At 39.3% G+C, this 72,089-nt stretch overlaps 1 protein-coding gene across 1 annotated transcript; it reads right to left on the bottom strand.

Moving 5' to 3' along the window:
* Positions 1 to 32,312: 32,312 nt before the first annotated feature.
* On the bottom strand, positions 32,313 to 52,486 carry LOC126281684 (myogenesis-regulating glycosidase-like). Its single transcript, XM_049980850.1, has 5 exons — positions 52,091 to 52,486; positions 46,428 to 46,580; positions 36,836 to 38,292; positions 34,087 to 34,243; positions 32,313 to 33,073 (listed from the first exon to the last, which is right to left on the bottom strand). Exons 1-5 carry the CDS (start codon positions 52,212 to 52,214, stop codon positions 32,877 to 32,879), a joined length of 2,088 nt encoding a protein of 695 aa, XP_049836807.1. The 5' UTR covers positions 52,215 to 52,486; the 3' UTR covers positions 32,313 to 32,876.
* Between the last annotated feature and the right edge of the window lie 19,603 nt (positions 52,487 to 72,089).

Genomic DNA, 72,089 nt, shown 5'->3' with positions numbered 1-72,089 from the left:
GTAAAACAGAAATAATATCTGGCATTCCCCAAGGAAGTGTTATAGCCCCTCTATTGTTCCTGATCTATATTAACAACATAGGAGACACTCTCAGTAGCCGTCTTAGATTGTGTGCAGATGATGCTGTCATTTACTGTCTTGTAAAGTCATCAGATGACCAAAACGAATTGCAAAATGATTTAGATAAGATATCTGTATGGTGCAAAAAGTAGCAATTGACCCTGAATAAAGAAAGTTGTGAAGTTATTCACATGAATACTAAAAGAAATCCACTAGATTTTGATTATGTGTTAAGTCACACAAATCTGAAGGCTGTAAATTCAATTAAATACTTAGAGATTACAATTACAAATACTCTAAATTGGAATGATCACATGGATAATGTTGTGCTTAGAGCCAACCAAAGACTGTGGTTCACTGGCAGAACACTTAGAAGGTGCAACAGGTCTACTAAAGAGACTGCTTACACCACACTTGTCTGTCCTATTCTGGAGTACTGCTGTGCGGTGTGGGATCCACATCAGATGGGACTGACAGATGAGATCAATAAAGTACAAAAAGGGCAGCTCATTTTGTATTATCGTAGTAGGGGAGATAGTGCCACAAACATGATACATGAATTGGAGTGGCAATCATTAAAACAAAGACTTTTTCATTGCAATGGGATCTTCTCATGAAATTTCAATCACTAGTTTTCTCCTCTGATTGTGGCACCCACCTACATAGGGAGAAATGATCATCATGACAAAATAAGAGAAATCAGGGCTTGTACAGAAAAATGTAAGTGCTCGATTTTCCTGCGCTCCGTTCAAGAGTGGAATGGTAGAGAGACAGCTTGAAGGGGGTTCACTGAACCCTCTGCCATGCACATTATTGTGAATAGCATAGATGTAGATGTAGATTTTTAGCATTGCTAATGCGCCCACCATTTTTCAGCATTTTTAGGACAAGTGACAGCCCCTGTGCATCAATTACCTCACCAATACTGTTGTGTTGGATTCTTCCATTGAAGACCAGCATGGCCATCTCTGATCATTGTTTCCTGTTTTGCAGTCTGAAGTCAAGTACAATCTTGCCAAAACTCTTTTTTTTTCAGCCATCATTTCAGTACCTAGGTTCTTAATTTTCTTGCACAGGGGTCAAACTGTTGCATCACTATGTTGACTCAATTGCAGCTTTGCTGCGGCCAACTTCCATTAAGGAACTGCATGCATTTCTAGGTAAAGCTGCATACTACCATAAGTTTTTGCTAGATGCATCCACTGTTGCTGAGTCCCTGTACACACTTCTGCACAAAAATGTGCAATTTTGTGGTCCCCAGCTTGTGACCAAGCTTTTCCTTTGCTTAAATCTGAGCTGCAATCTTCCCCGTGTCTGACCACTTCTCATCCGGGTCAGCATCTTGTCTTGGCTACAGATGCCTCTCAGCATGGTGTTGGTATACAAATACATGGACCAGTCTGAATATCCCATTGCTTATGCTTCTAAGATGTTAGGTCATGAGCTCCTATTTAGCAGCAGTATTCCATATTGAAAAGTAGGCTTTGTGTTTGCTCTCAAAAAATTTCACATCTTCTTGTATGGTTGTAAGTTCCAGTTAATCATGGATCACAAGCTTTTCAACCCTTCAGCTTCCATGCTGGACAATGCAGCACATCATATGCATTGATGGGCTCTCTTCATCTCCTGTTATCGTTATCAGATCCATTACAGGCTGACAGCTCAGCACACCGATGCTGATGCCTTATAATGCCTTCTAACTGGGCTAGAACCAGCATTTGATCAGTATGAGTTGCTTTGTATCTATTTAGATACTGAGAATGAGAACACAGCCAATGGTTTTCCCATCAGTAGTACTATGATAGCACCTGCCATTGTCGCAGATCCTGTACTTAGTTTGGTCCTCTCTTTTGTGCAGCACAGGTGACCAGAAAAGCCCCCAGGCCATGCCTTGGATCACTTATGTAATTACTTCTTCCTCCAGCACTGCCTTTCAGTGTTTGATGGATTTCTTTTGTTAGCTAAGTAGAACACTGCTTTCCGGTTCATGGTTTGTGATTCCTAATTCCTTGTGCCGTAATGTACTGTGGCTTCTACATGCCACTCATTGGGTGACCTCTTGCACCAGAGCTTTGGCCTGTTGGCACGTGTATTGCCTGGGCTTAGATGGGGCATTATGCTGCTTGCACTCACTGTGTTCAACAACAGGCAGCCCCACAGGCATCTTTTTCACTGTGGATGACATTGCAGTGCCTTTGGGAGTGTCTGCATGTTGATTCCCAATAATGGCCCCCAGTTTGTTTCTCAAGAATTTGCATCTTTTTGTCAGGCTAGTGGTCTTTGCCATCTCACAGCTCCTCCATTTCATCCTCACTATAATGGCGAGGCAAAGCACATTGGACAGATGTGGAAAAATGTATCTGGTTCGTCCACTGGTGGACAAGAGCTCAATGGAGCTCTTACATGGACACCAACCATAAGCCCTCCTTCACCTGCTCCATCTGAGACACTGTCCACCAGGGTCGCTGGCACTATGACAGTTCTGGCCAGGTACACCTGTCTGGGCTTTTGGTTTTGGCCGTTGGCCAATTAGCGTTCCTACCATCATTGAGCATCGCTGGGGCCAGCATCTGTGTGTCTCCACACTCCTGATGTGCAGACATCCCATCACTTTCATCAACTTAAAGCTGTTCTGCCTGCTTTATTTATTTCTTCGCTTGTTTGTTATCCTTGGTGTCGATGTACTGGCTGCTACACTGGCTGAAAAATAGGTTGTGGAAGTACAACTATTGTCTACTGTAAATGATGTAACTGACAGATGCACAGTTGTGTTTCACAGTCTTTTACTTTCACTTTTCACAACCCCTCATATACACATTTATATGGCCAGTGCACTATTTTTTAACATTTGATAAGCCTCATTAATAGGTTGCAGGTGAACATCCACATACTGCTATGATAGTTTCCTGTTGAACATCTACGAGCAGTAAAACCTAACCATAGAGTTCACATTTCTTGAAGAATAATCAGGTACATATGGTTTAACACATGGCCTATTGACGTAACACTTATTTCACTGTTAAGTTGATTCATGGTTGTTGTTCTAATCAACACAGGTTCCTCGTCTGAAACTCGCCCGTGGACTGACTGTCTCGTGACCAAAAGTCAGGCCCTTATATATCATCACACTAATAGGTGCTGAAACTACACATTGTTTGAAGTTTAATGTACAGAAATTACAATTAAAATCTAACTCATTCATTTAAATGAATACATCGAAAAATTTGTTCTTTTTAACAGTTTCTTTTACTACAAGAGTTAGGCCGAATTATTTGTTTAAATCATGAAATGAACAAATATAGTTATGCAAACAATACTTTTAACAAAACCCTTTATTACTTTGGAATTAATTAAGTGCTGGATTTGCTAACATGTTTTCAAATAGAGTCAAATAAACACTTTAAGATTACTAGTATTTTGTCTTCTAAATGTTTATAATTAGTACAGAATTTATATTTGTTTTTAAGTCAACAACATAATTTAAGTTACGAAACAATTACTGATATCACTCAATAACAAAAGATACTAACTAGGAATAGTCAAAATAAACTATAAAATCACTTACATACATAAAACTAAGCACAAAATTAGATCTGGCATTAAATTCTTTCGAACTGAGGGCCATCCTTTCTCTATTATGAAAATACAGATTATACAGATTATACTGTGTTAATGGTAATTATTTCAAAAATGAAAAAAAAATTAAGTAGGCAGATGGCAAAACAAGAGGGAAAGTAAAATTATCCCAGGTTGCTTCATCACAAGCTATGGCTGTGCACGGTGAGGCCTGTTCCAGAGGGCCCACTGCCTCCCCCACCTCCACTGCTGCCAAGACCTGTTCCTGTGTTGCAGATGGTCTGGTTCACACCGCAGTGGAGATAGCTGCCTGGCAGATTGCTATTTGAGATCCCTGCCTCCTCGACTGCCATCACCAGTGCAGCTCCCACTGCACCTGAGGCTGCAGCTGCTGCCGCGTCTGTTGCTGTGTCCTGTGTGTTCTTTGTCTCCAATGTCCCAGGTTATGCCACCAGTGCCAACAACTGACCTTGATGAGGAAGTCACTGTGGAGACTCTGTCCTCGGTCCTCCCCTAAGCCTTCTCAGAAGATGAAAGATACTGTTTCAAAAACATAATTCTATGTCTTTGTTAAATATTTGTTCACCACACTTTAACTTTTGTGAATAGACTGTTAGGTTAGAGCACTCAAACAATATTACAGGTCATCAACAGAGTGTAATATGTGGCTGTGGACTTATCTGTGCATAATTTAAGTCAATGAGACTCAAACTGGCCATAAGCAGCAGTTTATGGTGCAATTAAAGTGTTTGAACTGTAATCTCGGTGTAGATTAAATCATTTACAATAACCTAATTTTGAAAACCACTTTTTAGCCAGATTCGATGAAGGAATAGCTACCAAAGTGATATGTGTGCAAGTAACAGCTAGGCTACAGTGTTTTATGATGCACCATTGGCACTAATGGTAGGAGCCAGCCAGAACACCAGAGGAACGGGAATTATCATCTGGAAATATCAGGAAATCATTTCGAAACATCACAGTTCACAGTCTGCCCCTATTGTCACAGTTTTACACTAATTATTATTGGAAGATTAACATTAATTATACAAACACTATCCAATTACTTATTTAAAACAGTCACTGCATTATTGAATAAACTCCTAGACATGAAATTTAGATAAATTCTGGTACACTTTCCAGTGTAATTTATACTGCATCATCTGTGGCACATTTCCCCATATCAGTGGACAGGGGTCTTGCTTCTTTCAAATTCACCACAGATTGATATAAAATTGCTTCCAACTTGCCTCTTTTATAAGTTTACAACAATTAAAACTGAATTTACCTATTGTTGTTTGCTGGATTTTCATAAAAAATGAAATGAGTGTACAGCATCACTGGCGAGGTGGCCCCTATCCAGGGAAGTTCGGACGCGAAGTACAAGTCTTATTTCAGTCAATGCCACATCGGGTGACTTGTGCGCCAGTGATGAGGATGAAATGATAATGAGGACAACACAACACCCAGTCCCCGAATGGAGAAAATCTCCTATCTGGCTGGGAATTGAACCTGGGCCCACTTTCATGGGAAGCTAGCATGTTACCACCCAGCAGGCAGACAGGATTTTCATAAATTACAATGAAAGATTTACATTCCTGAGCAACTGAATAGTGGGGGGATATTCATTTTAACAAGGACTTTTAGATACAACAAAAACTTCTATTGAATTATGCTGGTTAGTTTGCCTAAATAAGGGATTCTATTTCAGTAATGATATTTTAACTAAGGAGTTCAATTACTCAAACTAAATGAGTTGCTAACATATTTCTGTCTCTGATTGTATAAATGCTTTATGACTGTGCTGTACTGTTTTATTTGCTGGAAAAACTGTCTGAGTTGCTTTGTGTGCTGTTCTATTGAGACAGAATACCAAGATGTCATCCATACAACAGAAGACAATGCCCAAACCTCTTAGAACATGATGGATGAACTGTTTGCAAGTTTTTTCCACATTCTTCAATCTGTACAATGTGAACTTGTACTTGAATAAGCCAGAAATTATTATAATGGTTGTTTTCTTAACATCTGGTATTTTTGAGTAAGCTTTCTCATAGTCAACAAAGCTAAATATCTGGGAATTTTCAGTTGTATTGTTTAAGTCAAACATATGCAGGATCAGATTTCTGTCTGGCACAGTCCCTATATTCAATGCCCTGTAGTTACTGCACAAGTGCCACGTGTTGTTTTCTTTAAGACCATATCGAACAGCAATGTCCACTGACTGTCAGAAGGTACCATTATACCTACCTGTATCTGACAGTTTAAGTCATTTTGAGCTACCAAAAATGTTTTTGGGTGTGAGCTAGTGAGGCTTTGCTGCCACTGATGATCCAGACAACATCCTAATGCAAGGCATGATGCTGTGTCTGTACATCCGCATTGCTGTTGATGATGGTGGTGTTAGTTCCAGGAAGTCTTGTAAAATGCTGTGAATAGATAGGCTTCCCTGCAGTAGTGCCATATCCATTACAAACAGCCTGCTGTTGAGATCAGCAGAGAGGCATAACAAGTGTAGGAAGTTGGTACCTAGAATTAGGTCCATGATGTCAACTGCAGTGAAGCACCAATGAAATATCTTGTGCATGCTGAGATCCAGTTCCATGCACCTCCTTCCACACAAGTAGGTAGATGAGTTGTTAGCTGCTGTCAATATCTGTGCTGTTATTGTATTCTCCACCTTAAAATGGTGTTGAAGCAATACACTGAGGTCTGATGCTGTGCCCACCAGGAATGTGGTTCCTGATATGTCTGTCACAAAAAGTCAGTGTGAGTCACCCTCTGCTACTTGCATGAAACTGACTTGCTTCAAGGTGTTGCTGTCTGCAGTTTTGTGGCTGATGTAGTAGCCGTAACTTCCAATGTGATAACTTGAGCATAGGTGGGCGGCTGTTACAACAAATTTTTCATGAACATCTTCACACATGGTGCATCTGGTTGCACTCTGTGCCAATCTGTCAGCTTGTTCATTGCCACAGATCCATGAGTGGCCAGGGGCCCACACTAGGTTTACTCTATTGCTTCCCCCTAGCTCCACTAGAGTCCTGTGGCATTCTGCAACAATCTTAGATCTTGTTGCGGGAAATACCAATGGTTTCAGGGCTGCATGGCTGTCTGAATAGATGTAGATATTATGGTACTTGTAGTACATTTGCATATTCTCCTCCACACATGATTGATTGCAGTAATTTCAGCTTGGAATACTGAGGCCAGTTTTCCTAGAGAGATGATGCCCTCCAGTCTTGGCTGAACCCCATACATCCTTGCCCCAATGCCTTGGTCTATTTTCGACCCATTGGTGAACCAAACTATATTTCCCATACAGTGTCAAGCTGTTTTTTCCCACTGCTCCCTGCTTCCAATTATTATATTGTAACGCTTGTCGAAGTAGTTGGGAGTTCCATAGGTGTAGTGGAGGTATGTCCAACATGGCTTCCATTCCAGCGGTTGGTGTGCAGCTAATTCCACCTGTTATGGCTAAGCACGCCAATCTCTGCACCGTAGGAAGCTCCTTAGCTGCAACCCACTATTCTACTTTCTTCCATCACACTACAACCCTGGAGGAAATCCTAGGTATAACCACGGTGGTGTATATCCAGGGCACACCCCTGGGGCTTAGACCCCAGTTTTTGCCACAAGCCCTTCTAGTATTCGCTAGAGTAGTTTTTGCCTTGGAGCAGATGCTCTTAACGTGAGGGGTCCACATTAGCTTCTCATCTAAGGTTATCTCTAGATATTTGACTATCCCCTTCACAGGTAGAGTTTCATGGAAGAGCTTTAGATTCCTACTTGAGTGTTGAATATGTCTCTTCGTAAATGGCACCACAGCAGTCTTCTTAGGATTAACTCTCAGATCCTGTTTAATGCACCAATTTTGCACAATTACCAATCCTCCTTGTGCCATATTTCTAACCGTGTCAGTAAATTTGCCAAGTATTACTATGACAAAGTCATCTGCGTATCCTTAGCAGAAGCATTGTCTAGGATTTAATTCCTCAATGAGTTTGTTCACCTCTAGATTCCACAATAGAGGGGACAAGACTCCTCCTTGTGGGCAGCCTCTAGTGGTGTTAATTACCATATTTTCATTCATCATGGTAGTCTCCACCTTCCTTCGACTAAGCATGGCCCTGGTCCACCTGCATATAGTGGTCCCCAGGTCATGATCCTCTGCTGCCCTTACCATGGAATCAAAGGTCATGTTACTGAAGGCCCCCTTGATATCCAAGAAGATGCAGAGGGCTATTTCTTGGAAGTGAACTGCTTTCTCCGCCTTCCCAACGAGTTGGTAGAGAGCTGTCTCACATGATTTACCTTGTTGATATGCATATTGATTTGAATGTAGAGGGGCCTTACTTAGCCACCTCTCCCCAACATATACATTAACCAGTTTTTCCAATGTTTTGAGAATGAAGGAGGACAGATTGATTGGTCTCATTTCCTTGGCTTTGGTACGATCAATTCTTCCTGGCTTTGGAATGAAGACGACCTTCGCTGCCCTCCAAGCATTGGGAATGATTCCTACTACTAGGCTAACCCGAAATAGCCAGCATAGGATTCTTATGAGCTTCTCTCCTGCCTGTTGCAGGAGAGCTGGAAAAAATCCATTTGGGCCATGTGACTTGAATGATTAGAATGTTCCCACTACCCATTGGATTTTATTAAAGTTCACACATTCCTTGGCCGATTCCCAGTCCTCTCTTGCAGTGCCTGAGAACCACTGTCTCTCTGGGATCACATTCTGGTCTGTGTTAGCCGGCAGAGCATATTGAGGAAAGTGAGTTTTGAGGAGCAGTTCCAGCATCTCATGTGCTGTCTTTGTATATTTCCCATCCTCCTTCCTCAATGTACCTCCTGGATTGATTGGTGCTCTAGTGAGAATTTTGTGAAGTGTGGATTGTGGAGCCATGCTCTCCACTTCTCTACCTGTCTCCTCACCTCCAAAGGAGGAGGAGAGCTGTCTTCGTAAGAAAGGAATGCTGAGGCCAAAACAATTTCCCTTGTGTTACCTTCCTCACATTGCTGCCTTTTAATGGTCACTAGCTCCCTGGAGCAGAAATCCATCATTGGCATGAAAGATATTCCATTTCTTACATAGATGCATGTTCTGGAGTTTCTTAGATTTCTATCATAAATCAGCTTACCTCCAGTGCCACTGAGGCCTGATACACCACCTTTATATAAATAGGGTTCTTGTATCAGGGCCACGTATCCCCAAGCAGTGAATCAGGGCAGGAGAGGCCCCTTTACTGTGCTGCATATTAATCTGAAGCACCTCCAATCTCCATCTTGCTGCCATCTTTAAGGTCTTTAAGAACCCTGATGGTGACCTGCGAGACCCTTAACAATTTCAGGTCCTGCTCCCGCATCGCCTTCAGGGACTTCTCTCTGACCTCCAGCACCAGGGCTCATTCTTCCAGTGCAATCTTCTGGTTGATCACTCTCCAGTCTTCTGTAGAGACTTTTGGGTTCTGGGCCCTTATTTTCCCAAACAGAATCTTAGGAGAAACTTCCTTAAGGATTTTTGGTACCCATATTGATATCTTTGTGGTCTTAAGAAGCTCTGCTACCATCTTAACCAGCAACTTCACATCTTCCCACATGGATATCATGGGCACCTTGTCCTTGGGCCATTCCACTGTGTGCACCCCGTCACAGACAGATGTGAGGGCGCCATGATCTAGATAGACCCTCCTGAAATTGGGTCCTCGGCCAGCATCGCCCCTGCCCCCCTAATCTTTTCAAAGAGGGCCATCTGTACCAATTCCTTGTGCTGCAAGGTGATGGCCACCAGTGGATAACCTTCCTGGATAACTGCCATCCTAAAAACTGAGACTGCAGTACTATAGGTATGTTTCTCTATTTCTTGCCCCGGTTTTTTCTGGACTTATGCAGGGAGGAGGGAGTCTTTGAATCCTCCCTTATTTGCTTGTTACCTGTCTTTGATGTAGTGGGGGTCTGTGTATCCCCTTCAACCTGAGACATTTTCTCCCTGGGGGTCTTACGTTCAAGTCCCTTTAATTCTCTCCACTTGTCTTTAGAAAGCCATTCTTTCCCTTCCTTTTTCCTCTGTTCCCTGAGTAGTTTCCTCCTTTGGGTCCCAGAAAAACCGTTGATCTTAATCTGGTCTAGCTTCTTGGTTACAGTTCCCACTTCTGACTCAGGTCTAGACCCTGATTCAGTAATGGGAATGCCTTCTATCAGTTCTGACCCCGATGTTTGGGTATCTGAGGTCTCAATTTGCCCCTCAGTTTGTTTTTCTTTGTTTTCTTCAGTCTTGTCTATATTGGTCCCACGAGATTTGGGGATCTACAAGGACCACACCACAAATACCCAATGCAGTGTAAGGCTAATTACTCAGGGAGGTCACCCAGTATCCCTGAGGCTCAATTTGTGACATATCTTCTCATGTGCCAAGCTCCCCTCCACATGGATTGCATCAAACCTTGGGTTGGGTCAGGAAATTGGGTAGGACTAGGAGCGGATAGGAAAGATGGGATGTTGTGGGACATTCTTAGTCTGATCCATCAGCTGAGGCCCTTCCAGCAGTAGGTCCTTTACCTTTGGCATAGCCCTCAGCTTCACACAATATGCTAGCCTCTCTACCTGTACAGACAGTGCTTCATCAAGGTGGTGTCCCCAGAGAGGTACTGTGGGTTAGTGACAGTCTCTGGCATCCATTAGTTGCTGTCTGTGATGTTTACATGCCAGAGAGGTGCCACACATATTTTTGCCTTCCATCTGAACTGCTAATGATACCAGTTACTGAGTTCTTGCAGTTCCTAGTTGTCCTGTTTCTGAGGTGAAGGTATGCTGCCCCACTTGTGGCATGCTCCTGGTGCTACTTCTTGTGAGTGTCTTAGAGTCACTAACTATACACTCAGCTCATGCACACTGTTTGCCAGCTGATTCTGTGTTGCCCTGTGTGCTCCTGTAGCAAAGTGCATTCTTGGTCTGGTGGGGTGCCACATCTCAGCCATGAATCATTGTGAAATCATTTCCTATATCATTGTTTCCTGCTGTTCTGAAAACATTGCTCAGCAGGCATCAATTTTATCTGTTATAGTGCTTAAAGGCATCTCTGTGCTTGCCAGAAAAACTGTCCAAATCCTAAATGGCAGCTGTTTAAGCTGTGACAGAAGAGTACAATTTTCAGATGGCATCTCTGTTCCGGTCAGCATCTTATGGTCAGACAAATACTGTCTGGGGAACCTGTTCCCCAATTGCTCTTCACATAGCAACTTTTGAGTACTTAGTTCAGGTGACAGTGTGGAATTGTGGATTAGACAATTTTTTAATGTTACGTATCAATAAGTTGGTAACACCTCTTCAGCTTAAACAATTAGAGTTTTATTTAAGTGAGCTAATGCGCAATGAAAATGTTCTGCATTGCTTCTGATATCATGCCACCAAAAATATTTTCAGTTAGCATAAACCATAAATACAGGCTTGTTAGTCAGAATGGTAACAATGTTATTTAATCAAGAGTGCTCTTATTGTTCTCATGATGAATATTCTTCATTTTTCTGTATTTTTTGTATGCTCAGCAATTTTTGATCCTGCTTGCGCACTTGTTTGCTGTGGGGGAAGTTCTTTTCCATTAAGAAGAAATTTAAAAACAGAAATGTGAAACTGCATATAATTCACAACAGTTTAAAATAGAATATATTGATATTTCGTCACTATTGGAATTTTGTTACAGGTATGTAATAACTTCCTCACAGGATTGACTGGAGATTAAATCGAATACTAAATATCTGTTAAACACTAGCTAGATACATTTTATATAACAGGTAAGATAATCAATGTTTATAGCTCACATACAAGAAACCGACTGAATTACAAGCACATCACATTGACTACACTCTCACTGTTCATGGTCAATGTGTTGACTCCCAAGGTCGCTACACCATTGGTGCCTCCTTTCCAGGTAGGAATAGTTATAATGGGTTAAAACATACAGCTAAGGTATACCTCTCAAGGAACTAGATATAAGTAAAATGATCAGTTTATTCAAAGATTCTTACTCAACAAAGGCATTTTATGAAATGTATAGACATATTTAATACAAACTTCAATATTTCATTTGGGTATTCCCACAGAGATACAAGGAAAAACTTAAGTACACTGAACTGAAAAAATACGAGGTATAGAGTCTCAATTGAAGAATTTAAAAACTTTAAATGATTTTCACAAATTGGAAGACAATGTGTTATGTGAGAAAGAAGAAAGCTGAGAAGGAAAGGTGAAAGAGCAGCATGTGAAAGGAAGCCATATGTATGTATTTTAACTATCTGTCTCTGTCTAACATTATAACTAGCACTGTATTATCTTTGTATGATTTCAACATCCATCATTTATCAATTGTAGAGGGTAGATTTTTCCTCATCCTGAATGTGTTGTCAAAAAATGTAGGGAGTGGGGAGCATGAGTGCTAATTGTAACATGGTTCTACATCCTCACAAAAGGTATTGATGACGTTTGTTCAACAATTCATTCATTTTGTTACAAATACCTTTACTTAGCTGTGAAAAGTCTTGGTATATTTTATGGTTCATGTTCTGGCAAAAATAAGAACTACTCCCTTACTCATTTTTTGCACAATATGGTTACATTAAAGAGAGAATTTGGCACTTTAAAAGTAACATTTCCAATTAAATTATAATGTAACTGGAAATATACTGAGCAAGCAATGGCAGGAAAGACATGTATAAAGGTTAAGTAACTGTGCAAGCTTTCAGAGCCAATGGCTCCTTTTCCTGGCAGAATGGTTAAGGAGAAGGAAGAGGGATAAAGGTAAAGGGCTGGTGAGGTTTAAGGAATGGGGAGAGTTCAGAAAAGTCGCCCAGAACCCAGGAAGATTTTCCAGATGGGATGAGAAGAGAGAACTGATTGTTGTGGATTGAAGATGGAGTAATAAGCAAAACACAGATTACTGATAAAACATCATGCAAGAGTTAGTAAAAGTGAAAAGCTACGTGTGTTGTAAGTAGTAGAGAAAAATTTGTGTGCGGGGAGGGAAGGATAGACAGGTCAGAAAATTGAAATGGAGTGAAGAAATGAATAATTATTAAGAAGAGACAAAGAGACTGAAGACAATGACATAAGTAAGGCCAAATGGGTGCCGAGAACCAAGGACGTCTATGTGTGCAGTTCTGAGAAACTGGTATCTGGGGGAATAATCCAGATGGCACGTGTGGTGAAACAGGCGTTGAGGTCATGATTGTCATGATATAGGGCATGCTCTGCAATAGGATAATGTGTGTTGCCACTGTACACCTATTGTCTATGACCATTCATCCTAACTGATGACTTGATGGTAGTCATACAAATGTAAAAGACCAAACAGTGTTTACATAACAGCTTGTACACAACATGGGAAAGCTATTCTAGGTGTACATTAAATTAATTCACAATTGCAAATAAGGACTACTATCAGCTGTAGACTGGAATGACTACAACCCGGGTTTTCTGCTTGTCACAAGCAATTGCCTTACTATTTGGCTATCTGTGCATGACTCACAGCCACATCCGAACTTCCATATGTCGTCGCTGCAGTTCCTGTTCCTTTGGACATGCACGTGCATTGTAATCAGAATAACACAGGCACTCCCAATATGGTATTTAGCTGCTGATAGCAGGCAAGCGACTTTCAGGTACAATGTCTGACCTGTACGGGGATATACATAAAGGATCTACGAGTTCAGGTCATAGATACATGGTTGACAACATATGGAAGTTTAGGTCTGGCCATGAGTTGTGCACGATGGTAAGGCAACCGCTCATGATAAGTGGTAAATCTGGGTCTGAGTCCTAGTCTGGCACAAATTTTCATTGTTGTCATTCCATTCTACAGCTGATAGTAGTCCTTATTCACAATTATGAATTAATTTGATGTATTCCATAACTGCTGTGGTCGTCACAGTGTCTGTTCCAAAGGAACTTTCCATTGTAATCAGTATAACACAGGAACTGCAGTATCGTATATATTCTAGGTTTGACAGGCAAAATGTTGGACAGAATGGACCTCTTATTAGGGCATGATTAAAAAAAAATCAGTCTCAGCATTTCTTTTCAGTAACTATTCCTTTCTACACTCCATTTTGCTTTTCATCATATACAAACTGTAAGAGTGATTGATGAGAGGATATGGAATAAAAACAATCTAATGAACTTATGTCTGAAAATGCATGGTTTCTATGCTAGAGATCACCTATTCAATCATACATTGTTATAGGGACTGCAGTCTAATACATGCTGCATCATGCAGCCACAGTTAAGAGTAAGTGTGGAAAATAGTTCCCATGTCCCTAAACATATGCATGTACTTGCTGTAGCATGTTCTGTCTCATATGTTCACATCAGCCAGGCAGCATCCGAACAGTATCAAAGGCGGCATGAATATGCTGCTCTAATATCTCCACATCTGGAATGGGCCCAGCATACATTATACTTTTGAGATAGCCCCATAACCAGAAATCACTTGTGTTGAGGTCCAGTGAATAAGCAGGTCATGGTACTGGACCCTCTCATCCTGTCAGTTGACTAGGATTTGGCACTTTTTTCAACAGAGGACACAAAGTCACCCACTACAAACCTCTATACGGGATGAGTAGGCAGGACCCCACAGCCCACCCCTCCCCCCCTCCACACACACACACACACACACACACACACACACACACACACACACACACACACACACACACACACACACACAGGGATTACAGAAGTGTCCTATTCCACCCATCTGCACACACACACACACACACACACACACACACACACACACACACACACACACACACACACAGGGATTACAGAAGTGTCCTATTCCACCCATCTGCTTTGACCCATGATGTCATGAATATGGTGGAAATGGCTACTCTAAGTGTCTCAAATATGGCACCTATGATGTCCCTACATACACATGGCAATAAACACGAAAATACTTTTTTAAACAATAACACCAAAAAAAAAAGCCACCATCCCAAATTACAAAATGATGAACAAAAAGGAAAAAAACAAAAAAACAAAATTACTACATTCTGCTAAAAAATAATAATATAACAGTAATAATAATAATAATAATAATAATCTACAGGGATCAGACACTTCCCTTGACCTATATAGGTCAACCACAGGTGACGATACCGAAACACCAACACCTACAACTAAAACTATGAAAATTGGAATAGGACATGTCCCTGGACCTTTGGAGGTCAACCACAGATGGCGATACCAAAACACCAACACCAACACCTACACCTACGAAAAATAAAACCAAAGCCACTACCTCAAAAATCCACAAATCAAACATACTTACATAATGAGATTTTCACTCTGCAGTGGAGTGTGCGCTGATATGAAACTTCCTAGCAGATTAAAACTGTGTGCCCGACCGAGACTCAAACTCGGGACCTTTGCCTTTCGCAGGCAAGTGCTCTACACAGTTTTAATCTGCCAGGAAGTTTCATATCAGCGCACACTCCACTGCAGAGAGAAAATCTCATTCTGGAAACATCCCCCAGGCTGTGGCTAAGCCATGTCTCTGCAATATCCTTTCTTTCAGGAGTGCTAGTTCTGCAAGATTCGCAGAAGAGCTTCTGTAAAGTTTGGAAGGTAGGAGACGAGGTACTGGCAGAAGTAAAGCTGTGAGTACCAGGTGTGAGTCGTGCTTCGGTAGCTCAGATGGTAGAGCACTTGTCTGCAAAAGGCAAAGGTCCCTAGTTCGAGTCTCGGTCGGGCACACAGTTTTAATCTGCCAGGAAGTTTCATATCAGCGCACACTCCACTGCAGAGTGAGAATCTCATTCTAGAAACATCCCCCAGGCTGTGGCTAAGCCATGTCTCCGCAATATCCTTTCTTTCAGGAGTGCTAGTTCTGCAAGGTTCGCAGAAGAGCTTCTGTAAAGTTTGGAAGGTAGGAGACGAGGTACTGGCAGAAGTAAAGCTGTGGGTACCAGGCGTGAGTCGTGCTTCGGTAGCTCAGATGGTAGAGCACTTGCCCGCGAAAGGCAAAGGTCCCGAGTTCGAGTCTCGGTCGGGCACACAGTTTTAATCTGCCACGAAGTTTCATCCCTACATAAATTAAAACACATTCAGTACACCATAAATGCACAAAACATCACAACTCGAGAAGAATAGGGAAGAAAAAAAGAAGAAAAAAAAACAATTACTTACCACCACCAAATTCCGGCAATGCAAACTAGGTCAGCCAGCCATGCCCTCCCTCTCCCCCCCCCCCCCCCCCTCACCCGACACATGCACAAATTAAATGTCTTACCACACTACAAACAAGAATCCAATAACACCTAACCAAAATGTGCCAAACACATAAACAAAAAAATTGATAATTGGAAAAACTTTCCAACTTTATGTTTCGAACTACAAACACTTCACACATCCAACACCAAGGCTCAAATGAACCCAATACAACACATTATACTCAGCACATACATACACACCACCAGAGGGCACCATGAAACACAAGATTACATCTACAAACACAACCAACTCATTAACACCATGCCGTAATGACATCACACACCACAACACCCTTACGTCACAGGTTAAAGCAGACGGGTGGGGTCGGATGCTTCCATTGGGCAGTGTATCTGATATTAAAAACAAATGGACATTGAGTCAGCAAGCAGAATGTATTGACATTGGTACTTGATAGCGATTCATCATTTTTGCCAATTTTCATCAAAGGGGCGCTGGGACTTCACTTGTTTTAGGAGGCATCAGTGTCAATTTCTGGGGCATGTGTTGTTAGCCTTCTGAGGTGTACGAAAGTGCTGCCATTCATGGTATGAATCGGATTCTGCAATCATTCTCAGCTAAAGATCTTGGGCAGATGGACCATAGAAACACTGTATCTAGATGTCTGCATGATCTGGCTATAGACCTAACAAGAACATCAATGGTCCACTAACAGTAGGTTTTTACAGCTATTCAGTGTTACTAGCAACCTCATTTTGACAGCAGTGAGAGGCATGTTAAAATGGGACTTGAGATGGTGATGATAACTGCGAACAAGGCACCGATTTCAGTGGTACCAGTCGGGAATATAGGTGGTAAACCACTGGGTTACCACCTAGACATCAAACACACACCAATGTCTTCAACATTGCACGAATGGCACCTATGACATGGCAGTCACACTGCATCCACTACTGCAAAGTGTGACCACCAGAGGGAGAGGTCACAGCTGGGCAACTATGCACAGCAACTGCACAGTCACCTTTGAGCACCACCTGTGACACGCCGTATACCTCTGTGATCACTGCTTGGATATCACCCTTAGTCTTCTCTCACTCATCATACCATTTACCACACCAACTAGAACTGTAATGTACCTAATTTTCTACGTGGCTATGCCATTCATTGTATCTCTTGTGAACCACTGTCTTGTGAGATCTTTACATATACTCGTTCTGTGCATGTCATGTAATGTTTTTTATGTTAGTTACGGCATAACAGGTGACGATTGTGGGCATGTTTCTTGTTCGTTATGTGACCATGGACTTTGTGCACTAGGCTTCCTTACTGGATGTGTCGATGGAAATCATGCTACATCAGTCCCTGCAACAGCAGTTACAGGGACAGAAATATAAGCAAGTCTTGTTGTCCATGTTGCTCCCCAACCTGTCAGCTACAAATTCACCACCATTCCTGCCTTACGATGAGATGACAAAAGAGTGAGCAGCATATGAGAAGCACCTATGGCGGCACTTTCCAACACATTCCAGATAATGGATCCAGCCGTGATAAAATCTTTTTTCCTGTCGTGGGTGTCACCCAGTACATACCGGCTTTTGTGCAACTGGCCCCTCTGAATGAATCACAAACCTGACTTTTGACAAAATGTGTGCTGTATTACGTTCATTATTTCACTGATACTGCCATCATGTCATTGCATCCTGGGTGAAATTTTATCAGTGTTGTAAACAGCCTAATCAGTCTTATCGCATGTGGGTGGCTGAGCTGTAGAGCCTCAGAAGGAAATGTCATTTTGTGACTCCAGTACCTAAGGAATTGCTGCAGAGGTAATGATTAGGGATGAATCATCTGGGTGGCTCCGTATAAGGAGGTGCATCAGAAAGCTCTACAATTTGAGGATCTTGTTTTGGAGGAGGATGTTTCAAAAATGGCTCAATCCTTCAGTGTTCCCCAGGCTGTGGTCATTGATTAGAATTCTATAGAAAGGTGGTGCTGGCACATAAAACCTGGGAGAGGAGTCCAACTTTGGCAGCACAGCAAATCCAGCAACAGTAGAGCTCAGACATGGTTACACTCCAACTCCATCTCATAAACAAGGAAAGAAGTCTTGTCCCTCTGACTGGAACTCATTTCAATCATGCCTTTACTATTTTCAAACACATACCAGAGGAATCAGCCCTGGCATGTGGGCACAGTGCATGGAATGCTGGAAGCAAGGACATCTTGCATCTATCTGCTATGCTCTGGATAAAAAACAGCTGTCTCATCAGGAAGTAATGGACATTAATGTGATTTCGCCAGAGTCTCACGCCACAGCAGTATCACCTAAGAAACTGTTCAACATGCTCACTTAACATAATAAGCAAGTCCAACTAAAGTTTGACACCTGTGCTTTTGAATTCCTGTTAAACTTTCAAACATATCTCCAGCTGAGAACCCTGACCCTTTAATCCACAGCTCACTGCTTGGTGGCATACAACAAACAACACTTTCCACTCAAATAACAACACATAATTGTGGTGACATACAAAAATGTCATGTGACATCTTATCTGCATTGTGGTTCACAGATTGAATACAGAGAATCTATTCAGTATTTCTGTTTTTTCCACTTTCAGATTTGCCACCCATGACTTGGTCCAACTGGTCTGAGAACAAGTACAGTTTGGAAACTGGAAAGACACAGTAAGGAGTATCCAGACTTTTTCTCTTGGGTTCTAGAGAAAGTGAAGAACCTTACAGTGTACAATACATTGCAAAAATCAGTGAATCGTTGCTTCTTCCATGCACGACCTGTGCCCCTTGCAGTGGAGGATGGCATCAAGAATGAGTTAAATAGACTAACAACCTTGGACGTCATTGAATTTTTGTTTGCAAGTGAATAGTCAATGCCTTCAGGCCTTCAGTTATTGTGAAAAGAAACGTTGAGGAAACTGCACCTGTGTGTATACTTTAAGGTTACACTCAGTTCCCAGTCAGAGATCAATATGTATCCCATTCCAGAACCAGACAAGATTTTTTTCTTTACTCAAGGGAGGCCAATATTTTTTCAAGGTCAATCTCTCTAAGCTTACTTACATCTACCCCTGGATGAGGAATTGCAGAATGTCTTGGTAATCAACATGTGGCATGAATTATATCATTTCAAATGTTTAGTTTTCAGGATGGCCAGAATCCCAGCAATCTTCCACTGGTTCATTGAGCAACTACTGCAGGATATACCAGACCGCATAAATGATCTAGATGACATTGTTGGGACAGGGATCACAATGGAAGGAACACTTAGCAAACTGGTGGTGGCTGTTCCACACTTTCCACTCCACAGGCCTCAATTTCAATCTCGAGAAATCTCTCTTTTTTTTCTTAACTGTTGGTGGAATACCTAGGACATATCATCTCTCACATAGGTATTATGTCCTCATAGAAGTTGGTCAAAGCTGCCACTGCAGTTCCTCGTCTAGTGGGGCTCCAGTCCTTCAGAAAAATAACATATTGCTGAAAATTTATCATGGGTGTGGTGTCAATTGTGCACCCACTCAGCCACCTGCAGAAGGAGGACAAGTCTTTTGTATGGTCGGAGGCACATGGACAAGCATTCAAGATCTCGAAGCAGGGCCTCCTATTGGCACTGCGTCTCACCACATTTCAACTGAGCAAACAGCTAGTGGTGGTGATAGATGCCTCTGAACAGGGCCAGGAGGCCATTGTGCATATAGTGGTGTGGACAGCTCTTAACACCCTACTGCATTTGCATCAAAGCTGCTCAGTGCTGCACAGAAGAGATATTTGCAAATTGAAAAAGAGGCACTTGTGATTATCTTTGCACTGGAGATACTGTGCTTCTGGACGGACGATTAGCTGGTGGACATTTTCCCTGTCATGGAGGGGGGAAGGGGCATGTGGCTGTGGCCATGCCTGACAACACTATCTTCCAACAGGTTCAGCTCAATGTGGCATTACTTCCACCTCCACCACCAGCTGATCCTGATGGGCACAGTTATCTACTTAACATGGATAAGTGCTTTTCCCAGGTCGCCAACCGGAACCTCTCCACTGGACAGTCTTACAGCTCTTGCACTAAGGTCACTGGGGCACTTCGCAGACTAAACTGCTCACCTGGCACCATGTGTACTGACTGGGCATAGACCCACCCATTGAACATCTTGTCCACAACTGTCATCAGTGCTAGCAACAACAAGTGGATCCCCACCAAATGTTCTCGTCATACCTTTCCACTCTCTTCTGTCGGACCCTCTGTTATCTTCTGTCCTGCTTCTAAGCTGTTCCTGCCCTCTAGTTATCAGCCCTGTTCACCAACCATGGCCACACCCTCATTTCCCTCCGTTTATAGGCCACCTGACATGGGCTGGGTGTTGGAGGAAGATCTGGCTGCAGTACCGGCACCTCTGGCACAGCAGCACCCTTTTATGTCAGGAACCAACATGGACATTGAGTGGCCTCTGCTACCAGCATTGGAACCATCAAGACTGCGAATTCACCACCAGGCAGGACCTTTTCACCTCATATGCTGGCTGGGAGCTGGTAAAACTAGAGGAGCCATCCAACTCTTCCACAAACATCGACATGGTTCAGAGTGCTGCCCAGGCACCCATCTGAGTGGGGGTAACTCACCAAGATGCAGCTCATTGGTTCACCTTGGAGGATGGGGTTGGTAATCCACTGAGGTACCACCTAGATGTCGGGCACCAGCCAATGTCTTTGATGTCTGGTGTAATCACATGACAGTCACTCTGCATCCATTATTGTGAAGCGTGACCACAAGCAAAGAGACCATACACAATGGCAGCCCAGATGCATTACAGTACTACCAGCAATGTGAAATATATATATATATATATATATATATATATATATATATATATATATATATGTCTGCTTGTGTCTGTGTATGTGCGGATGGATATGTGTGTGTGTGTGTGTGTGTGCGCGAGTGTACACCTGTCCTTTTTTTCCCCTAAGGGAAGTCTTTCCGCTCCCGGGATTGGAATGACTCCTTACCCTCTCCCTTAAAACCCACATCCTTTCATTTTTCCCTCTCCTTCCTTCCTTCCTGACAATGCAACTGCCAGTTGCGAAAGCTCGTAATTCTGTGTGTGTGTTTGTGTGTTTTGTTCATGTGCCTGTCTGCCGGCGCTTTCCCGCTTGGTAAGTCTTGGAATCTTTGTTTTTTATATATATATATATATATATATATATATATATATATATATATATTAAAAATCTTTGTTTTATATATATATATATATATATATATATATATATATATATATATATATATATATATATATATATTAAAAATAAAGATTCCAAGACTTACCAAGCGGGAAAGCGCCGGCAGACAGGCACATGAACAAAACACACAAACACACACATAGAATTACGAGCTTTCGCAACTGGCAGTTGCTTCGTCAGGAAGGAAGGAAGGAGAGGGAAAAATGAAAGGGTGTGGGTTTTAAGGGAGAGGGTAAGGAGTCATTCCAATCCCGGGAGCGGAAAGACTTCCCTTAGGGGAAAAAAAGGACAGGTGTACACTCGCGCACACACACACACATATCCATCCGCACATACACAGACACAAGCAGACATATATGTCTGCTTGTGTCTGTGTATGTGCGGATGGATATGTGTGTGTGTGTGCGAGTGTACACCTGTCCTTTTTTTCCCCTAAGGGAAGTCTTTCCGCTCCCGGGATTGGAATGACTCCTTACCCTCTCCCTTAAAACCCACACCCTTTCATTTTTCCCTCTCCTTCCTTCCTTCCTGACGAAGCAACTGCCAGTTGCGAAAGCTCGTAATTCTATGTGTGTGTTTGTGTGTTTTGTTCATGTGCCTGTCTGCCGGCGCTTTCCCGCTTGGTAAGTCTTGGAATCTTTCCCGCTTGGTAAGTCTTGGAATCTTTATTTTTAATATATTTTTCCCATGTGGAAGTTTCTTTCTGTTTTATATATATATATATATATATATATATATATATATATATATATATATATATATATATATGCGATTTCTGCCCAGTGACTGCTCTCAGTCTGCTCTCTCTTATTGTGCTATTTACTATGATAGCTAGAACTGTACTGTACTTCTCTTGCTACATAGCTATGCCATCAGTTATATCCATTGTGATCTATTGTCCTGTGACATCATTAAATATACATGTTCCGCAAGTGTCGTCTCATGTTTTTATGTTGCGAGTTACAACAGTATTCACAAGATGGTTATACTATACACAGCCTACACCAGATTAGGATTGTGAAAGGTTAGTTGGTGAAGATTATAAGCGACAGTATATTGGTGGATCTGTTCTTGCTCAAGGCCAAATTCCGGTGATAGCATGTAGAAGGGCTAGACCTTTCTTAGTATGAAGTCAGATAAGAGTATCACTTCTTTAGCAAAGGTTCCTTTAGCTCTCAACTGGGCACACCTATGTATAAAGTGCAACAACCACAAATAACACTGTCTTGTAACATTCCATTGTTGTTTTACAGTTGTGAGCCTGTACTTGTTCCTTCATCATTGCTTCAACCAACACAGTGCAAAGTTGCGTTGTTATATGTCCGAGTGAGCAGGAGTAATGTAAAATAAAGCTATATGAGAACAAAATAACCCAGACTCTGTGCTGGCAGCACAATCCCACAATGAGGCAGTTGTCTGTGAGATAATTAGTAGTCAAGTAAGTATTTGGCAGGGATATGATGCAACTATACTGGCCAATGCTCCAAGACGGTCATTACAGTGGGGTAACACTTGTATGCGGCGACAGAGTGATACAATGAAAGTTTGTTTTATTAAATGGTGATTTACCTCATGTAATATAACTTTATTTTAAGATGATTTAATTAAGCTAAGGTTAAACTGTGATTTTGCTCATACATGTTTTTATATACGTTAAACAGCTATTTTTTTAATGTGCGCTCACTCATGTTATGGAAATCGCCATGCCCACTTCAGGGTTGATGCTGAAAGTTACTTCAATAAATGGGAAAAGCATGTCAGAAGTCGTAGTACACTTAAAACTAAACTCTGCTGAACAGGCCATGAAGGCCCCATGGTACCGACCGGCTGCTGTGTCATCCTCAGCCTGAAGGCATCATTGGATGCGGATATGGAGGGGCGTGTGGTCGGCACACCACTCTACCAGCCATATGCCAGTTTACAAGACAGGAGCCACTACTTCTCAATCAAGTAGCTCTTCAGTTGGCCTCACAAGAGCTGAGCGCACCTGCTTGCCAACGGTGCTCGGCAGACCAGATGGTCACCCATCCAAGTGGTAGCCCAGCCTGACAGCACTTAACTTCAGTGATCTGATGGGAACCAATGTTGCCACTGCGGCAAGGCCGTTGGCCGTAGTACACTTACTAAAATATTAGGAGAATTAAAGTAGCTGAACTGGTAAGGAGCTTGACACAGTCATTACTTGTATCTTACAGGAACATCTATGTAGTGAAGAAATACTAATGCTTCCTTCGAAGAGGTACAGTTATTTCATTTCTATTCAAGAATTTCTTAGCAGAAAGGAGGATTTATGACAAGAATGATGTTACATTATAAAGAGTTGAGATATCAAAACTTTCTAAAGATCAAATGTTTTGAGGTTGTGCAGGAGTTTGGGTTACCAAGAAAAAAACTTTCATTATGGGCCTCTACAGTTCAGACTACAGACTGTTCCTCTCCAGACTTGTGCGCTAAGCTCACTTCTTAAGAAAGACATGAAGCTGATTTTGTTTGGGGATTTAAAAAAAAAACTTTCTAATTAATTATCCAAAGAAAAGAATGTTAATGGCTTTACTTGTATCTTTCAATATGGTACAGACACAATACTTTCCAACTATAGTTCAGGGAAACAGCGGCATGATCCTTCATAGATGTTCTCCATTTGAAAGACACAGTGTGGGAAGAAATAATAATGGACTGTCAGATCATGATGGACAGATAGTAATATTGAAAGTAATTAGGTAGTGTTATATCAGAAAGTAGTGAACAAAAGATTTAGAGATACAACACCACTTGCAATTCAGAAGTTTACAATCAACCTGAAAAGGGAAACAGTCTCTACTGACCGTACTGCCAATGAGACATTAAATTCTAATCTCCTTACTTCTAAAGGGGAAACTTGGCATGAAGATATACAATACAGAACAATATAGAGAGCGGTCCATTGATCGTGACTGGACCAAATATCTCACAAAATAAGCGTCAAACAAAAAAACTACAAAGAGCGAAACTTGTCTAGCTTGAAGGGGGAAACCAGATGGCCTATGGTTCGCCCACTAGATGGCACTGCCATAGGTCAAATGGATATCAACTGTGTTTTTTTAATTTATTTAAAAAAAATAGAAATCCCCATTTTTTATTACATATTCGTGTAGTATGTCAAGAAATATGAATGTTTTAGTTGGACCACTTTTTTCGTTTTGTGATAGATGGTGCTGTAATAGTCACAAGCATATAGCTCACAATTTTCTGACGAACAGTTGCTAACAGGTAGGTTTTTAAAATAAAATACAGAACATAGGTACGTTTGAACATTTTATTTCGGTTGTTCCAATGTGATACATGTACCTTTGTGAACTTATTATTTCTGAGAATGCATGCTGTTACAGCATGGTTATCTGTAAATACCACATTAATGCAATAAATGCTCAAAATGATGTTCGTCAACCTCAATGCATTTGACAATATGTGTAATGACATTCCTCTCAACAGTGAGTAATTCGCCTTCCGTAATGTTCACACATGCATTGACAATGTGTTGACGCATGTTGTCAGGCGTTGTCGGTGGATCACGATAGCAAATATCCTTCAACTTTCCCCACAGAAAGAAATCCGGGGACGCCAAATCCGGTGAATGTGCTGGCCATGGTATGGTGCTTCGACGACCAATCCACCTGTCATGAAATATGCTATTCAATACCGCTTCAACTGCACGCGAGCTATGTGCCGGGCATCCATCATGTTGGAAGTACATCGCCATTCTGTCATGCAGTGAAACATCTTGTAGTAACATCGGCAGAACATTACGTAGGAAATCAGCACACATTGCACCATTTAGATTGCCATCGATAAAATGGGGGCCAATTACCCTTCCTCCTATAATGCTGCACCATACATTAACCCACCAAGGCTGCTGATGTTCCACTTGTCGCAGCCATTGTCGATTTTCTGTTGCCCAATAGTGCATATTGTGTCGGTTTACTTTACCGCTGTTGGTGAATGATGCTTCGTTGATACATAGAACATGTGCACAAAATCTGTCATCGTCCCGTAATTACTCTTGCGCCCAGTGGCAGAATTGTACACGACGTTCAAAGTCGTTGCCATGCAATTGCTGGTGCATAGAAATATGGTACGGGTGCAATTGATGTTGATGTAGCATTCTCAACACCGACATTTTTGAAATTCCCGATTCTCGCTCAGTTTGTCTGCTACTGATGTGCGGGTTAGCCGTGACAGCAACTAAAACACCTACTTGGGCACCATCATCTGTTGCAGGTCGTGGTTGACATTTCACATGTTGCTGAACACTTCCTGTTTCCTTAAATAACGTAACTATCTGGTGAACGGTCTGAACACTTGGATGATGTCATCCAGGATATCGAGCAGCATACATAGCACACACCCAATGGGCATTTTGATCACAATAGCCATACATCAACACGATATCGACCTTTTCCGCAATTGGTAAACGGTCCATTTTAACACGGGTAATGTATCACGAAGTAAATACCGTCCTCATTGGCAGATGTTACGTGATACCACACACTTATAAATTTGTGACTATTACAGCGCCATCTATCAGAAAGCAATAAAAAGTGGTCCAACTAAAACATTCATATTTTTTTACATACTACAGAAATATGTAATAAAAATGGGGGTTCCTATTTAAAAAAACAAAGTTGATATCCATTGGACCTATGGCACCATCATCTAGTGGGTCAACCATAGTGCCATCTGGTTTCCCCCTTCAAGCTAGAAAAGTTCCGTTCTTTGTAGTTTTTTCATTTGATGTTAATTTCGTGAGACATTTGGCCCGGTCACTATCAATGGACCACCCTATGATAAATCTTTATCAAATTCTCTTATACTGCTTCCCCATTAAAAAAATTGCAGGCAGACTTGCAGTTCTAATAAGCAACTGATGTGGATAACTTGGAGTGTGTGGGTGTCTGGTTGTATGTGTGTACTTCAACTTAAAAAAGTGAATAGTGTTCTCTGTTATGTGTGTCTATACTCTTCACATCAGTCTGCTACCTGTGAGCGAGTGCCTTTGTCTTACTTTACATATCGTTCCATCCAGGAATTTTCATTACTGTTATAATAGCATTAGAAAATCATGAAGATGGGAATGGGACCTATATCATTATCTGAAGGACAGTCAGAGAGCCTGGTAGTGGATTTTCAATTACTGCAAAGTGCTGAGAAATGTCATCAAACAGGGTAATACAATGCATTGTACCAAGAGAATTAACAGCTTTCAGAACTGAATTAAAAGTATGCAGTGAATTAAGAAAGAGGTATCAAAGCAGAATGTGGGTGCTCAACATATTACATTTCTTGTATGAGAATGAAACTGTTAGTGATCTACCAGAACTGAACAAAAATTTAATAATCTCTTCTAGTTAATAATCAACAAGTTAAATCAAAATTTTGTTGTTACAGATAAATAAGAACTACTTTTGAAAGCTGTTGTTCCTGGACAGCTGCATCGCATGGAGCTACAGGAAACAACTGCAGAAGAAACTAAATCAATTACTACATCACTAAAGAGTACAGTCTCCCACTGGTATAATAATATTTCAGGTGGAATTATTATCAGTGTACAATAGAGCACTTCTGTATTCAGTTACCTGTGTTATTTATCTGTATATTCTCATGCAAATTTTCAAGCTTTAGTAATTATTTTGTTTATAAATTTTAAATAGTTTCTGAAAATTCTGTATTGATACATTTCTTGGCCAAGTAGCTGTGGCTCACATAGTTCCACAGATCCTGACTGATAAATAAATAAACAGCTGCAGTCCAGCTATGCTGTTTCGTAGCTGCCCTCATTGCAGGTTTAGTCTGCTGTTCCAGCCAAAGTGGTGAGAGGAGGACATCACCACACTGTTCCAAGTCAGCACTCCGCTGTCTGCATGATGTTTGGATCACACCAGGACTGATCCATCGTCTCTTGTTGTGACTGTCACTTTGTGATGGTTTGCAACACTCCTGGGACAATCACAGGCACACTGAGATCAGATGTGACAACTACACCATGCACTACCAAGTCTTTTCATTCCAGCCTTAGGACCATCACAGTCTCCAAAGCCATAGGACAACCAGCACCTGCCCTTTCATCACAGCCACTTCTGATTTGCTCTCCCTATGTTCCAATCACAGACAACATCACTGGTAGTTGATCTACCAACATGCCCACTGTCTTCCCCTTCAAGGGGTGCCCTGAAGCAAAGGACAGTCAAACAACCATTACTGGCACCCTACTTACACCAAATATAAACATCAGCACTGCACGACCACATGCCAGCCATCCTGTCCCTCATTTGGCCATGCCATTTTGGGATGGTACAAGAGGAGAGGTATTTTGCAGCCCACAACCAAACTGGAAAACACATAACTGGTGTGTAATGGCTACAGCATCTCCTGGAGACACTGTTAGCCACCCGGTGTATGGTCTCTTGCAGTATGCCTCATTACTAGCCGTCAATACAATAAAAGCTGCTTCAGCACTTCACTATCACAGCATTCCACAGAGATCTCTGTGAACTTTGCTATTCCTTGTATTATATTTGGTTTGCTATTTGGACTTCAATATTTTCCTATGTGGCAGGTTTTCTTATCATATCTAGTCTGTCTTACACTACAGATGCAAAATTTAACCGACAGTACGAAGATGCTAACATGTGGAAAGTTTCCAACCGATTTCTCATACACAAACAGCAGTTGACTGGCGTTGCCTGGTGAAACTTTATTGTGATGCCTCGTGTGAGGAGGAGAAATGCGTACTATCACATTTCCGACTTTGATAAGGGTCGAATTGTAGCCTATCGCGATTGCGGTTTATCGTATCGCGACATTGCTGCTCACATTGGTCAAGAGCCAATGACTGTTAGCAGAATATGGAACTGGTGGGTTCAGGAGGGTAATATGGAATGCCGTGCTGGATACCAATAGCCTTGTATCACTAGCAGTCGAGACGACAGGCATCTTATCCGCATTGCTGTAACAGATCGTGCAGCCACGTCTCGATCCCTGAGTCAACAGATCGGGACGTTTGTAAGACAACAACCATCTGCACGAACAGTTCGACAATGTTTGCAGCAGCAGGGATTATCAGCTCGGAGACCATGGCTGCGTTTACCCTTGACACTGCATCACAGACAGGAGCGCCTGCGATGGTGTTCTCAACGACACACCTGGGTGCACAAATGGCAAAACGTCATTTTTTTGGATGAATACAGGTTCTGTTCACAGCATCATGATGGTCGCATCCATGTTTGGCAACATTGTGGTGAACGCACATTTGAAGTGTGTATTTGTCATCACCACATTGGTGTACCACCTGGCGTGATGGTATGGGGAGCCATTGGTTACATGTCTCGGTCACCTCTTGTTTGCATTGACGGCACTTTGAACAGTGGACATTACATTTCAGATGTGTTACGACCTGAGGCTCTACCCTTCATTCGATCCCTGCGAAACCCTACATTTCAGCAGGATAATGCACGACTGCATGTTGCAGGTCCTGTACAGGCCTTTCTGGATACATAAAATGTTCGACTGTTGCTCTGGACAGCACATTCTCCTGATCTCTCACCAATTGAAAATGTCTCGTCAATAGTGGCTGAGCAACTGGCTCGTCACAATACACCAGTCACTACTCTTAATGAAGTGTGGTTTCATGTTGAAGCTGCATGGGCAGCTGTACCTGTACACACCATCCAAGCTCTGTTTGACTCAATGGCCAGACGTATCAAGGTCGTTATTACGGCCAGAGGTGGTTGTTCTGGGTACTGATTTCTCACGATCTATGCACCCAAATTGAGTGAAAATGTAATCACATGTCAGTTCTAGTATAATATATTTGTCCAATGAATACCCGCTTATCATCTGCATTTCTTCTTGGTGTAGCAATTTTAATGGCCAGAAGTGTAGTTTATTATGCACATACCAATTATCTGGTTTATAATGCCACGCTTGTTAGATGCTTTGTGCTGAAGTTATTATCAAAATAAACGTAAAGCGCTTTCTACAAAATTTGGCACCTATGCTGTTTCACTGCCTGTGTATTTAACTTTGTTCTTTTTTATGAGAAAATCATCTTAAGTTGTAATATCACTATGTAGGCCCCTGAGTAATTTACATTACTTCATACACATTTGTTAAGTGTATGTATAAAATCTGACACTATTTTTCCCTACTTTACTTAGCAGCTGGGTTCATTGAAATGACGTATGTGAACATTCTCTATCTGCTGCAGCAACACAAATCTAATATGATGATGTACCACGCAACTTTTATCACAATATCTACAATACACAGCCATTTTTGTGATTATATGTTTACAGAATTTCTTGTTTGCATTTATACTTATATTTACTATTCAACAAACAAGTCACAGGGCTTCTTAAAAACCAAAAGGAGACTTTGATACACAACAGAAAGGGGAAATCAAAAATAATATTTTACACAGTATTTAAGTAACATTTATTTCTTTGTTTAAATAACTTATATGTAAAAATATATGTATTCTTTATTTATATTCAAGAGAATATTTCTCCTTAAACATATTATAAATAGCTTACTCAAATCCAGTACATGCAAACACTGCCAATGCATGACAGAAATGATCTTAAAAATGGATTTGCAAGTTACACAGCTGACAGTTCCCACATTTTTACTCTTCTGGAATGACATACCAATGTAATTATAAAGAGAAAGGAGTGGCAGGAAAGCAATCAATCAGTTGCTGCAATGCAATACAATTACATAAAAATGTAAACATTTAACGGCAACATTTTATGACAATTCTCTTTATTAGTTGTTAATATTTAGCGTTAGTGGATTTGATGATGGCCAGTGAAAGACTGGGTTTAGTGCAAAAATAACAATATCCAGTTATGTTTCATCATACACCACAATCCATGGGAATGTAAAATAAAATACAACACGTCTGCAGATACATGGTCACTGTAAGCACTTTCCACTCATTCTTGTCAGGTTAATAGTTACTGTTAATCTACACTGTTTAGCAACTATCTGTTTGTATTAATTACAGTCTTTAAGTAATTTTCTATCATCATATCCTCTGGAAATCATCACAGGATTGATTCTTTGTTTTTAATCTGTATCAGATTTTCTCTCATCATCTACGCCAGTAACAAATTCTATTTATGTCACAGTGTTATAGAACAATTGTGAAAGTATCTGTTACCTTTCTACTAACCAATATTCATAAATATACCTTCCATTTTATACTAACAAAATTGTTTCAGAGTTGATACTAACTGATATTTGGTCTCCTGTTTACAATATATATTTATGAACTGTATAAATCATATAGCAATCGGACAGAAATGAACTTCAGAAACAATACTAGAATGCAAAATACAAGTATATTTCCAAAAGAAACTGCACAATACTGTAATGTTAACGTACCAGAAGCTCTGTGTTTTTGTGCAGTATTAAGGATCAGTCTTAGACGTTAAATGTTACACTCATACTATTAAGGGGAAAAAAATGAACTTGTCAGAAAGCACCTGTCTAGTCTGTTTATTCCTACCACAGTTGAGACAATATAAATTATCAGCACAATAAAACACCATAGGCATTTCCAGACCCCATCTCTAATTACCTTCATATCATCACCACATAAGGTCTACTAAAATCTGGCATTTGCAAGGAATATAAAGAACAAAAACATGGATCAATCAAACAGCCAAAGAAATAAATGTACACAATTATAAATACAAATGACACAGTTGATGTATCACGATTCATATTCCAGCCTGGTAATACTAATTTATGTTTCTGATTGTTTGAAACAATTTCATTCAAATGTAAGGATTCTCTCTTCAATACCCACATGATCAAATCCTTCATTTGTGCTCACCTAACTGAGAAAATAAGATGTCTCTAACGACCTTCCTATTCACAAGACACAGTCCTACTTTCAATATGATTCCTATTTTAAACAAACTTGATTTAACAAACATGCCTCTCAAACCAAATTATTTCTTCAATGTCTTTAACCCCATTTCTACTGCTTATACATGGCTTCACATATTTGCTCCACATAATTTAAAGCAGCTGACTGTTCTTTGTATAGTATTTAGATTTTAATGATTGCAACTTTCTGATCACTGCACATGTCAACACCATCCATTTGCATTAAATGGTCCCAACAAATTCATTAATATGCTATGAAATCTGAAATCCACATATTTACTCAAGAAAGAGAAACAATTCTGACTGTAAAGGAGTATCTAGAAATGACAATGTATTTTTATGGAAAACTATAATCATTCTTACTATTCAGCACTCAAATTTTCTCAATCTTTGGCAAATTCACAGACTATTGCTGAACTTGTGTGTCATTCAGTAAAATACAATCAAGACAAATGTGTTTTATTGGAAATAAATTATAAATCATATGGTTAAATGATTTGAACATGCTCCTACAGTAATTGTATTATGCTGCAGGGCATATATACTTACATTACACATTATTTGTATAAATAAATCAAAACAGAAAAATTGGCATTCCAATGTACAGTGATATTTGACTGATATATAACACAGTACGAGCTATTTGATGGGTGCATTGTAGAACTTGATGTTCTACAAACAAACTATTTATATGTACACTTTTTAGTGCCAATGAATATATTGATCCACTTACTTATATACTGTCAATGAAAGTACGGAGGTGTTGGGTTTAATGTCTCACTGATAATGAGTGCATTAGAGATGGACCACAAGCTTCGATTTTGGTATGATGGGGAAGGAAATTGGCCACTTCCTTTTTGCAGAAAACATCCTAACATTTGATTTATTCGTTCTAGGGAAATATTGAAAATCGTGAGTTTGGTTGCCCGAATGGGGGGTTTGAAGTACCGTTGTCCTTGATGCGAGTCCAGCACTTAACAACTGTGAACCTCATTTGGAATATACTGTATGAGCAAATAAATTATAATTATGCAAACTAGAAAACTTTAAGGAAGTTATAATTTGTAACAAGCTATAGAGTGTGAAAACAACAAGCAGGACAATGTTTTTCTTCTATCCTTTCCAAGAGTTGATAAAAATTTAATTTATCTAATTACAGCAACTCCAATGCTGTAATTTGATCTGCTAATGACATAACAACAATCCAAAATTTGTAAACAATATGACTGTGCAATAAAAATAAAAACTACAATTCAAGACAGCAACAAGCAAACTTGAAAGGCAGGTTTAATAATTCAGACATTAATATCAGTATACAAACTTAGTAACATAATAACTATGGATACAGTATAACACCAAGTTTCACAGCCTTTGCATTCCACGGTGTATAAATATGCATACAAGATTCAACTCACAAAATAAAAGCATATAAGAGAGCACTGAAAGTGTAACACCATGAAATATTTAACACAATGCATGACAAACACTTCAACTTTTAATGAGAATCAGCAATTTATAAAATTATACTCTGAAAATTAAAAATAGGAAACTAAAGTAAAAGTTACGTTAAAGAGAGACAACATGACCAAAATTATGTGCTACAGACAGGCTAAACGACATCACAGGTTCATATAACTGAACCAGAGAATTCACTTTAGAGAAAAGATATTTATCTCTTCTTACTTATCTTCAGAACATACAACTTCATGAATGCCTGACAATAGGTGTTACACATTTCATGTGGCTGTTTGCACTACTATGGCTCATAACTCTCCATGAACGATTAATACATTGCATACGAATTTAAATATTTTTGCAACTGTATGAACTTATTCATGACACGCGTACAAAATACGCTAACTCATCAAGTTCAACTCTATAACCTCTGATCCATGCAGGGCCAGTAATAACAGTTGTTGCATCACTTCTCACTTTCTGTTCCCACGTTCCAACAGGTAAATATATGTCTCTGCTTGTTGCTCCTTCTTCTAGTATTGGTGCCACAAGCAATTTCTCACCCAATAGATATTCTGAAACGGGTAACACACTTTTCAAATATCTGTGAACATATACAAGGCATATTGCAATACTTTCAAATGCAAATGTATGTTCCATTTACTCCTCATGTACTGTTCAAAATATTCAACATTATAAAATGTTATGAGAAAGGCAGAAAAAGAGAGAAAATCAAAATAAATTATAGAAAATGTCACAGGTAGTGGTTGAAAAACTACATAAAGATATAAAAAATATTTACCTAGCAGCAGACCAATAAACATGTGTATAAGAAGGTTTCAGATAAATCAGAACCAATGGATTTTCATCACATAAATTTGAAAAGAGTGATATTAATGATGATGATGACAATTGTGACTAATTAAGAGGAGGAGGAGGACAAGGAAATAGTGAGGGAGGAGAGGAGAAAGGAAGGGTGAAGGGAACCAGTGAGTAAGAAGCAGAGCATAAAATGTTGGAGGAAATGACACTTTTTCAACATTATACAGCAAAGTCCAACATGGACATGGGAGATACTACAGGACAAGATGAAAATCAAACATTAAATCCATTTTTGTTCTTTGCCCCATATTTCCATTGAACCAAAGCCATACATAACTGTCTTGTCCCTCCCCCTCCAATTTCACTGATTAAAGAAATCTCCACAAGAAAAACTTATCTGTCTCTCTACATCCAACTGGCTCTTTCAATCTGCTACTGTCCCCTAGTAGGTAGACTTCTTTCCCACTTTGTTTGGTTTCAGTTCATGTAAGAGTACTCACTTCTATTAGTTTTATTGTAAATTTACACTCAAAAGAACAATGGAAAATATCAAAAAATGAAAGAAGAGGCAGCTATAGGATAATCAATTATTTTGTGAAAGTATTGACTATTCAACATAGTGATGGGCATCAATGTCACAACTTAAGATGCATTTTTTTCAAAATTCCTCAAGTACTCATGTGCTCTACATGAATTACACACAATTTAACAGGTTACTCAATAACTTATGGTTACCAATTAACTTAAGATAAAACATTTTTCTGACCTGAATCTATTCCAAGTGCAGTTGTGTCAGCAGGATTAAGCCACCAGATTGGCAAATTAATAGGTGTTCCATTCGTAACCTTCTGTTCTGCTAAATCAATGATCATATTTCCATACTCTGAATGAAGGCTAGTAAACTTCTTTGCAATTTCTACTGTCTGTTAAAGAGATAAATACATAACATGCAGATCAAACAATGCAATACATTTAAGAAACATTCAGTTATTCTCCTCTGATTTTTAACAGACTGAACAGTAAAGAAGTTATAAATGAAAGATATTGTATCCAGAATTATAGACAGAAGTTCTGTGATCAATGTGAATAACTGCCCCAATATGTTTTTATGTTGATCAATTTGTTGGCACTTTTTATGACCACTAAATTGTACTGAAATCTACCAGAATATCTGAAACAAAACAAACCTGTAGCCCTTTATTACAATTAGGTTTAAGCAAACAAAGCACTATTTGAATTATATCAATGACTGTGTGTCATAAGTTAAGTTAGTTTTATTCATTTCACTCTTGAAGCTCTTCATTGCTCCAGTGAATTAGCACACATTACGACTATGGTTGGTTGGTTAATTTTGGGGTAGGGACCAAACAGCAAGGTCGTTGGTCCTGTCAGGTTAGGGAAGAAAGTTAGCCATACCATTTCAAAGGACACATCCTGGCATTTGTCTGAAGTGATTTAGGGAAATCACGAAAAACCTAAATGAGGATGGGCGGATCTGGGTTTGAGCCATCATCCTCCTGGATGCGAGTCCAGTGTGCTAGCCACTGTGCATGGTAATTACAACTATGAGGAAAGTAAGTACCTTCACATAATCTACAGATACTTTATTAGGTCCATATCTATTTTCTTTGTTGAGTGATATTCGGCATTTTTTTTCTATTCCAAAAGCACTTACCTCAACATCTGTAATTTCCACATTCTTGTAATAACTAAAAGAAAGAACGATATTAAAAAATTCTGCAGAGAAAGAACTTCACAAGACTAAATTTGTTGTTGAAGTCTTTTTCAGTATTATTTCCAATTTTGGTGTCAGTATGACAACTGAGTGAATGTATCGATAATTTTGATCAATTTACTTGCTACACAAGTTCAAACTTTTTTTTGGATGACTGGCATGCAAAATTTTATATTCTGAACTAAATAAATGCTGTTTGCATTTCTCACCTGTTTGTTTTGGTCTCGGGCAGCTTCAGTTTATCAACAAAGATAAGATTTCATTTAAACCTGTGATGAAGTTTTCTTTGCATGGGTGATCTTTCATAGCCCTGACAACCTTGCTTGGGACATATCTTGGTTAGACTTATAGCAAAATACTCTTGAATTTTATTCATAAATACCCCACCAACCATCTCTCCAGATATGAATGTTTAATGTTGACCACTTGGACCAACTGTCAGTGTGTTGATCCTTTTCTACAAGTTACAGCTGTGTCATCAGTAAAGGCAATCTTAGTTCACTATGCTCTATTAACCTTAACACCATGTGACTTCTTATCTGTATGAGACATTATTTTCAATGTTAAGAACCCATCTTTTGTATTATCAGATGAACGCATTGAACAATTTTAAGTGCAGTCATTAATCAAATAGTACATACTGATCAATCCACCATAGCAAAGACTCGCTGATTGGATACCCAATTTAGTATCATACTTATACCAGCAAAGGGAACATAAAACATAGTTCTACCATTAGCCTCAGAAGCAGTGTTGAATGATAATGGACTAGGGCTGGTCAATGTATCTGGTTTTTTGGAGTTTCTGAGTAGTTTGGACCTTGTGGTACTATTTGGCACTACAGAAGGCAGCAGTAAGGAAATCAGAAACTGACTGAAGGAGGAAGGGGGTGGGGAAACGGCTCACATCTGGCCACCTGTGTTGCTGATTATCACAAGAAGACACCTTTAAATGCTGAATAAATCACATTTATCAGTTTGAGCACTTCAGCCAATTATTTAAAGAAGTATCAGAGGGTTTGATGAGGGACACAAATGAGGCATTCAGAATGGAGAAATTCCAATCTTTGTCACATTTGGGCAATGAAAGACTTGATTGGTGACAAATGAAAATTTGTATGAAGTCGAACCCGGGTCTCCTGCTTACTAGACAAGTGGGTTAACCATGTATGGCACCTTGGCATGGGTGTTAGACACAACTTCATGGACTTCCCAAGCATGATTCCCCCTTCAATCCAAGTTCCCTTTTGCCATGCACAACCTCACCATTCCTTTTCCTTCCTTCCTCTTCAACCCTTCTGCCAGAAGAAGGAGCCCCTGGCTTTGAAAGCTAGCGGTTTTCAATACCTTCATAGATGTTTTCTCCTGGTGCCACTTGGTGAGCACATTTTTTAATCTATCCAATAACATTACATTTTCAAAAATTGATTTTTTGTTGTTGTTATATTAGCTAGTGGGGATAAGACACTCCTGGCACACTGCTAGGGAATCAAGAAAGAGATGAAGTGTAAAAGTAATTGGAAACAACCACTATTAGTACCCAATTCATAGTTTTATGTAACTTTAGATTACAATTTATTTATAAAAGATTTTACTTTACAAATAGTACACTGTATTTACAGTACACTATTAAAAACATTAAAAAAAAAACTAAGTTTGTTGTTACCCAACACAAAGACTTCATTGCTTTTCCTATCTAATATAAGAATGAGGCAAGTAAGGAATTGGGCTTTGAAAGACAATCATCAGCTAGTTTTGGTACAAAAATGAGTTTTACGTACCTCGTCATCGTAATCCCAAGGAGTGTATGAAAACTGAAGAGAAGGCATGAAGGTAGAGGCCTGCAACCAGCGTATGAAAAGTTCTTTGCTTGGTTTAGTACTATATCCATTTCCTCCAATCATATCAGGCAGAACAAATGAATACCCAACAATATTGAGTGATAATAAGGTTGGTATTAAAGATTTCAAGCCATTTTCATAACCCCAGGTAGATTCTTTATCTGACATTCGCAAGAACACTGGCAGACCTTGATTCATGTACATTACTCTGAATTCAGTCATCAATTCATTTCTACTAAGTGACGCTGCATTTTCCACATACTGTGAAGTGAAAATATTTGGCTGCAGTCTTATAGGAGACTGAAGGTGTCCAACTTCTGGAGATCCAGGCATGTAAGAAGTTTCACCGGCATCAAATTTAAAACCATCAATTCCATAGTTGTCTCTTAAAGCTGTTAGTTTCCCATTCCACCAAGATGTTGCATTACGATTTGTGAAATCTACAAGACCAGCAATTCCATTCCACCATACAGTTCTGTCCCAACTTTGATCCAGATTTTTCACAAGATAGTTCCTTGACTTTGCTTCAGAATATGCTGAACATACAGTACTGACAAATGGATGAGCCCATAAGGTAACTCTAAAACCTTTATTGTTGAGGTCTTGAATAAACTGTCCAGGATCTGGGAATCCTTCATTAAATTTAAAATCACCATAGCAACTTTCCCACCGATCATCAACTTCTAAATGGCTCCTGTTAAAGCCATACTCTGCTATCTGAGCAGCAAAGTCTGTTACAACTGTGGCATTTATTTCTCTCTTGTATCTTGCCCAAGTAGACCATACTGGGTTTTGTATCATTTCTTTGTCTGGAATGCCTGATGGAAGCCCCAAGAAACGTTTAACTGTTGCCCTGTGCAGCTTCTGTGCATCATTGCTCTGGCAGTAATAAAGTTTCATATTAACAGTGGTTTCAGTATCTCGGAGGTAGGGTGATGCAAGTTTGCTTCGAAAACAAAGTTGGCGACTGTCTTGGGAGATAAACAATGGAACATCACGTGGAACATAAAAAACTTTTCCTCCAGATGTTATCCAGAATGATTCTGCAACTCCATTAATTGTGCCCTGTCCAGTGGCACGTGGCACATTCTGCATTTCATTTTTCTCACTGGGCCAGTACTGAGATTGTTTCAAAACTGGACCACCATACAGATGCTCTCCTGTTATGGACACACAAGATGTTATATCTGCATTCCAAGCAGCAGACACATTTAATTTATGGCATTCAACACCCTCACTTATCTGGAACTGCCTTAAAGTTAATTTTGCATTTGGAAGCTTGCTGCCTTCTTTTTCCCATTTCAGACACAGATCAAAAGAACTGTTGTCACATGAAACTGGGTTTCCAACATCTTCAGAGAAAGTCACTTGATTCTGCAGGAGCAGTGTTACATTTGCTGAAAATGAAATATATGTAGATGAGTGAAAACATATAATTAATGACTGTGTGTGTGTGTGTGTGTGTGTGTGTGTGAGAGAGAGAGAGAGAGAGAGAGAGAGAGAGAGAGAGAGAGAGAGAGAGAGAGAGAGAGCCCACCATGTTACACTGAAGCCAATCATGTTACAGACTACACATTACTGTTCATAAAAATAGAGGAGACTTGTAATTGATGAGTGTAAATGAGCAAGTTATGCTTTACTGACATTCAGCACGAAGCCTCTAAAAATGCATAATCAAATCTGCTCCATCTCATTCCTAGGATTTCAGATGTGGAAAAGGCATTTGAAGTTGAGAGGTGGAATTAACAGTGAAATAACAGTAAGGAATGCTGGAATATCATAGTACTTAGTGTACGAAGTATGATAAAAAAGTAAAGGGAATTTTTTAATTTCAAGGACTACATACAGACAATTTTCAATTTTTTTTATCTTGTTACAAATGTCCCTGATGTATGTATGCATTTTAAGCTGTTTTGAGTATTTAGTATAATGTTGACAGTTAAAAAGTTTATAAGTGTTTTCTAGTGCACAACTAATTTTTACTTTTGAAAAAGATGGATCAAAGAATCTGCATTAAATTTGCTTGAAAAGTGGAATAAAGCGCAATATCACATTCAAAATGCTGACTACGGCTTTTGGTGTATCTGCTGTGAATGAAACAAGACTTTACAAGTGGTATAAACATTTCAAGTAGGATTGAGGAGACATTAATGACAACGACCGCCCGGGACATCAATTACCGACGACAATGTGGAAGACGTAAAGAAATTCGTTCTGGAACATTACCAAATCACCATCAGAGAGGTTGCTGATGATGTCAGCTTATCCTTCACCTAATGGCAAGCAATGCTTTTTTAAATTTTTTTATTTTAATTTTTTTAAATTAAAAGCATGAAACTTGTAACAGCAAAGTTCTACAAACAATGTAACATTGTCACATCGCTCAGGAATTGCTGCATGAAGTCAACAGTGATCTAGAACTTCTAAAGAATGTTGTAACATGTACTGGATATAATGGTATGACATTCAAACCAAGGCCGAATTGTCCCAATAGATACTACCTGAACAGCTAAGACCGAAAAAAAAATTGATAAGTTTGATCACTTGTGAGGGTTCATCTCACTGTTTTCTTTGATTACAATCGGATGGTGTATCACGAGTTCCTGCCTTATGGTCATATGGCAAATATGCAATACTATCTGGAAGTTATGCACCATTTGTGTGAAGCAATCTGAAGAAAAGAACCAGAATTTTGGCAAAACCACTCATTGAAATTGTATCACAATAATGCTCCCACTCACACTTCACTGCTCATTCATGATTTTTTGGCAAAAAAGAAAACCGTTATGTTTGCCTCTGCCACCATATTCATTGAACATGGCCCCCTATGACTTCTTTCCATGGCTGAAGAGAACAATGAAAGGACATTGTTTTTCAGCATTGATGAGCTAAAAGCAGAATTGTTGAAGGAGCTAAACACCATAACAAAAAGTGAGTTCCAGAAACACTTCTAAGATTGGGAAAAATGCTCGCACAAGTGTGTTATATTTCAGGGATATTATTTTGAAGTTTATGTTGATGAATAAATAAACATTCTTTAAGAAAAACAAAACTTTCCTGTTACTTTCTGACCACACCTCATAGTGATTTTGTAGTTTGGTGACTGACATGCAGCTGCACGACAGTGGGATTCAGATCACAGCACATGGTTTCTTTACCATTTCATATCCTCTCCAAAGGTATTTGATGTCAATGAGAGTCTGGCATCCTGAGATTGAGTGAGTCTGATGCAAGTAATAAATCTCTTATTTGCTGTCACCTTGTCCAAAGCACCGAGGAAAACATTCTAAAGATCATTGTCACTTCTTAGCACTGTGTCAGGCCAATTTTCTGGCATAGCCCATATCATCTCCATACACATTTTCAATGGGACTGCAGAAGGATATCAGTAAAAATGAGAAATCTCATCCTGTCCTGCAAACCATTGCTGCACCTCAGCTGACATGCATATTGCTGATTTATCCAGCCAGAAACAGATTTAGTATATAGTTGTCACCCTGATAGGATTGTAACATTATCCATAATATGAGCATACTGGACAGCATCAAGTAGGCTATCTATCCTTTGAAGAATCCCAAATATTCGGGAACACATCCAGCCCCAAACTGTCAGACATACGAGTATAACCATTGAGAGATGACTACAGGGTATATTTTGGGTCATAACAGAGACCAGGCATCCTACTGGACCATCATTCACTGTGAAAAGTACTGATTCATTGAAAAATATTACATTCTTCCATTCAGAATAAATATTTTGCTGAATAAATGTTAACTGATAGAGTCAGTAATTATTACAGAGATCCTCCCTGGCAGTCCCACATTTTCTTTACAGTCCAGCCATATGCAGTCAGCATCAAGCCCCATCACTCGAACTGGGAAATGCAGTAGTATGTTTTAAGTGCACCATGTTTAACAAAAGGTGCAGTGACAGACATAATGCACCATGTCAGACTGCCAATAAATGCTGAAGACTGCTACTGGCACATGTGTCTAACATGATGAACTACTACAAAATAATGGTTCACTTCAGATAAGGTGATCCTATAATGGGGTAAATCATATCAATATTTTGCTGAATAAATGTTATTAAATTATGGGGCAGAATTTCTGACCAGAATTTACCTTCAGGATACAAAATTCCAGTACTGTCAATAGACACATATTAACAAACATGACACTATCCTAGCTTTCACAAATAATAGTTCTTGACTCAAGGAGAGGAGAGGGATAAGATCAAGAGGGTTAAAAGAAGAAGGGAAGATCACTTAGACTCACCTATTCTAAGGATGAGGGGAGACTGAATGTCATAGAGAGAGGACACAGATAGTATCTTAGTAAACACTCTGCCAGCTGGAATCAAGGGATGATGTGGTCAGAGTGAGAAGTAAAAAATGGATTACATAAAAGAAAAAGAAATAATAGAAGTAACATATAGAGAAAGAGAGAGGGAGGGGGGGAGGGGGGGAGAGAGAGAATGAAAAAGTGATAATGGGGAAAAAAAAGAGAGAAATAAATGTGTTAACAGAGGTTAAGTCCAGGATGATGTCAGAGTGCAAGGATGTGTTGGAGGACAAGTTCCATTTTCAGAGTTCTGGGAAGCTAGTATTAGGACACCCTGTCCCAGATACAGACAGTTCTGTGGCCCATTCATGTGCTCAGCCAGGGTAACTGGTGACCATCCCTATACAGAAAGCCTCTTAGCGGACACAGTATATTTCATGAACAGTATGTGTCATTTTGTAAGTTGCTCTGCCTTTAATATTGTAGGATTTACCAATGGTAAGCTACAATAGGTGGTCATGGGTGGGTGCATAGGACAGGTCTTACAGCAGGAACACTTGCGGGAGTACAAACTTTGGGATACGTATAATGGTTTCAGACTGTCATACAGTCTGAATATTGAATATTTGTGAAGTTAGAAGGGTGACAGGAGGTGACACTGGATGGTATGGGGAGGATATCAGTGAGAGGGGGTCTCATTTCAGGGTTTGACTTGATAAAGTCATAGCAAATACCAGGTGTCCCTTGAATGCCTCACAATATTACTCCACCAAGCTTATGACTTTAACACATCAAGTCCTAAAAAGTGATATCCCTTCGTGGGATACCAACATTGGAAGACTGGTGGTCAGGAGTTCAACACTTTTAAAAGCAAAGGATATAGCATATAGTTGGAAAGAGGACACTGAGAGATATCTTCTCAATATAGTTTATGTATCCTATGATTTGGGGGGGGGGGGGGATCTGTTGCAGCTTATAATGGAATCAAATCTCTGCCCCTTTGCACAGAATGCCTACATTGGCCATTCAGCTAAAGCAACAGCCTGCAAATACTTCCCTATTAAGGGTAGTGTATTTATAGCTAATGACAGCATCATTTATTTGAAAAAGAGCTTTTGTGTGTTCTTGGAATAGATATACAATAGACAGGATCATTTTTGTGTAATATTTTAAGTAATAACTCATCTTTTGTGTGTTTTCATTGCTATCTGGGACAAGGCATGTTGCATTTCATTGGCACCAGTCTGAAATGGATTTCCACTCTGGTGCAGTTTTCCACAGAAACTTTTTGTGCTGTCAAGTGTACAGTAACATACGGAATAGGACAGTCACAATATAATAGATGTGTTTCTACATTTGCTCCCTCAGCCATTAAGACAGAACTGCTGAACCACATGAATTGGCCATCTAGGTAAAAGTGCACCTAGGGTGTCATGCCTGTTGTGTGGCATGTCAATGTTGTTAATAGCTTTTGTGTGATGAATGATGCTAAATGAATACAGGAGATTGCCAGTCAGTTATTGGTACAGAACCAGAATTCTCACTCATAATTTTCTATTGTTTCTTGCCTTATTAGATTAGAATCTAATCATATCATCACGCCAAAAGCAGAAATGAGACATGTACAAGTAAGTCATTGGAAGGACGAATGTATATCACGCACCACACTACACACCAATCTATTATGGCAATTGCATTTTCGTGTTGACATCATTGGCTCAGCCAATTCACAAGCAATCTGTCACATTCCAACCTAACCTAGTCTTAGGGTTTGTTTAGTATCAGTCATTTAGCATATATAGTTGTTCCCATTCACCAAATAAATACAAGAATCAGTATCTAACCTTCAAGTTCAGAATAACCACACCAGTAAATGTTATTCTGGTACTGTCTATATAAAAAACAAATGTGATAAATTCATATATTCTGCCAAAAGAAAGAATTAGATACAGCACTTCTTACTGACTTTGTGTATACTATCACCTGACTGGCTATGGCTAGAGTCCATGAATTGGCAACATCGGCACACAATGCAAGAATTGCCAACACCATAAGTGCTGCATCAAATATGCTCTCAGAATTTAGTGGCTCCTGAAAACATCATTATGTTGAATGTCACTCTGTCCGACCTAAAACTGCATATAATGCTCTATTTTATACTGTTGTTCTGAATTATTTATCTTTCACATAATCCACGTCACCACATAGAGCCAATCTACCAATTAACTAATGTTGTTGTTGTTGTCTTCAGTCCTGAGACTGGTTTGATGCAGCTCTCCATGCTACCCTATCCTGTGCAAGCTGCTTCAACTCCCACTACTTACTGCAACCTACATCCTTCTGAATCTGCTTAGTGTATTCATCTCTTGGTCTCCCTCTACGATTTTTACCCTCCATGCTGCCCTCCAATGCTAAATTTGTGATCCCTTGATGCCTCAGAACATGTCCTACTAACCGATCCCTTCTTTTTGTCAAGTTGTGCCACAAACTCCTCTTCTCCCTAATTCTATTCAATACTTCATCATTAGTTATGTGATTGACCCATCTAATCCTCAGCATTCTTCTGTAGCACCACATTTCGAAAGCTTCTATTCTCTTCTTGTCTAAACTATTTATCGTCCACGTTTCACTTCCATACAAATACTTTCAGCAATGACTTCCTGGCACTTAAACCTACACTCGATGTTAACAAATTCCTCCTCTTCAGAAATGCTTTCCTTGCCATTGCCAGTCTACATTATATATCCTCTCTACTTCAACCATCATCAGTTATTTTGCTGCCCAAATAGCACAACTCATTTACTACTTTAAGTGTCTCATTTCCTAATCTAATTCCCTCAGCATCACCCGACTTAATTAGACTACATTCCATTATCCTCGTTTTGCTTTTGTTGATGTTCATCTTATATCCTCCTTTCAAGACAATGTCCATTCATTTCAACTGCTCTTCCAAGTCATTTGCTGTCTCTGATAGAATTACAATGTAATCGGTGAACCTCAAAGTTTTTATTTCTTCTCCATGGATTTTAATACCTACTCCGAATTTTTCTTTTGTTTCCTTCACTGCTTACTCAATATACAGATTGAATAACATCGGGGAAACGATACAACCCTGTCTCACTCCCTTCCCAATCACTGCTTCCCTTTCATGCCTCTCGACTCTTATAACTGCCATCTGGTTTTTGTACAAATTGTAAATAGCCCTTCGCACTCTGTATTTTACCCCTGCCACCTTTACAATTTGAAAGAGAATGTTCCAGTCAATGTTGTCAAAAGCTTTCTCTAAGTCTACAAATGCTAGAAATGTAGGTTTGCCTTTCCTTAATCTTTCTTCTAAGATAAGTTGTAAGGTCAGTATTGCCTCACGTGTTCCAACATTTCTACGGAATCCAAACTGATCTTCCCCGAGGACGGCTTCTACCAGTTTTTCCATTCGTCTGTACAGAATTCATGTTAGTATTTTGCAGCTGTGACTTATTAAACTGATAGTTTGGCAATTTTCACATCTTTCAACGCCTGCTTTTTTTGGGATTGGAATGATTATATTCTTCTTGAAGTCTGAGGGTATTTCACCTGTCTCATACATCTTGCTCACAAGATGGTAGAGTTTTGTTAGGGCTGGCTCTCCTAAGGCCGTCAGTAGTTCTAATGGAATGTTGTCTACTCCCGGGGCCTTGTTTCGACTCAGGTCTTTCAGTGCTCTGTCAAACTCTTCACGTAGTATCGTATCTCCCGTTTCATCTTCATCTACATCCTCTTCCATTTCCATAATATTGTCCTCATGTACATCGCCCTTGTATAGACCCTCTATATACTCCTTCCACCTTTCTGCTTTCCCTTCTTTGCTTATAACTGGGTTTCCATCTGAGCTCCTGATATTCATACAAGTGGTCCTCTTTTCTCCAAAGGTCTCTTTAATTTTCCTGTAGGCAGTATCTATCTTACCCCTAGTGAGATAAGCCTCTACATCCTTACATTTGTCCTCTAGCTATCCCTGCTTAGCCATTTTGTACTTCCTGTCGATCTCATTTTTGAGACGTTTGTATTCCTTTTTGCTTGCTTCATTTACTGCATTTTTATATTTTCTCCTATCATCAATTATATTCAATATTTCTTCTGTTACCTAAGGATTTCTACTAGCCCTCATCTTTTTACCTACTTGATCCTCTGCTGTCCTCACTGCTTCATCCCTCAGAGCAACCCATTCTTGTTCTACTGTACTTCTTTCCCCCATTACTGTCAATTGTTCCCTTATGCTCTCCCTGAAACTCTCTACAACCTCTTGTTCTTTCAGTTTATCCAGGTCCCATCTCTTTAAATTCCCACATTTTTGCAGTTTATTCAGTTTTAATCTATAGTTCATAACCAATAGATTGTGGTCAGAGTCCACATCTGCCCCTGGAAATGTCTTACAATTTCAAACCTGGTTCCTAAATATCTGTCTTACCATTATATAATCTATCAGTTACCTTCTAATATCTCCAGTATTCTTCCATGTATACAACCTTTCTTTCATGATTCTTGAACCAAGTGTTAGCTACAATTAAGTTATTCTCTGTGCAAAACTCTAGCAGGCAGCTTCCTCTTTCATTTCTTAGCCCCAATCCATATTCACCTACTACGTTTCCTTCTCTTTCTTTTCTTACTGTAGAATTCCAGTCACCCATGACTATTAAATTTTCGTCTCCCTTCACTACCTAAATAATTTCTTTTATCTGATCATACATTTCTTCAATTTCTTCATCATCTGCAGAGCTAGTTGGCATGTAAACTTGTACTACTGTAGTAGGCGTGGGTTTCGTGTCTATCTTGGCCACAATAATGCGTTCACTATGCTGTTTGTAGTAGCTTACCCGCACTCCTATTTTTTTTTATTCATTATTAAACCGACTCCTGCATTACTCCTATTTGATTTTGTATTTATCACCCTGTATTCACCTGACCTAGAGTCTTTTTCCTCCTGCCACTGAACTTCACTAATTCCCACTATATCTAACTTTAACCTATCCATTTCCCTTTTTAAATTTTCTAATCTACTTGCCTGATTAAGGGATCTGACATTCCACACTCTAATCCATAGAATGCCAGTTTTCTTTTTCCTGATAATTAGCTAATATGCACAAATAATGGTACAGACACCACTTTATTCATTACAGGCAATAACTTTGATCAGGCGCAAAGCTTGAAGATACGGAAAAAAAAGATGAAAGTTGGAGAAAGAAAATAAGTGAAACAAAACAATTTTTTACCACCAGAGACATCCCACATATAGATTTTTGCAGAATTTCTTGTAGACAAAAGATGGAAGACATTTTGTTGTAGTAAATTAGATGAATGCTTGGTTTCTGCAACAATCCGATAAAATGCGCATCCAAAGACTGTCAGCACAATAAAGAGAATGCCTGCAAAGAAAAAAAGCATACAATTAAAAAACAGATATAATGCATGACAGAAACAATCCACAAATCTGATCATTTTCCACGTATGGCAGTACAGTTTCACATTTCTATTAAGTAACATGGAAAACTAATAATTATAACATTTACCAATTTGCACAGAAAAATATGGCACACTGAACAATGGATGATGACCTAATTTCATATTTAGCTTCAAAGAAATAGCTCAACAATTTAGTAAATACAAAATCAATGTTTACATGTAGACCTATGTGTGTACTTTACAAGCCAAAGTGCAGTGCATGAAGTGTGGCAATTTGTTTGAATATCAGCCATTTACATTCATATTCATTTTCACATCAAGTGAAGGGTAAATAGTTTTATGCTTTGGTATGCACCCTAATCTCCCTTATCTTTGGCCTACAGTAAGTATACTAAATACATAATGTGAACAATGGAAATAATAGATAATCTTTGGATAAAGAGGAGTTACTGGTATAGGCCATCCATCTACTTTGATTGCTGAAATCATTAACAAAGCAACTTTCTGTGAAACATGCATAGCTCATTTGTTAAGCATTAATTGTCACTTTATCACTACCTAAACTGTACAAGACTGTAGGAATGCTGCTTTTGATCATATTTATTGGCTTTAGCAATCCAGAACAGAACTATTACCATCCAAGCTAATCTAGACAGTGGGCTCTGTTACAGATTAGATCAGTCTGTTGCCACACCCTTCATTCAGAATACTGCATGGATGCTAGTGATAGTAGTTGAAAGTTTAAATATGGTATGGAAAGTTCTTGCACAATGTAAATAAATTAGGAGTAATAGTAACAACTCACCAAATAATACAGGCATTATAGTCATCGTCAACAAGCACATAAACGAGCCGAAAAAAATTCACTATCCTGCAGATGAATCCCAGATCTATCATATATACTAAGCCATATCAGCCAAAAATTTGTTGAGCCGATCACATATTTGTGGAGGAACATCATATGTTTCTTTGTTGGCTACTAGTTGACAATTTGATGAAGTGGTGAATATCTTTTGGAAATGTAGAAAAACATAACTTAATTGCCCACCTATGCCAACTATTTTCAAGATATCATGTGTGGAAAAGACAAAGTAGTGTTTCACACAGGTGGTTGTTCTCCAACTCATTAACTTACCCTACCAATATGTCTCTTCTATTATTCTAAAATACTGTATCTCACATTGAAACTTTCTGCGAGATGAAACTGAGCATCAGGTGGCAAATTAAATACGAACATGTGCAAATGTCTGAGTTTGTCTTACTGGGATAGGAAGATTGTCATAACCACTGGTCACAATCTGAAAATGTTAGCATTCACAAGTAGAACACTAGAAATAAAAAAAAGTTACCTTGATCATACATGAATAACAGCTCACAGAATAAGAGATTACACTCTCATAAAAATATCTGATAATCTCAGCACCAAATGAAAGGTATTACAGAGAGCAGAAAAAACTTTAAAAACAAACTGAAACAATTTCTCCTTGAGAGGTCTTTCTTGGCTCCATGACTATATTTACAATTGGATAGTTACTATGTGGTGGGTGAGAGACATATTCAGTATGTAATGGCATTATATATATAAATAAAAAAAACTGCACTAATGTTTTATCAACAAGAATATCTAATAAGATGTCTATGTATATGGATGTAGCAGAATAGAGGTGTTAGCATGATCATAGCACATCATAATAAATGGTTTGAGACCTACAGGTTCAGTCTTGTGGAGAGGACAAAAATAAAAAACAAGACATGAGACTGCTTTGATAAGAGGATGAATGCTTTGATAAGGGGATGGAAAAGAAGCTCCTTCACTTCTGGGATTTGAGAGATTTCTTAACCCGTACTCTTGCTGTTGTACATCCACTTCTCTGTTTCTGCACAAAATTTTCCTTATTCTTTTAGAGCTCCATGATCTAAGTGTTCATCTGTGAGCATCCCGTCTATTCATATCTAATCATACTATTCCCTTTAAAGTAGTGAACCATCTGTCACTGTCTGTAGGTTGAACCCTAAATATGCTGAATTTGAAATCTTTGATTGCAGTATATCTATTTTTTTCTTGGAGTTAAGACCGTTTTTCAAATGTATCATCATCATTTTTTTACCTTCATTCATTCTAGAATTCCTACTGTCACTCAATCTATCCTCTTTTAATTTCCTTCTTTTGTCACAGTTTTAGAATCCCTTTTCAGCAATGTGTTGTACATAGAAAGTAAGCTTTTGACATTACACACATTGAATATTCTTAACGGCAGTCAGATAACACCAGCAACTGGAAACTAACAAATATATACCTCTTTGTATGTTTAAGATTCTAGACACTATCATACATGACTGTGGATACATTACATTACATCTAAACTTCAAGAATCTTGCAGGAAGGAGATTCAGTACCTATATACATCACAAATATTTGAATAATAATTTCATTACTTCATCAACATGGGATTAGTAAATAAAGTGATACTGCACTGATGGACCAATAACATCATTAATATTGTGGAAATTAAAGCCTCAAGAAATGACCAATGGGTGATATCACAAATAAGACAAAATGTTAGCAAAACATAAACAGACACACTAATGGCACATTCACTAGAATAGAGTTTTGATTGGGGTTGTTCTTGTTTTCAAGCCTTCAGACACATTAAAAACTTGAAAATATCAGACTAAGTTGGAAATTAGGGATTCTCATCTAGAATGTAAGGTAACAATGGACAGTACATGCAGGTGGGGGGGGGAGAATCATTGAAGGACAACAGTATCACACTCTTCAATACGTTCACCATCTAGATCTATATAACCTGCCTCCCAAAAAAGTGAGGCACTCGAAACACATGGTCAGATGTCGATATAAACCTGTACACGTACACACCACTGGAAGGTCTGAAAATTATTATAGTTGCAATTCTCTGTGACAGGTAGAATTGCCACCAGGGAGCCTGTGCTGTTCATGTTTAGCTTTGTTGCCAGGTAGGATATATAAGTTGTGCAAACAGTGCCAGATGTTGGGTGATCTCAGTGAAGTATGTGGAGATGCTGCAAACTAATGTGAGACAGCGTTATCAGCACCTGAAAACGAGTTCAAAAGGAGCATCACTGTGGAACTTCATTTGCCTGGCTGGTTGAAATATGCAGTATCCAGATCTGTGGGGCATTCAAATGCGATAGTGGCCTGACAAACTGCATGGGAACTAGAGGGGAGGCATACGTGTCGTCAAGATTTCAATTTACCACATCTTATCACTAGTGAGAGTAGGCATATTGTGTAGGAAGCAGAAGCACTCTTTCACATCTGTTCTTGACATCTGAGAACAGGTAATAGACTCACTGCAACAGTTCATGTCTTCCCACATCACTGGTGGGTGACTAGCAGCACCAAGACTACAAAACTATCGCAAAATGCATAGACGGTCGTTAATACCACACACCGAACGAGGTGGTGCAGTGGTTAGCACACTGGTCTCGCATTCGGGAGGACGACGGTTCAATCCCGTCTCCAGCCATCCTGATTTAGGTTTTCGTGATTTCCCTAAATCACTTCAGGCAAATGCCGGGAGGGTTCCTTTGAAAGGGCACGGCCGATTTCCTTCCCCATCCTTCCCTCACCCGAGCTTGCGCTCCGTCTCTAATGACCTTGTTGTCGACGGGACGTTAAACACTAATCTCCTCCTCCTCCTCCGTTAATACCACAACACAAATGGCTATGTTTGGAATAGTGCCACGATGGGAAAGCATGCACTGCTGATGGAGGGTGTTGCATTGTCTTTATGAATGACATTTCTGCACTACCTCGGATAATCACTGTCGGCAAATATGGAGGAGACATGGGGAGAGGTCTCATTCTTACAATGTTATGGAGAGAAAAAGTGGTGTTACTCAAATAGTGATTGAGGGAACTGTCATGGCACAACGGGTACATAACATAAATCCAGCATTCTATCTCTCATGTGTCAATACCGTAGTGAAATTTTTCAACAGGACAATGCTCACCCATACGTCATGTGTCTCCGTGAACTGTCTGCATGATGTTGAAGTACTACAATGGCCAGCAAGATACCCACACCTCACCCTGGCAGAACATATGTGGGGCCAGTTTGGACATAAACTCCTTCCCAGTGGCATTATTTAGCACCAATTACAATAGTTGTTCTCCAGTTTACCTCAGAAAAGGATAGAATGGCTTTATACTACCCTTTCCAACTGAACCAAGGCACACATTCAGGCCACAGGAAGCTGCAATGTTATACTAATAAGTGGGCTGATACAGCCAAAGTTTTTGTAAATCTGCCTCGATTTTTTAATCACTGAAATAACATCACATACCCTCTCAGTCCATGCAGTTTCATTTCCTCTTCCTTTTTTGGGTGTTTAATTTTTTTGTAAGGTAGTGTATGTCTAGTAAATAATACGAACCAAGACACCCACAAGAACTAAATGGCAAATTCTTAACAAAACACATGAAAGACAGAGACAAAACATTGCAGACACATTCTGCATAACATAATAAATGTTACTTTTTATAGCAGCACTGCGGATTATTCAAACCTAAATCCAAAATTTTAAGAGCAACTTGTTATTTACATTTCGTTACTGGCACAGAGTGTTGGTAGTAAGTGAACACCTCAAAAATGTACTTTGTATTTTTTCCCACTTCATTTACAATATCCTGTAGAATGTGTGCAAAGTTACATTTGTCATCCGCTGAATTTTAGTTTGTCACAAATAGCATATTGGCTATTATTACTTCCCCTTTATCTGTCAATAAAAACGCTACGAACTTTCTCTATTAATCTTAACTGTAAATACTTTCACTAAAAACTGTACCACTGGGCTTACTTTATGGATCGTTGGCCCCCTTACAGACATAGCAAATTCCATTGAACCAGTTACATGGATTAGTTATTGGCAGAATACACAAAACGGGTTCCCAATTCCATATGAACAACTTGGACTGGCATGGACGGTGTATTCAAGTACCCAATATGGTCGGAGCTGATTATCAACAAAACTAAGGCTGTAAAGAAGCCGAAAAACGGAAATTCTCTGGTAACACGTAAAACATATCAGCAGCAACTATGTACAGTGTTAAACTGAAATACATAAAATGAGTTCAGCAGACTTTCCTAAAAATCTGGGAATTCTACTGTATCAAATATGTGGCGTGAGCAGTCTTCCTATACCGTCGACAAACCCCGGCAATAAGTGTGAACAAAAAAAAAATTGTATAGTTAATAAAGTAATAAATGAAAAAATACAATTTCAGAGACTTTACTGGTCTCTTACACATAAGATTTTACGCACACAGACAAGTGGTGAGTTAAATTTTGTACCAAGGCCGGAAATCGAAGGCAGGTCTCCTGCTTGCTAGGCAGGTGCGTTAGCCATTATGCTTCACATTTTACGTTTAAGACGACAGGGCTAAATAACGCTAACAATCAGTGTAAAAAGTAAATTCCTCTTGACCCACCAATCCATTTCAACAATTTCTGCTTTCTAACGGCCCCAGCGTTTTTATGCCTAAATAGGCTTCCATTGTCGTGGAAAACAGCTGCAGAAGGCACTGTTGGCAGTGCTTCATATTTGCTGTCCATTGAGTACTTTCGCTTTATGAAATTTCTAATATTCAAGTTATGACAGATAACGAAAAAAACGTAACACAACAAACATAGGTCCTTTACGTGAAGATATCTCACTTGTCAACGCTGCTCGACTATCGATACAAATATAATATTTTCAGTGGATTTTGTGTTCAATTTGACTGAATGAAGAGTTCCCAGACAAATATATTAGACTGCTAGATTTTGACTTCAATAAGTAACGATTCTTTTGTTAAGTAATACTCATTACGTTAACAAAGTCTCTCATACGGTCAACCGCCACCACATAACTTCAACAGGTGGGTAGTGGATTTGGTTTGTTTTTTTTTTGCTATTTTCCAAATGCCACTGTGGCTATATGGGACAATCACCCCGTTTTGGGGCCCTCAAAGATCGTAAGCCGAATTTGCAACGCATAAACCACAGTCCAACATGTTAGACTGCGATATAAGCTCTGTAAAAATTGTGTATATGTATTTGAGCAGTTAGTCTTTTGTTTATCTGTTTATCTTTCCCATTGCGACTGTTAATAAAAATGTTATTTCAATTTTACTGCGGCAATTTTAATACGTTTGGTATAGCATACTCATTATAGAACGACACCGGTATGGAAATATCGCAGGTGGCATTGAAAATACCACTTTGCTGACGAAAGGTATAAAGATATGGTTGTTGCATACTCATTATAGAGCGACACCTGTATGGAAATATCGGGCATTGAAAATACCACTTTTCTGACGAAAGATATAAAGATATGGTTGTTGCAAATGGAGTCAATTTATTACCTGAATATTAGCAATGCGATCACAGAGTTTGAGATCACTTGCTAGCGAAACTGCTGCGCTAATTTCAGGTTTTATATCGCAACCAGTATCAGCTTTCCCAAATCCTACACGTCTTATTACAGAATTTGAAATATCAGATTTAAATAAAATCAAAAAAATGCTAACCGAAGTAGAACCAGGAGACAAGAAATCATCTACTTTGCTCTGAGATATGCATGCTCTTGTCGAAACGCGAGTAACCGATGACTTTTTTAGAACTATACTTCTTCAATCGACTGCCAATCAATGCACGTTCTTTACTAGCAGCTAGTCAAGACGTAAATCTCGAAGCAATGGTTTCTGTGACCGACAAAATCTTGGGTGTTATAACGCCCAGTCAGTTCGTATATAGTAAGGAAAATGTTTCGTCTGTGTCTCAAGATGATAGACTTTCCCATCTGGAAAGACAGCCTTCGGAATTAACGATCCAGATTCAGAAATTACGAACTCGGTCACGATCGAGAAGCAGTTCGTTATCACCGCGGCGTGCACAGAAACATTCCGTGCGCTGATATCATAATACACTGAATCAGTATACGAAGAAAAAACAACCGCCATGTCTATTTATTTCTCAACAGTCCGCTAAAGCTCAGACGGAAAACTAGTACGCTACTCTTTTGGTGCATCACAGGGTGAGGAAACTGGATCATATCGCCGGCAATTCATAATGTATCGCAACAAACATCTTCCGTTTTTGGTCGACCCCGGAACACACGTTTCGGTAATGCCAGTAACAGTATTAGATAACAAAAAAGTAGTGAAAGACTACTGATCCTCAAACAGGCCTTTGCCAAAGATTTTCATAGCCAGTTCTTCTTGCAGGTGTTTGCCAGCCAGCGACTGGTGCCGATTTCTTGACTCATTATGGTCTGTTGCTTGATGTTAAGAAGATGAAGAACATGTAATACATCTGCAAGAGCTTCTTCAACAGCTGGATAAATATTATCTTAACATTAACGTGGGAACATGTATTTTGGGGAGATAGACATATTATTCTTGGGTTATCATGTGCCACATCAAAGAATTTCATCATTAGAAGAAAAAGTGAAATAATCAAGGACTTCGCTCGTCCTGAAACAGTAGCAGAACTAGTAGTTTTTTAGGACTGATGAATTGCTAGAGGCGTATACTAGAATATTCTGCAGAAATCCAACAACCTTTGTTTAACTTGTGCAAAAACGCTATGAGGAATGATAATCGCCATGTTACATGGACCAGAGAAGCAGACAGATCGTTCAAGAAGTTAAAACAACAACCAACTAATGCATGTCAGCTTGCTCATCCTGCAACAGATATTCTCTTAATTTTGATGGATGATACTTCTATCTGTGCTATAGGTGCTTCTTTACACCAGATGGGAAAAGGAACATGTAAACCACTTGCATTTTTCTCCAGATCTATCACCAACACACAATGTAACTATAATACTTATGACCATGAATTGTTCGCTATGTATTCAGCAGTCAAATGTTTTCGTTATCTTTGGAAACCAGGCGATTCACAATATTGACAGACCACAAGCCATTAACATTTAGGTGACAACATAGGTGGGGGTGGTGGGATCACTCATGGGAAAATTCCTGCAGTAGTAGGTGTTAGAGCTGCACCTTTTTTAGACTGAAGTCAGCTGATAGGTATTCCTGCTTAAGGGAAGTCTCTCTAACAACGGAACCACTTTCGTCAAAGCTTACGTATCTGAGTAATGAGGGAATTAGTATATTTCATCAAAATATACAAGGTATTAGAGATAATGTTAGTGAACTGCCTATAGATGTTGACTCTGAAATTATTGGTATATCTGAACACTTTTTAAATAAGGAGATAATTCAGAGGCTCCCTTTACCAGGATACAGGTTGGCTGGCAGCTTTTCTAGGAGCTCTTTGCGGTGTGGGGGAGTAGCCATGTATGTGAAAAACGGCATCCCATTTGGGTCAATTGATGTTGAAACGTCCCCTTTGAACATTTATACATGACTGTGTTTAAACTGACACACAATATTTTTAGTGCAACGCAATCTGACTTTCAAAAATCCCTACAAAAGAATGGCCCTGACTAACATTAACCTATACGTTTCACAAATCACTTACCTCACAAAAATCTTCCTTACTCGAACTACTGCAATACAGCGAGCGCCACTACTGCCAGCTAAATAAAAGATTCATACTACAGAAGGTACTAACTACTGATGGGTATAGTTCGCAAATGAAAGATTTTAATAGAGAACAAACAATGTATTTACCTTACTAGTGTTCCAAAGTCATAATATATATATCAGTTCATGACATCCAGTCTTACAAATTTCAAAACTCCGCCATTTCTCTCCTCACATCCACCACTGTTGGCGGCTCACCTCCAACTGCGCAACGCTACACACTGTTCACATCCATCTGCCCAACGCCACAATGGCGAGTATTACAACAATGCCAACCAGCCACAGACTGCACACAGCACAGACAGTGATCTTCATACAGAGCGCTACGTGCCGTTACCAATAAAAAAACCTAAACAGCCTACTTACAATGTTTCAAAGTACTGCACTGGAAAGGTGTTTGAATGTTGTGCAGGTGTGGTTAAATTTAATGGGGCTAAACGTCTAAATGTTGTTATTTATAGATCCCCAGACTCCGATTTCATAACATTTTTGCTAAAGCTAGACGAGGTACTTGGTTCACTTTATAGGAAATACAAAAAGTTTGTTATATATGGTGACTTTAATATTAATTGTATAAGTGATTGTGCAAGGAAAAGGATGCTGGTAGACCTTCTTAATTCATATAATCTTATGCAAAGCGTATTCTTTCTAACGAGAGTGCAAGGGAACAGTAGAACAACCATAGACAACATTTTTGTTCATTCCTCATTACTAGAAGGGCATTCTGTTAGCAAAAAGGTGAATGGCCTTTCAGATCAAGATGCACAAATTTTAACGCTAAACGATTTTTATGCTGTAACACGTGTTAAATATAGTCATCAACTGTTTAGGAAAGCTGATCTAGTTGCTATAGAGACCTTTGTAAACCTTATCAAGGAACAAGAGTGGCAAGATGTTTATAGCACTGATACAGTAGACGATAAATATAATGCTTTTCTCAAGACTTTTCTCGTGCTCTTTGAAAGTTGCTTTCCATTAGAACGTTCAAAACAGGGCAGTAGCACAAACAGGCAGCCTGGGTGGTTGACTAGAAGGATAAGAATATCTTGTAGAACAAAGTGGCAATTATATCAAAACGTTAGAAACAGTCAAAATCTAAATGCAGCAGCCCATTACAAACAGTATTGTAAGGTGCTTAAGAATGTTATTAGCAAGGCAAAAAGTATGTGGTATGTAGATAGAATAGCTAAGTCTCAGGATAAAATTAAAACCATATGGTCAGTCGTAAAGGAAGTGGCTGGTCTGCAGAGACAGGTCGAGGATATAGAATCAGTGCATAGTGGGAATGTCCGTGTTACTGATAAGTAGCATATATGTACAGAATTTAATAATCACTTTCTGAATATAGCAGGTGAACTAAATAGAAACCTAGTCCCAACAGGGAATCATATAGTGCTCTTAGAAAAAAAGTGTTCTGAGACTGTTAACTGAAATGGTCCTCCATGACAGTGACAAGAGCGAGATTGAGTTAATAATTAAATCACTAAAGACCAAGAACTCTCATGGATATGACGGGGTATCTAGCAGGATACTGAAGTATTGTTCTATGTACGTTAGCCCAGTACTTAGCCATATCTGTAACTTTTCCTTTAGGAGTGGTTGGTTTTCTGATCGATTAAAGTACTCGGTAGTGAAGTCACTTTATAAAAAGGGAGACAGGGATAATGTTGACAATTTTAGACGTGTTTCTATGCCATCGGTGTTTGCTAAAGTTATCGAGAAGGTTGTACATACAAGGTTACTGGAGAATTTAAATTCACATAATTTGGTGTCAAATGTTCAGTTTGGTTTTAGAAATGGTTTAACAACTGAAAATGCTATATTCTCTTTTCTCTGGGAGGTTTTGGACGGATTAAATAAAAGGTTGTGAACGTTAGGTGTTTCCTTCGATTTAACGAAGGCTTTTCACTGTGTTGACCACAAAATATTACTGCAGAAGTTGGACCATTCTGGAGTAAGGGGAGTAGCTTACAATTGGTTCGCCTCTTACTTTAACAGCAGAAAGCAGAAGGTTATTCTCCGCAATATTGAGAGTGGTAGTGATGTTCAGTCGCAATGGGGCACTGTTAAGTGGGGCGTTCCCCAAGGGTCGCTGCTAGGGCCACTGCTGTTTCTTATTTATATAAATGATATGCCTTTTAGTATTACAGGTAATTCAAAAATATTTCTGTTTGCTACCAGCTTGGTAGTGACAGATCTTTTGTGTAATATTGAAACAGTATCAAATAATGTAGTTAGTGAAATAAGTTTGTGGCTTGTGGAAAATAGTTTGATGCTAAATCACAGTAAAACTCAGTTTTTACAGTTTCTAAATCACAGTTCAACACGAACCGATATTTTGATCAGACAGAATGGGCATATTATAAGTGAGACGGAACAGTTCAAGTTCCTAGGCGCTCGGATAGATAGTAAGCTGTTGTGGAAACCTCATGCCCAGGATCTTGTTCAGAAACTAAATGCTGCTTTATTTACCAATAGTGTTTGTAACAATATTGTTATCTGATGAATCAAAGCTACTTTGTGATAATTCTGCAGGTAAAGTCAGGCCATACATTCCTCCATCCTATCGACAAGAAGTCTTTCTTCCACTACATTATTTTTTCACAGTGACATCAAAGACACAGTAATCTCGATTCGGTAGCATTTCATCTGGTCCTCATTGAAAAGTGGTATAAAACTCTCTGACCGACAAGCCTTGATTGGTCTGATGGTTCTGTCTGAACGCCATGTCATCTTCAGCCAATAGGCGTCACTGGATGTGGATATCGAGGGCAGGTGGTCAGCATACTGCTCTTCGCGCCACTGTCAATTTTTGTGACTGGCGCTGCCACTTCTCAGTCAAGTAGCTTTTAACTGGCTTCAGATGGGCTGAGTGCACCCAATTTACCAATGGTGCTTAGCAGACCTGAATCGTCACCCATCCAAGTGCTAGTCCAGCCCAACAGTGATTAACTTCAGTGATCTGATGGGAACCAATGTTACCACTATGCAAGCCTATTGGCGAATCAACATACAAAACTGCAGGTGAAAACATGTGTTCGCTATCAATAAACAAAAATTTATAAACATACAAGCAGGGTTTGTGGAGCTTTCACTGAAGCTGACGGCCACTTCTCACATACACATCTTGATCTAGTTCTATTTCGACCACTACCTTGCCTCAATGCTTCACCTGTCTCTTAAGAATAATCGACAGGATGAAATGTTCGCTCTGCAATGGAGTGTACAGTGATATGAAGCTTCCTGGCAGATTAAAATTTTATGTCAGACAGAGACTCGAACTCGGTACCTTTGCCTTCTGCAACAACTGCTCTACTAGCTGAGCTACCCAAGCAAGACACAGGACCGCACCTCAAAGCTTTATTTCGAGCTTTAACTCGTCTTCTACCTTCCAAACCTCACGGAAGCTCTTCCAAGAAACTTGCAGAACTAGCACTCCTGGAAGAAAAGGGAGCATGTGCCCATGTCCCGAGTTCGAGTTTTGGTCTGGACACAGTTTTAATATGTCAGGAAGTTTCAATGATTGGCGGTTTTACATGCTGTGTAAAGGTAGTTCCACTGAAAAACGTCTTTGGAGAGAATGTTGCAGAGCTTGGAGTCCCAAACATCGCAACTGACAGAGAATGGCAGTTTGAGTATCAATTGGTCACTCATCTCACAAAGATCCTAGTTATAAACCACATCAAAACCGCTGCTTACCACCCAGTATCAAACGGCAAAGTTAAAAGGTGGCATCACAACACCAAGACAACATTAACTTTTAAATACAAAGGTGGGGTCTCAGCAGACCCCACGCTACATTTTTGGTTTATAATTTCCATTGTTGGCGCACTACAGACTCGTCATTGTAGGTTTTTCAGTGTGCAATAGGTGGACGTGCGCGGCGCTCTCGCAACAGTAAGTGCCTGTTTTTCATTGTTGGGGTACCTGTAGACCCCACACATGATTTTACGTAGTATTTATTTACAATATGCTAATACAGTAATTTCCTCTTATTTCAGCAGAGTTTCAACAGTGACTCGCTTTCTTCATGATGAGGATATTGCACGACTGTTGGAAGAAGGCACTGACGCAGAACGTGAAGACACAAAACTAAATGATCCAGATGAAGATGTTGATCACATCAGTGATCATGATTCGATACACAGTGAACACCTTTCTGGTTCAGAGATGGAGCTAATTGAAAGCTCTTATTCTAGTGAAGAAGACGAAGAAAGCTCAGGGAACTATTTTTACGGTAAGAACAGATTCAAATGGAGTAAATCTGCCCCACATTCATCTCGTGTACTACAGCACAATATTGTACGAGAACGCGCGGGACTGAAAGGACCTGCTGCTTGTAGAGAGTTGGGAACTATTATTTACCGATGATGTGATTGAGACTATTGCGCACTGTTCCAAAAAAAACTTGAGGACAAGTATTCACCTCCATTATTAAGACTGTAATACGCGAAAAACATAGATTGCTATGAGGTACGAGCTTACCTTGGATTACTTCTGTTTACGTCGATATTCAAGTCAAATCATGAAAATGTTAGATCACTATGGGCGACTAATTTTACTGGAAGAGACATTTGATGAAATGTTGGCAAAATTTTGAGGAAAGTGCTCATTCAGAATGTTTATCAAAAGTAAACCCGGAAAATCTGAGCCGAAAATGAAGTGTATTTGCGATGCGAAAACTCATTACTCATGTAATGCGTTTATATACTCTGGAAAACCGCTCACCCAAAGTAATATCTCTTTCGCAGTGCCAACACAAGATTTGCTAAAACTTGCAGAGGCATTTTTTGGAACTCATAGGAATATCACTGTTGAGTTAGTAGACGAATTATTGAAATGAGGACTAACATACGTGGGTACTGTACGAAAATACAAACGAGAAATTCCTCATCAGGTTTTATCCGATAAAAGAAGACTCACTGAATCATCATTATTTGGACTTGTTCGAGACAAGACATTGGTATCATTCGTTCCAAAGAAGTATAAAAGTGTAGTTTTACTATCTGCCATGCATCACAAAGTGTCTGTAAATCAACAATTGAAGAAACCTGCAATTATAGACTTTCACAATGCGACTAAGGGAGGAGTTGATGCCTTGGATTTGAAATACTCAAATTACTCTTGCTCTCATAGAACAAGAAGATGGCCAAATGCAATCTTTGCTGCAATGCTGAATATTTCTCTTGCTAACAGGTATGTTCTTTGGGTCGGTTCTAATCCAAATAAAAAAGTCAGCAGAGGAGAATACATAAAGTCCACTGCAATGAGTCTTGTAAAGCCGTACATTTGCAGGAGATTAGAAAATAACCCAAAGCTGGCCAAATACGTACAGGAAATTATACGCAAATCGGTTGGCACAGAACAAATGTTTTCAAAGCCTAATGCAGATGAGACTGGTCCTAGTGCTTCTAAAAAGCAAAGGTGTTATATTAGCCCAAATTCGAAAGATAAAAAGAGCTTTCTAACATGTAACACTTGCAAACAATGTGTTTGTAAGCCTCATTCAGAGGCAATGAATTTTTGTTTGTTCTGTGAAGCCAAAGGAAATGAATGATTTTGTAGGTATATAATGTGTCTTGTTAGTTTTTCTGCTTTATAATTTTCATTTGATTTTATGCTCCAATTCTGTACAAAATAAAAAAAGTGTTGTTAGAAGTTAGTATTTGTTGTTTTTTATGTAATTTTAACTGAGATATACAAACAGAAAACCAAAATGACATGTTTTTGTAATTGGCTTAAAGTTTCTGATAAGACTGATTAATATAAACACTATAAACGACTTAAATAATAAATTCCTTGTCTTTTATTATGTAAATATAAAAATTTCCAAGTTATTTCCAGTAATTACTTGTAAGCACACCTAAGCACTGTTGGGGTACTTCTAGATCCCACATGTGACTGTACGTTACCAGAAACAGCGCGTATACTCGAAGGTTAAGAGCCTGACTTTTCAATGTCTTTCCACAGATTTAAATGGATTTCTGCACTGAAGTGATTCTTGAGTAGAACACCATTGCAGAAATGAGTTATGGCATAACAAACAGACTTCGAGTCAACTTTTTTGATCTGAAACCAGTGGAGTGTGACATTAGAACTTTCATTTTCAACTTTAAACAGCAGATAGCGTCGCTTAAACCAATTACAGTTCGACATCGTGCTACAATGTCTGTCTGCATCGAACCTGATCACATGACCTCTTCACATATAGTCATAAGACATGAGAAAACCTTTACAGATTATGTATGATGGATCATACCTGCTACATTCACACTCTAAAAAACGTTTTGCTATTGAAACACCTGGTGGTCAGAAGACCATCTGCATTGGCAGACTCAAGCGAACTTTCCTGCTGAAGAGTATGGATTCCAGATCACTCGTGTATACTCCACATAAACAACCAGTCCTAGTCAAAAAAATTCCTCTGTCATCAACCAACCCAATGAGCTACACATTCTGAATGCACATTGCATTTCACAAAGAAATACCTTATCGGTACCACTGAGGAGGTACTAATATGTGATTGTTCAGGAGTCAGTGAAATACAGGCTCTGTAAAACTATAGGTATGTGTTTAAGAAATCTTCTGTTTATTTGTTTATAAATCTCACTGAAACCGTTATTAGAATAATACCTATATTATGCATGCATGCATGCATGCATGCATGCATTACTTTTACTAGAACCCACACTCTCATATAATCATTTTTTCAGCAGTTTCGTATCATTGATTATAATAAGTTGTTACAGATTCTTCAACTGCAGGAAAAGCGGATCAGTTGATAGTAAGTGGGGCATGTCAATGGAATGGAACCGCAGGCTACAGTACCACCAGCTGGTGGTGTTTCACACTAAACTTAACGTCAATACATTGTCACTTTGCTTAATGCAGTACTAAATGGTGCAGGTGAGGTTGTTGGATACCATCTGTGATACAAAAATTGGAATATAGGATCAGATTTTAGGAAATGACAATGATGAAGTTTATTAATGGTCAGAACAAGCTTCATAATGGATGTTTTTGATAAAATTTGTGAGGTAAAATGCTAAGAGGTGAAATAATAAGAAAAATGTGGTCCAAACGTCTTAAACATCTACACTCACTTGCTAGTGACAAAACATATACACAAACACATAAAACCACAATGAGATCTTCAGATGGCAGAGCACTTGCCCGTGACAAGTGGCAAAGGTCCCAAGTTCGCACACTTTTAATCTGCCAGTTAAACAGAGAACTGACTCGTGGCGATGGCATACTAGACCTTCTGGTGACAAACAAACCAAAACTGTTTGAAACAGTTAACGCAGAACAGGGAATCAGCGATCATAAAGCGGTTACAGCATCGGTGATTTTAGCCGTAAATAGAAATATTAAAAAACGTGGGAAGATTTTTCTGTTTAGCAAAAGTGACAAAAAGCATATTTCAGTGTACTTGACGGCTCAAGACAAAAGTTTTACCTCAAGTACATATAATGTTGTGGATCAGTGGACAAAGTTCAAAACCATGGTACAATATGCATTAGATGAGAAAGTGCGAAGAAAGATCATAAGAGATGGAAAAGAGCCATCATGGTACAACAACCGAGTTAGGAAACTGGTACGAAAGCAAAGGGAACTTCACAGCAAACATAAACATAGCCAAAGCCTTGCAGACAAACAAAAATTACACGAAGCGAAATCTAGTGTGAGGAGGGCTATGCGAGAGGTGTTCAACGAATTCGAAAGTAAAATTCTATGTATTGCCTTGGCAGAAAATCCTAAGATAATTTGGTCTTATGTCAAAGCGGTAGGTGGATCAAAACAAAATGTCCAGACACTCTGTGACCAAAATGGTACTGAAACAGAGGATGACAAATTAAACGCCGAAATACTAAATGTCTTTTTCCAAAGCTGTTTCACTGAGGAACACTGCACTGCTGCACAGATGACAAAATGGTAGATATCGAAATAGATGATGGAGGGACAGAAAAACAAATAAAAGCACTCAAAAGAGGAAAGGCCGCTGGACCTGATGGGATACCAGTTCGATTTCACACAGAGTACGCGAAGGAACCTGCCCCCCTTCTTGCAGCGGTGTACCATAGGTCTCTAGAAGAGCGTAGCGTTCCAAAGAATTGGAAAAGGGCACAGGTCATCTCCGTTTTCAAGAAGGGACGTCGAACAGATGTGCAGAACTATAGACCTATGTCTCTAACGTCGATCAGTTGTAGAATTTTGGAACATGTATTATGTTTGAGCATCATGACTTTTCTGGAGACTAGAAATCTACTCTGTAGGAATCAGCATGGGTTTCGAAAAAGACGGTTATGTGAAACCCAGCTCACGTTATTCGTCCACGAGACTCAGAGAGCCATAGACACGGGTTCTCAGGTAGATGCTGTGTTTCTTGACTTCGTCAAGACGTTTCATATGGTTCCCCACAGTTGTTTAATGAACAAAGCAAGAGCATATGGACTATCAGACCAATTGTGTGTTTGGATTAAAGAGTTCCTGGATAACAGAACGTAGCATGTCATTCTCAATGGAGAGAAGTCTTCTGAAGTAAGAGTGATTTCAGGTGTGTGACAGGAGAGTGTCATAGGACTGTGGCTATTCACAATATATATAAATGACCTTGTGGATAACATCAGAAGTTCTCTGAGGCTTTTTGCGGATGATGCTGTAGTATATCGAAAGGTTGTAACAATGGAAAATTGTACTGAAATGCAGGATGATCTCCATCGAATTGACTCCTGGTGCAGGGAATGGCAAATGAATCTAAATGTAAACAAGTGTAATGTGCTGCGAATACATAGAAAGAAAAATCCTTTATCTTTTAGCTACAATATAGCAGGCCAAAAACAGGAAACAGTTAATTCCATAAATTATCTGGGAGTAGGCATTAGGAGTGATTTAATATGGAATCACCATATAAAATTAATCGTCGGTAAAGCAGATGCCAGACTGAGATTCATTGGAAGAATCCTATGGAAATAAAGTCCGAAAACAAAGGAAGTAGGTTACAGTACACTTGTTCGCCCACTGCTTGAATACTGCTCACCAGTGTGGGATCTGTACCAGATAGTGTTGATAGGAGAGATAGAGAAGATCCAACAGAGAGTAGCGCACTTCATTACAGGATCATTTAGAATTTGCAAAAGCGTTACAGAGAAGATAGATAAATTCCAATGGAAGACTGTGCAAGAGAGACGGCCATTAGCTCGGTATGGGCTTTTGTTGAAGTTTCGAGAACATACCTTCACCAAGGAGTCAAACAGTATATTGCTCCCTCTTATGTATATCTCGCGAAGAGACCATGAGGATAAAATCAGAGAGATGAGAGTCCACACAGAAGCATACTGACAATCTTTCTTTCCATGAACAATACGAGGTTGTAATAGAAGGGAGAACCGGTAGAGGTACTAAAGGTATCCTCCGCCACACACCGTCAGGTGGCTTGCGGAATATGGATGGAGATGTAGATGTAGAAGTCTTACATCAGCGCACACTCCTCTGCAAAGTGAAAATCTTATTCTGCAAACATCCCTCAGGCTGTGGCTAAACGATGTCTCTGCAATATCCTTTCTTCTAGGAGTACTAGTTCTGCAAGGTTTTTAGAAGAGATTCTCTGAAGTTTGGAAGGTAGGAAACGAGGTACTGACGGAATTGAAGCTGGGAGGAGGGGTCGTGAGGCGCAGAGCAGTTGCCTGCGAAACGCAAAGGTCTCGAGTTCGAGTCTCGGTCCGGCACATGGTTTTAATTTGCCAGGAAGTTTCACATCATACAATGTATATAATACAGTACCATTACCTTATCCATTATGGTAGTTTCGATAACATTTTTTGGCCCTTAACAGTGTGATACTTACACTGTCAGGAAATGTTATTGAATTCAGATTGTTTCATCAATTCACGTTCTTGTTTCTTCACAGTATGGGCATGTCCTTTGTCAGGGTATTGTAAAACCAGTGAATGTTTTAGCTTCAGGTTTCTAACCTCTTTTGTGAAGAACACTCACGGAAAAAAACCTAAGCCATTATGGAACACTGCAATGTGTCACAGAAGTAAAATGATAAAATAAAGATTAACAAGACGCAAAAGCACGAAAGCCGCTGTCATGATGTGAGTGACAACAGGTATAGGTGATTAACGTCCAAAGTCAGTAGAGGGCAATTCACACTGGCCTTCATTCCACACTGCATTTCAAATGGCCGCTTCCACACAGGCTGTCAATGGAGCACCACATCACATCACGCCATGTCAAAATTTCTCAGGAAAAAAGTTTTCACGTCGTTGTCGCCTGCCAACATCAGAAGTTAACTTATTTTCACCGTGTTCCCTCCTAGCAGTGGATTTCGTGCTTTTGTATGTTCATAATCTTTATTCCGTTGTGCTTTGTTCTTGTGATAAATTGCCAAGTTCTTTGACGACTTAAATGTATTTTCATTGAGTGTTCTTCCACAAGCGAAGTCAGACATCTGAAGGCGGAAAATAACAGAACAGAGTTGATTCCCACACAGTATATAAATAAGAACATAATATTGACGAAGTAATTTTCATTAAATAACATTTCAAGTGAAACAGTAGTTTCTAATGAAGGAGAAAAATACAATTATTTATGATATTCTTAGTAATTTAAGACAAGAAAACAATGTATAAGGTAAAGAGGTTCTGTTTATCTCCTTGTAAATATTGTTTTATGTTTTTATGTATATATTTTCACTAGCAAATTAATGTCCATGTTTTGAAATGTTGTTTCCTTCTCAGCACTTTATCACATTATATTGATCAAGAATATACATTATAAAGTTTGATTTGGCCATTAATAAATCTTATCTTGTTAGTTACTCAATTCCAATACTACTTGTATACTCAAACTTTATGCATCACTCATAATCTCACTTTCAACATTCAGTAGTGGGCTGACTGAACTGACATGACATGTGATGGACAGTGTGAATATACCCTGACGTGACAGTGCCAAGACATGATGTGATGTGATGGCCATCTGAACACTTTGTAAAACTGGAAGTGTGCCATCAAGGCCAAATGCCCAGGAATGCTGGCAGATGGCAGCATTCTGTTGCAGGATAATTCTTGGTCACCTGTTGCCAAGTTTGTTTCTACTGTGCATCAAAAGTTCCACTGGGAAAACTTTAGACATGTTAAATACAGTACCCATCTGTCCTTGTGCAATTTCTGTATTTTTGATGCCTTGATGAGGACATTCATGGCCATCAGTTTGCTTCAGATGACTAGTTGCACACCTGGATACAGTAATAGTTGTATAGGCAAACACAGATATTTTTCCATGAAGGCACTAGCTATCTAGGCATCTGGTCTCTCAGTGGGATAGATGTATTAACAGCTAGGCAATTACCCTTCAGATAAAAAATAGTTTACTTATTTTCCTCCATCAATCTTGAGCAAACTCTAATGGTCTTCATGAGAAAAATCCAGTGTGCAGTCCCTAGGGATTCAGCAGGAGTTCCCATGCTACAAGCCATCACTGAGAGGTCCACGATTCACAAGGGCAGAAATTTTGTCACTTCATGTGATGACTAGGAGGCTTGGTTACGCTGTGTTGACATTTCATTGTGTGAGACTCCAAACTGAGCTCACCAGTGACGAGGATGACATGAAAGGAAATTCAATACCCTCGGGCGTAGAGTGGAAGAAAAAGGAACAAAACTGATAAACATGTGCAACCACTGGATGGATGGTAAGAAAGAGAAGATGAAACAGTGTGATAGAGAGGGTAATGACAGATCGATTAGTGCAACAAGGAGCAAGAGATGCCTGAGAAGAGGTAATTTTACATGTCACTTCACATAATGCGTTCCAATTTTGTCTTCAGGGGCACGTCGGACTACTCTACACACAGTTTTCTTCATTCTGATCTCTTTTTTTTAGTCTCTGACATATTGATTTTCCATTCAATGTTGGATGGACTTTCAGACAGTCTGGTACCTCAGTATTTAAGCATATGACAGTGTACTCCTTGTCTAACTGCAAAATGCTAATATTACACTGATGCCTCATCTATGAGATAATCACTGCAGACAGCAGACGCCATATGCAATGGCAATGGCGCCACGTTGGTTGCCAGGCAGACCTTTAGCTGAAAAGGTATTAGGATGGGAGCACAAAAGGGATGCAGAATGGAACTGCCTGGTTTTCCGCTTCACAGTTGGGAGACGTGAGGGATGTATGCTGCAAGTTGTCAACCCACAGCTCAATACACAAACAGAGGTGATCAACTCGCCATGGTGACATGGCATTGGCTGCACACATCTACGTCTATTTTCTACAGTCAACTGTGAAACGTGTGGCAGAGGGCACATTCCATTGTGCCAGTTATTAGGGTTTCTTCCCATTCCATTCCCATATTTAGGAAAGGGAAGAATGATGGTTTAAATGCCTCAATGTGTGCTGTAATCAATCTAATCATGTCCTCATAATCCCCATGTGAGCAATAGGTAGCAGGCTGTAATGCATTCAATCATTTAAAGATGGTTCCTGAAACTTTGTACATTGGCTTTCTTGGAACAGCTTATACGAGTTTTCATGAGTCTACTAGTTCAGTTTCTTGAGCAACTCAGTGACACTTTTGCATGGGACAAAAAAAATTATGACCATTCATGGTACCATTCTCTGTGTGCTTAATATCACCTGTTAGTCCTATCTGGTACAGGACCCACACACTTCAGCAGCTTTCCAGAATGGGTCACATGAGTAATTTTTAAGCGATCTCCTTTGTAGATTGCTTTCATTTTCCCAGTATTCTACCAATAAGCCGAAATATACCATCTGCTTTACCCACAAATGAGCCTATGTGCTCATTCCATTTCATATCCCAAAAAGTGTTACACCTAGGTATTTTTATGAGTTCGCTGATCTATGACTCTTTGATGTTATAATCATAGAATACTATTATTTTCGTTCTGTGAAGTGCACAGTTTTATATTTCAGAGAATTTAAAGCAAGTAGCCTACCTCTGCGCCACTTTGAAATCTTATCAGGATCTGACTGAATGTTTATGGTGTTTCTTCCAGATAATACTTCACTATAGACAACTGTATCATCTGCATCCTACAGATTTCGTTTATAGTTAGATAAAGTGGGCTCTTCATCTTGAGTCATATATATGCCCAGTCAAATTGGACCTGGCATTATAATTATATTGTTGCTCTGCAAATGCCATTAACAGTAAATGTAAATATTCCTATTTGTTTATCACTTTAAATCCATCAGTCAAACCTGATTTACTTCAAATTATAAAGTTTGTGTCATATTGAAAAAGGATGGAGAATTTTAACCAGAAGTTACATTAACGAAGACATATTTAATGATAACACGAGATGCGACACATTAAGGTTTTAAATAATACCATATACTGTTCTGGCTTTCACAAGATGGAGAACTGGGATAAGAACTGGGATGGCAGACTAATAATCGAGGCTACAGCTGGTAAGAAGACAGGTATGTAGATGACTGAAAGAAATAAAGCAAAAAGGAAATACCCAAGCCAAAATGTAAATTTAACACTCCAAAAGTATTTAGTATGTCATTCATCCTGTGTTCCAAACACGAATAGAATAGACAGAAACCTAATATGTGATGTAATATGAAGTACCTTCTGCCATGTATGTCACAGTGGTTACTGATGAAGATGTAGATGTACTTGCCTTGGTTTGCTAGCAAACTAGTATAATATTTCCTGAAAAAAGCTGATTTGCATGTCTATAACTGCTATAATTGAACTGTACAATACGAAAAATCTTCTTTAGATGAAAATATGTTTCTTGTACCTGACGGAAAATAACGAATCTGTAATTATTTTTTGTCTATCACACACCATTGTCCCAAAATCCACACTTTTGTATTTTACACCTTTATTGGCAAATTTGTATGGTTTTAAAATTTTATTTCATTTTTGAATAACCTGCTTATTCTACTCAACCTTTCGACTGCAGATATAGATGTACACACATTTGGCAATGGAAATCTATATGAAACATTCACTGAAGCATGATTGTTCAAATATGCCAACTGTAAAATGTTTTGCTTATTTTCAAATGTTTCCTCTGTTGTTGACTGAAGTGTTGCTGGTTGGGAAATTCTAGTGATGTTGCATGTGAAGAGCACAAGTGTTTTAATGACAAGATTACATTTCATTCAGTGCATTTTAATGTCTCATCCATGTAAAAATAAGCTGGACTTATTTTGTTATGTGTGTGGCTTATATTGAAGGCTCAACAATGTAGCTTGTTACCATTGGTTAGAAAGGCTTATGAACTGTACTTTAGATGTAGAGCTGGGGACCAGGATAAGTCCTAGGCGCCACATACATGCTGCAATTCGTGTTCCAGGAATCTGAGGACTGGTTACAAGGAAGAAGAATCACATGAAATAGTAAACATATCACATGAACCAGTTGTGGATCCACAATATACCTTTGTATCACCATTGCACATTGAGTTCAGTTTAACGAAAATTTTTGTGGAAGCTCCGGACAAGGAAAAAACGGCTTTCTTCTGTTTCAGGAGTAAATTCAAAAATTTAAATCAGACAAAGGTAAAAGAAAGGTTTTTTATTGGTCCACAAATTAAAGAAATCATTTGTGATGAAGAATTTGAAAATAAGCTGTAAGAATCAGAAAAGCAGCCTGGCTTGCATTTAAATCAATGTTCTCACGGTGGAAATGAGAAAACTGAAAGCCAAGAAGGCAGAGTGAATTGCTTTCGTCTTATAGGTTGCCATATGTCATCAAAACAAAACTTTTTGGATTCACATCTAGATGTCTTTCCTCAAAATCTTGGAGTAATAAGTGATGAGCATGTGCGAATGTTTCATCAGGACATCTCTATATTTGAAAAGCGTTTCAGTGACAATGGAATTGACACACCACCAAAAGCCTACAAGAGGAAACGGTCAAAAAATCATTTTAGAGTCTGTGTCTTTTATAATCAAGCCTCTCTCATATTTCCCTGCAACCAGTTTGATCATGTAATGCTGAAGATGAGAAATACTAGGAGGATTCGAAATCTCTCTGAAGAGGTTTTTAGGACACAGCTTAGAGGTATCAAATGATATGGCGTCAGAAGCTATTGAAGGCCATGTCCAAGCTTGGGAAATGGCGGCTGCCACCAACAGTTCATCTGAAAAACGGCGAAAGCTACAGGCCTCCGTGAAAAAGGAATTATATATACAAGGTGAATCACCTAGAACTTGTATCGAAAATACTGGAGAAACGGAAATTGTATTGATGTGCAATTTTCACAGAATGGAGTTCATAGGCAGGTGCCTGAATTGTTATCGAATAAAGAGAGTATAATAATACTTAGAAAGTGAATTTTTGTCCAAAAATACACATTTTTAAATTGAATAGTGCCTATTGACATTGAAAAAACAGATTTAGGGTATATTACTGGTAGAATGCCAGTGGTGTTTCTTGCAGGGTTTTAGAGCAAGTCGTTTGTGAGATATCATACTTTGAAAAGTCTCGAACCAACACTTATTCGTACACTAGTTATGCGGATTCTGAACAGTAATGAGACAACTGAGCATTACAGGTTGTATTTAAAATGACCACCGGCAGTGACAACTGAGCATTACAGGTTGTATTTAAAATGACCACTGGCAGTGGCAATACACCCTTCCAGTCTGGTATGGAATGACTGCTGCACATGTGGTGGCATATCAGTGTAGAGGTCCAAGCAGGCTGCAGTAATACGTCGTTGCTAATTGCAGGGTGTAGTTGGTATGTCCTTGTAGACAGCGTTTTTCAACTTTTCCCTCAGCAAAAAGTCTGCAAGTGTCAAAACTGCAGAATGGCTGGTCATGGTAGATGTCATCTGTGTCAAATACAACGACTTGGAAACAATTCGTGAAGACATGTTGTAGTACTTTGTGCACAGACAGCAATCGTGCTGGTACCACATGTTCCTCCTAGTCTGCAGAGGAACGTCTTCTAATATTCGTGGAAGGTGGTCTGTTAGGATGCTGCGATACTTCAGTGTTGCATGTAGGAAAAACGGGCTTATGAGCTGATGGTTCACATCCCACACCACATGTTTACACCCCATGGTCGCCGATGTTCCACCTGATGGCTGTTTACCTGGCCATGATTTGTAAATGTGGCTTCATGACTAAACAAGATATATGATACATCTGGAGTAGACTATCGTGTCTTAATGCCTATGTACAGAAAATACGATTCTCACAAATTCCCATGATCGCTTCCATGCAGCTCTTGATGAGAGAGATATGTGAGGGATGGAACATATGTCGATGAAGAATGCATAGGACATTTACCTGACTCATGTCACTTCCTCGTGCAATTGCACCGGCTCTAACGAGCGAACCAGCTGCAACAACTGCAAGAACATTCATTTCTCCCTCTTCTGTTGCCACTTGTTTCCTTCTGTTACGTTGTACAGGTGTTTTGCTATCCCTTTTACGTAACTGGTTGAAACTGTCGAGATGGTTGATGTGTATTTGGACACATTGCCACATATAACTTGAAGGGCGAACTGTATTCTTCCTATGCTCTCCATACACTATGAGTTCGTCAGGTTTTTCTGCTTTGGTAAAAACCACCGTCCACTCCCGACCTAATGCTTGGACTCTCATACACTAACTGACTAGCAAATCGCAATGCACTCAAGAAACACACAAGTGCACTATAAGCAAAGATAACAACATTGTACATAGCAACTATGCAGTTTGAATGGCACAAACAAGTGTCAGTGTGGAAACTCTTCTGAACACTATATCGCGTAAACGACTCACACCAAAACCCTGCAATAGACACCACTGGCTTTGCAATTTACCCTAATTTTGATTGGTTGATGTCAGTAGGTATTGTTCCATTTAAAAAGTGTATATTTGCAAAAAAAAAAATACTCTTCC

This window comes from Schistocerca gregaria, chromosome 7 (assembly GCF_023897955.1).
Source record: "Schistocerca gregaria isolate iqSchGreg1 chromosome 7, iqSchGreg1.2, whole genome shotgun sequence".
NCBI lineage: Eukaryota > Metazoa > Arthropoda > Insecta > Orthoptera > Acrididae > Schistocerca > Schistocerca gregaria.
Note: the sequence above shows the minus strand (reverse complement) of the source record. Positions and strands in the feature narration are given on the sequence as shown.

Bases quoted from the DNA above. Each gene is read 5' to 3' on its own strand.
- LOC126281684 (XM_049980850.1), bottom strand. From the start codon at position 52,214: ATGGACAGCAAATATGAAGCACTGCCAACAGTGCCTTCTGCAGCTGTT. The intron at 46,581-52,090 runs GTGGGTCAAGAG...TTTTCTTTGCAG, and splicing joins GAAATTGTTGAAATGGATTG to GCATTCTCTTTATTGTGCTG. The intron at 33,074-34,086 runs GTCAGAAAAATG...TACCCGTTTCAG, and splicing joins TGCACTTGGAATAGATTCAG to AATATCTATTGGGTGAGAAA.